Source organism: Crotalus tigris, unplaced genomic scaffold, assembly GCF_016545835.1.
Source record: "Crotalus tigris isolate CLP2741 ecotype Arizona unplaced genomic scaffold, ASM1654583v1 scf7180000021363.294534, whole genome shotgun sequence".
In the NCBI taxonomy this organism is placed as follows: Eukaryota; Metazoa; Chordata; class Lepidosauria; order Squamata; family Viperidae; genus Crotalus; species Crotalus tigris.
In genome coordinates, this window is record NW_024098473.1 from 138089 (window position 1) to 210177 (window position 72089).

Genomic DNA, 72089 nt, shown 5'->3' on the forward strand with positions numbered 1-72089 from the left:
CTATGACTACAGTTGTGACCAAAATGTCTGGAGACTGTTAAATGAGTAGCCCACAATTTTGTGACCTTTTTGCCATAGTTGGTAAGCAAATCACTTTAGTTAAGTAAATCATGTAATCCATAAATGAATTCGGCTTCCCACATTGACTTAGTATCAAGCAATCATAGAATAATAGAGTTGAAAGGGACTTAAGAGGTCTTCTGTTCCATGCTTTTTCAACCTTTTTCTCCCATCTCCCTTATATTATGGAAGTGGTATTTTCACCTATTCAAATAACAGGCATTCCTCAAATCAAGCTAAGCTTATTGTAGTAATATACTGTATAATATTTTCATCCCACTTTTAAATCCTATCATATATACCTTACACAATGAAGATATAACGGATGCCTGGAAAATCACAATTAAAAAAGGTGAAACATTTATTTCTTAATGCTAATTGTTTTCTAGATTATCTTCATAATTGGAATTAATGTTCAATTAATTAATTAAAACTGTGGTGAATATACAGATTCTAATGTAATATGAATTTCAGGGCACTAGTCTTTGCAGTATTTACTGCAGTGTAAAAAAATCATTTTTATAATAATCACAATTTGTAACTTCCTGGTTGTTCATTGCAAAGAATGAAACTTCATGTGATAAAAATGCATACAGCCAATTCCTGCCCAGCTGGTTTATTCAAAAAGTTTCTAATATGTATTTAAATAGATTGTTTATGCCATGACTTGGGTATGTCTTGAAAATAAAAGAGTAGTCTTGCAAAATAAAATTATTTTTAACTAATTGATAGTTCTGTCTTTCAAATGTCTGGAAGTACATAAAGAGTGCAGGGGAATTTTGATTTCTTTTCTTCAGTGGCTGGTTCTTAGAAATATGTAGAGTTTGATTCTGAGAGTAGTATAAAGAGCATCATGATAAGCATCCTTTCAAAGTCTTAATTTCCAAAGTTATATTGTTTGAACGTAATTGTGATTCTTCCCAGTCATCATATGTCCTATGTATCTCTTTGTTGCTACTTTTTGTGAATAAAAAGAAAGCTCAGGAAAAAAAATGATCTGATCTCTAAATAGTTTTTAAAACAGCCAGATTGTAATGGATAGTAGTCTGGATTCCCAGGAGGGAGGGACAGCAATCCAGAGGTGGAAGAGAAGGTGAAGATTAAATAATTTCTTTGAGAGAAAAATGGTCAAGATAGCTCCTGCCTAGGAGTTCTCAGAGTGTATCTTTAGTGCTACAAATAGTTGCTTTAATTTGGCAAGATTGTTCTCTATAGGTGAAGAAGAATAAAAGAAACTGCTTTGAAGTAATGTAGCATTCTTTCTTGACATTTGGAGACTGACACAAATGTTCTCTACTGAATGTGTCTCCTGCATTGATATCATTGCTACAAGACCCAAAAATTAGCAGAAATTCTATTTGGCATAATTTCTTTAACTTAGTAGTTTCACTTAATTGTTCTTTAATGGTAGGTACCTCTAAGGAATGAGAAAAGCTAATATATTGGAAAAAACTCAAGGGATTTAGTTTATTTCAGCACTTTAGAGAAAATAAGTGTTTATCCTTATTAAAAGAGATTTGCATTTTAATAAAAGTTGTTTCCATATATAATACTACAAGAGGCTGCAATTGTCTGCTTTTATTTAGAGATAGGTAGTAAATAGATGATAAATAGATAGGTGACAGGTACTTTTGAAATATTTAAAACAAATGTAAGTACACTAGCTTCTTTTCCAATATGAAACATACTTTTTCTTGTATGAAGATTTATTTCTGTTCAGAAAGGAACAAAACAATTGTGAAAATCACCATGCTTATACTGGAGAGTGCAATGCAACATCTAAGGACTTTTGTAGTTGATTTTAGAGAATTTGGAACAGTTGAATGTTTATCTGTTTTATTTTTAGAGTTTTAAAGATCCTGTACTCTATTTCTTATTGCCATATTGTTGAAAATGTCTCACAGACTTAAGGTAGAGAAGCAGATAATAAATATAAGAAATAAAAACTGCTTCAAATTTTATGTAGAGGATAATCCAGTTTTAGAAACTTACTTGATTGAATTAATGACATAAGGAATAAATAAAAATAGATAATTCTCAAATTCTTTTTGTGTGTTTTATGCCAAATAATGCTCATTTCTCTTGAAAAGATTACACTGAAATCACAACTATGTCATATTTCATTATTGATGCTGCTTTTAATTTCATGTATATAACATTTAATCTTATAAAAATGGATGTTCCTATTCTCTATAGGACCAGGTCTTATTTTCATTGAGGCATGGTGGTACAAAATGAAACTGAACTGACTGAGTTTATCATACTTGGCTTTAGAAACCTGCAGGAGATCCATCTTTTGCTCTTCACTGGGTTCTTCATCATTTATCTCTTCACAGTTGTGTGGAATACCTTCATTATCCTAATGACATTGATTGATCAGAAACTACAAACCCCTATGTATTTCTTCCTTGGGAACCTCTCCTTTCTGGATATTTGCTATACAAGCACCACTATCCCCCAGATGCTGGCCCATTTACTCTCAGAGAAAAATAGCATTTCCTATATAGGTTGCGCACTTCAGGCATATTTCTTTTTTTCTTTTGTGGGCATTGAATGCCTCCTGCTTGCAGTAATGGCCTTTGATCGCTATGTTGCCATTTGCAATCCTCTATGCTACTCATTGATTATTAGCAAAGAAATTTGTCTCCAACTGGCTACATCCTGCTGGGCTGGTGGCTTACTCAACTCAGTAGTACATACCACCTTTGCCTTTTGGTTACCATTTTGTGGCAATAACCACCTGGATGCTTTTTATTGTGATATTGCTCCATTACTGAGATTATCATGTGGAGACACTTCTCTTAACCAAGTTTTTTTGCTTTCCATTGGCTTTTTCATAGCTTGGACCCCTTTGGCATGCATCCTTCTATCATATAGTTATATCATTTCAACCATCTTAAGTACACACTCTTCAGAAGGCAGGAAAAAAGCTTTTTCCACCTGTTCCTCCCATCTCACAGTGGTCCTTTTATACTATGGAAGTGCCCTTTTCACCTACTCAAGGTCAAATAACAATCATTCTTCAAATCAAGCTAAACTTATTCCAGTAATATATAGTATTTTAACCCCACTTTTAAATCCCATCATATATACCTTGCGCAATAAAGATGTAATGAATGCCTGGAGAAATACAATTAAAAAATAATGAAACATTTTTTCTTAAAACCTAATTATTTCCAAGATTGTCTTTCCAACTGAAATGAATATTTAATTAATACTATTGTGAAATATGCAGATTCTGGTGTATATATGTATTTCAATGTGCACTGGTTTTCCCAACATTTACAGCAATGTGTTTATTTATTGTATAACTTGATGGTTCATCTTCAATAATGACACTTTAGTTCATAAAAACTCTTGCATAGCTAGCCTATTCAAACTTTTTTTTTCCTCACACATATTCGGAATAGATTGTTTATGCCATGACTTGACTATGCCTATGAGAACAGAAGAGTAATCTTGAGAAATAAGATTTTAACCAGTTGAAATTTTCTCACTATGCGAGTACCTACAGAATATACAGAGTAATAAAAATTATCAATAAGGGGAAATATTTGTAGCTCAGGGTTGAAATGAGGGATTCTTGGTGCTCTCTGAGCTTGATTGTTTTCTTGCAGACATTTCATTATCAAACTAGATAAGATGATCAGTAGCATTAGCACTGTTGATGTTACATAATTTGAATAATGAAACATCTACAAGAAAACAACCAAACTCAGAGAACATCAAAGACCTTCAATAAAAGTTATTTCTATATTTCAATTTTACATTTTTATATATTATAATACTACAAAAGGCTGCAATCATCTACTTTTATTCAAAGGTAGGTAGGAGATAAATAGAAAATAAATACATTCTAAATATTTAGTTAAATGTAAGTATACTAACTTCTTATACAATATGAAACATACATTTTATATGAAGATGGAGTTCTGTTCACAAACAAATAAAAAATAATTGAAGTCATTCTACATCAATGTTCTTATGTACTTGATTTTAGAGATTCTGAACTATTGAAAATTTTATTTGTTTATTTTCAGTATTTTAAAATTTTTACATTCCATTTTGTATGACTATATTTTAGAGAATGCCTCTAGCATTCGAAGTGTAGTAGAGTAGATAATGTAATAAATGAATGTAATAAATGAAAGGTGTTTCAAAATCAATACAGAGGATAATCCTGGCTTTAAAAATATGATTGAACTGATGGAATAAACAGTAAGAATAAAAATAGATAACTTCAAATTGTATTTATGTGTTTAATGGCATATAATCTTAATTTTAATGAAGTGTTCCTAACTTTAACTATTTAGTAGATCCTTACTAACCATTAACTATAGAAAAATATTTTCAAAAAAAGGATCAGAAACAAAATTAATTTCATCTCAGTGAACCAAAAAGAGTATTCATTAATTTCATAGAATATTATAGAATATTAAACATGTAATCAAAAATTCTTATTGGTTCTGTTATGTTTTGATTCAGTGACAGTTCACAAACAATTGAATTCAGTGATCTATGGATTAATAGATTATTTCATTTTTAGCAAGTTTGGCTGATCTTTCTTCATGAAACACATTATGAAATATATTTCTTTATGGTATATTGCCACCTGAGTAACTTTAGGCCAATCACTTTCTCTCAGTTCTAGGAAGGAGCCAATAGCAAACCTTATCCAGGCATCTCTAAAAATTGAAAAGGAAAAAAAATGGCATCATACAGATAGTCCTCAAATTACAGTCACAAGGGATTATGGAATTTTGGACATAAATCATTGCATAAGTCACATCCATATGACTGCCACACTGAATGACCACAAACCCAGCTCTCCCAGTTGCAGGGATTAAGCAATCATGCAGGTTATTAAGTGGAGCATTGGAATGACTCAGAGGGTATGAGAGACTATGGGGAGCCCCAAATGAACAAGCTCTATTCCTTGGAAGCTGTGATGGAATATAGTGAGGCGATAGATTCCAGCCCTGCAGTATGGCACTTGGAAGTAGGACCAGATATGATATGTGAGAGAAAGAGGGTAAAGACAGCCCCTCCTTAATAGTTAACAGATTATATTCTAGATGCAGATAATAATCCTCAGTCTGTCAAGATATGGTGGAATATTCAAAAAAATTTTAAGAGAAGGATAAAATTCACTCCACAATTGTTTTTGTTAGGTATTATTGTTGATTGTGATGATAAAGAAATTATTTTAATGTTAAATTTAATTACAGCGGCAAGGTTGTTGATAGGACAATATTGGAAGAAGGAATTTTTGCCTTGGAAGAATGGTTTTTTAATGTTTCTTATTTATCTGAAATGGCAAAAATTTCGGCTTATTTGAAAGATCAATCGCAAGAGAAATATCTCTTGGTGTGGAAAAGATGGATAAACTTTATACAGTATAAGTATGATATTAAAAGATATTATTTAGCTTTTGAATAATTTATGTTTAAACTTTAAAGTTTAAGATAATAAGTATTTATATTGGACTTTTTTATTATATATACATATTGGATTTTTTTTTAACGTAACTTTTGTTTGAGGTTTATTTAAGTTTAAATGTTCTGTATTTTTAGTTTTAGTTAACCCTGTATTCAGCTCTGGGAAGAGGGGGGGAGGGTTTTTGGGAGGGTAGGGAGGTAGTGAGAGTGGGATTTTATTGTAAAATTGTAAAAACTTTTAATAATAATAAAAAAAAAAAGATTTTGTCAGTAGGTGTAAAAGAATAAAGAACTCAGCTTGGAAGAATTACCACATGTCATTCTTGGTTTTGGACTTGACAGAAGACTTCAGAAAGTCTCACGTAGCTTCAGAAGTCTCCAGAGCTCTGAACAACTTTGGAAGAAGAAGAAGAAGAAGAAGATGAAGAAGAAGAAGAAGAAGAAGAAGAAGAAGAAGAAGAAGAAGAAGAAGAAGAAGAAGAAGAAGAAGAAGAAGAAGAAGAAGAAGAAGAAGAAGAAGAAGAAGAAGAAGATGAAGAAGAAGAAGATGATGATGATAATAATAATAATAATAATAATAATAATAATAATAATAATAATACTGAATAACTCAGGACATGGCTATCAAACATCAAAAACATCTGCCAGACTATCCCACCTCCTTTATATGGATGATCTGAAGCTGTATGGCAAAACATCATCTGAAATAGAATCGCTGCTCAACACTGTCCGTATATATAGCCAAGATATTGTAATGGAGTTTGGCTCGGACAAATGTGCCACACTTACTATCAAACAAGGAAAAATAGTGAAAACTGAAGGAATCAAGATGCTCCACAAAAATAACATTAAGAGTCTGGATGAGGAAGAATACTACAAATACTTGGGTATCCTTCAAGCTGACAATATCAAGCACACTGAAGTCAAGAAAAAGATTAGAGGTGAATACATCAAGAGAGTGAAGAAGATCTTAAAATCCAAACTCAATGGAGGAAATACCATAAAGGCAATCAACACATGTGCAATCCCAGTCATTAGGTACACAGCTGGAATAGTGGACTGGACTCAAGCAGAACTAAAAGCAATGGATAGGCAGACCAGAAAAATAATGACAATGAATCATGCCCTTCATCCACGCAGTGACATTGATAGACTTTATCTACCAAGACACCAGATGGATCCGTAGCTGGCTGACCGGCCGTACTCAGCGAGTGGTCCTCAATGGAACTGCATCTATATGGAGGGAAGTGTGTAGTGGGGTGCCCCAGGGCTCTGTTCTGGGCCCAGTACTCTTCAACATCTTCATCAACGATTTGGATGAAGGGATAGATGGGGAACTCATCAAATTTGCAGACGACACCAAGCTGGCAGGAATAGCCAACACTCCAGAAGACAGGCTTCAGATACAGAAGGATCTGGACAGACTTGAACACTGGGCACTAACTAACAAAATGAAATTCAATGGTGAAAAAAGCAAGGTTCTACATTTAGGCAAGAAAAACCAAATGCACAAGTACAGCATAGGTGGCACCATGCTCAATAGTAGTAACTGTGAGAGGGACCTCGGAGTCCTAGTAGACAATCACTTAAATATGAGCCAGCAGTGTGCTGCAGCTGCCAAAAAGGCCAACACAGTGCTAGGCTGCATTAACAGAGGGATAGAATCAAGATCACGTGAAGTATTAATACCACTCTTCAATGCCTTGGTAAGGCCACACTTGGAATACTGCATCCAGTTTTGGTCACCACGATGTAAAAAAGATGTTGAGACTCTAGAAAGAGTACAGAGAAGAGCAACAAAGATGATTAGGGGACTGGAGGCTAAAACATATAAGGAACGGTTGCGAGAATTGGGTATGTCTAGTTTAACGAAGAGAAGGACAAGGGGGGACATGATAGCAGTATTCCAATATCTCAGGGGCTGCCATAAAGAAGAGGGAATTAAGCTATTTTCCAAAGCACCTGAAGGCAGGACAAGAAGCAACGGGTGGAAACTAATCAAGGAGAGAAGCAACCTAGAACTAAGGAGAAACTTCCTGACAGTGAGAACAATTAATCAGTGGAACAGCCTGCCTCCAGAAGCAGTAAATGCTCCAACACTGGAAGTTTTTAAGAAGAGACTGGACAGCCATTTGTCCGAAATGGTGTAGGGTTTCCTGCCCGAGCAGGGGGTTGGACTAGATGACCTCCAAGGTCCCTTCCAACTTTACTACTATTACTATTACTACATCAGATGATTGAAGAAGAAAAAATGGCTTTGGAAGAATATCTGAAGAACAATGATGAAGATGCACTGAAATTAGTATATCAGGAAGGCTTACTAACTACTGGAGAGACCAAACTGGCCTACAAGAAAGACCAAATGAAGAACAGAATAGAGGCATGGGAAGACAAAGCACTACATGGCCAATACATGAAAAAAATAGCTGGGAAAGCAGATAATAATAAAACCTGGCAATGGCTAAGAGCAGGAAAATTGAAGAAAGAGACCGAGGGACTAATTCTGGCTGCACAAGACCAAGCCTTAAGGACAAATGCATACAAAGTCAAAATTGAGAAGACAGCAAAAGACAGTAAATGCCGCCTATGCAAAGAAGCTGAAGAAACAGTGGACCACTGGTAAGCTGTTGCAAGAAGATTGCACAGACTGACTACAAGCAGCGGCATGACAAAGTAGCAACAATGGTGCATTGGAAGATCTGCAAAAAATATCATTTGCCTGTAAGCAAAAACTGGTGGGATCATAAAATAGAGAAAGTCATAGAAAATGATAAAATTAAACTGCTCTGGGACTTCAGAATTCAAACAGACAAGCACTGCAACATAACACCCCAGACTTAACAATTGTCGATAAGAAAGACAAAAAAGTCTGGATAGTGGACGTGGCAGTGCCTGGAGACAGCAGAATAGACGAGAAAGAACTGGAGAAGATAACAAAATACAAAGACCTACAAATAGAAATAGAAAGACTGTGGCAAAAGCAAGCAAGGGTAGTACCAATAGTCATAGGCTCCTTGAGTGCAATCCCAAAACAACTGGAGCACCACTTGAACACCATTGGCATTGACAAATTCGCTATTAGTCAATTGCAAAAGGCGGCCTTATTAGGAACTGCTTCCATCCTGCGACGATATCTGTAATACCATCAAACATCCACATCTGCCTATCCCAGGTCCTGGGTAAGGACTCGATAGGTAGACAAAATGCCAAATCCAGTCTGAACATCTGAACATGATCCATAATATGAAATAAAGTATTCACAGAAACACAATTGGACGAACTGCAAAGGTTTACCCAGGGCAAAGAAATCAAAGCCTTACCAGAAGTAATTCAGAATGTAGAGGCAAACAAGGGGGAGTTGGCAGTGAAGGAATCCAGCAGAGATATACAACTGTTCTCATTTGGAAACCAGGCACCTCTTACTCAGGAAGAACAAAACCCTCTAACTCAGTGGTTCTCAACCTTTCTAATGCCGCGACCCCATAATACAGTTCCCCATGTTGTGGTGACCCCCAACTATTTATACATCACTGTGTGCCAGGGGCGTGGCCAAAGAAAAGGCAGAAAAAATGGCGGACCGCCTTGTTTGGCGACCCCCGTTCGACCCCAAATGGGGTCCCGACCCACAGGTTGAGAACCACTGCTCTAACTAAAGAAATAAAAGAATTGTAACAAAGAATAACTGAGCATCTAGAACAGCACAAAAACAACAGAATAAGGCTGCCTGCATTGAAGCTTGTTCCAAAGAAACAGCTAACACAATCATTAAAAGATGCAAATACTGCAATATCAAGTATAAGCACCAATTCACTGCAAGAAACAAACCAACTAATGTACAGCACAGCTGCAGTTATAACTGAATACCTGGGATGCAAAATCAATAAAGAAGAAAAACAAACAAACAGTGCACCACAAAAATGGAAGGTTAGAGTAGAAAATAAGATCAGCAAGTTAAGATCACATGCAAGCAAGCTAGAACAGATGAAAGAAAAGAAGCTGAAGAACAAGAAGACCAAAGAATACCTAATCAAGAAATACCACTTAGAAACAAGGAAGATCAAGGAAGCACTGGAAATAATAAAGCAACAAATAACAGCTATAGCCAGGAAAATCAGTAGATATGAAGCTCGAATTGGAAACTATAGGCAGAACCTCCAATTTCAATCCAATCAGAAATGTTTCTACCAATCCATCAATGGAGAAACTGCAATGAATCAGTCAGTACCTGATAAGAAAGAAATAGTGCAGTTATGGAATAACCCAATAATAGTGCAGTTCTGGGATAACTCAAAGAAATACAAGGATGCAGCTTGGTTAAAAGAGGTGGATGCAAATAAAACAGAAGTTGAAATGAAAGAACTAGTAATAACAACAAAAATGGTAGAAAAAAGAGCAAGGAAAATCAAAAATTGGTCAGCACTAGGTGAAGATGAACTGCATGGGTTTTGGTTGAAACATCTCACTGTTATACACCCACTCATTGCCAAACAGTTCAATAATATACTACGAGGAGGAGAAATTGAAAAGTGGCTAACAACTGGAAAACCTACCTAATAATGAAAAATCTAGCAAAAGAGGCAACACCAGGCAACTACAGGCCAACTACCTGCTTACCAACAACTTTCAAATTACTAACTGGTGTGGTAGCTGATGTAGTACAACAGCATCTAGTTGAAAACAATCTCTTTCCACCTGAGCAGAAAGGAGACCACCCCAATAGCAGAGGAACAAAAGATCAACTCCTAATAGACAAAATAATCTTGGAAAACTGCAAGAAAAGGAAGACCAACCTGAATGTGGCATGGATTGACTACAAAAAGGCATTTGACTCTCTGCCACATGACTGGATAATCAAGTGCCTAGAAATAACAGGAGTCAGTAGAAACATCAGAAAATTTGTGCAAAGATCGATTGCACAATGGAAGACACAGTTGCAGATCAATAGTGAGAGGCTGGGAGAGGTTAATATCAAGAGAGGAATATTTCAAGGAGATTCATTATCTCTATTACTATTTGTTATTGCACTGTTTCTGTTGAGTTCTTGAGTCAACGGCGAATGAATAGAGCACAATCTGTAATTCCAACAGCCTTTTATTTCAGTAGTTCTCTCTCCGACACAGCTCCGAGGCTCACAGGTCTCTCAGTCTCCTTTAATAGAATCCCCAGGCAAAAAGATAACATTCTGGCGTGCTTCCCCGCCTCGCGCATGCGTGTGAAGCCGGCACCACTCAGTCTGGTCTCGGGCAGCTTGCAACTTCCTGGGACCATTTCAACATCCCGAGCCTGCCTTTGCAGGCTCAGGACACAACACCCCTTCCCCCCGGATGAGGCTTATTAACTATATAGGTAGTTATACACAACCTCAACACGAGCGTGGTGTGTCAACCCAAGGACCTGCACATCTTTTGCAGCTACTCACTAGCCACACTACAGAATGGTACCAGGCTATTGTTTTGGAATTAATTGTCCAATACTCACACTCCCAGTTTCCCAACAACAGCAGGAACCCTCTCATTTTCCCTGCTTTGACAGCAGGGTTACAAAGTCCTCAAGGTAGTTGGGAGATCTTTTTACTGTCTGTGACCTCTTCAGGCTCTGAGAACCCCCTACTTCCTCTTGTGCAGAGGATGGAGTGGAGTTGCCTCCTCTTTTAAACCCTGTTGCCTGGTCTGCTTGCTTGCCCACCGGGCTCGTCAGACCAGGACTTTGCTCCCCACTGAACCTGGTTGACCTGCCTAACTGTAGGCTCTCGGGCCCCTCTATATGCCCGCCAGTATTTGGCATTTCTGTAGAACTCTCCAAGTCCACAATGGACCTATCAAGGGAACGCATCCCTTCACTCCCAAGCTCCGTAACAGGATTGTCTGGGGTTTCTGCAGTGCCCCAATACTCTGTTGCCCCCCATTCTATGCCGGAGGTGCCAGAATCAGGATTTGCCTCTCTGACTACCTCCCTGTGTGAAGACTTCCTTTTGGAAGCAGTAGCAGTATTGGGCCAGCTTGATTGTTTGTGTGCCAGTTCTCTTGCAATGTTTGGGTTGTTTGGATGCTCCCGGTTATTCTCCCTGAATGGAGTGCTGAATGGTAGTTGTGAATGATGAGTATGCCCCCTGGGTACTCCCTGGCTGGAGTAGGCACTGGTGACTGTATTATTTCTTGTTCCCCTGAATTCCTGTTAGGAACACTTGTGGAACCTTTGAACAGGCCTTCTTCGGCCTCTCCGAATTGAGGCTGCTGTCAACACCCTTCCCTTTGCCCACAGTGGTCCCCCTCCCCCCCTGGAGAAAGCCCAGGAGTTGCAGAGAGTAAGTCCAGTCTCGTACATAGCTGATCGATATGCCGCCGAAGGACACGACTGTCATCCAAGGAGACCTCGTAGGACAATAGACCAGTGACCTTGCATACTACAGCAGGAACCCAAAAGTGACTGGGCCAATAGTTCCAGGTCCATACTGGGGCACCCACTTGCAGACACCGCCGTGCCCTAGGTTGGGTGACCCTAGGGTGCAGTCTGTCCGGATGCAACCTGTCAAGTTTGGTGATTACTTTGCGCCCCCAATGGAGTTCAGCTGGGCTCTTCCCAGTGGAAGTTGAAGGTGTGGTGCAGTAAGTAAGAAGAAAGCCTGCCAATCTGTCGTGCCAGTCCCCTTCTTTAAAGCATCCTTGGTGATGCGAACCATCTGCTCAGCCATAGCGTTGGTGGAAGGGTGGAATGGTGCAGAAGTTGCATGACGAATCATGTTGGCCTGCAAGAAAGCCTGAAACTCGAAAGAAGTGAATTGAGGACCATTGTCAGAAACCAGAACATCTGGGAGCCCATGTGCAGCAAAAATCCCTCTCAATACTTGAATGGTCTTGGCAGCAGTGGTGGAAGAGAAAGGAACAACCTCAAGCCACTTTGAATGGCTGTCAACAAGGACCAAGAAGAATTGTCCCTGAAAGGGCCCAGCATAATCTACATGCATCCTTGACCAAGGTGACTGTGTTTCCTCCCATCTATGCACAGAAGCCTGAGACATTTCAGGACGTGAGCGCTGACACAAGTGGCATCCATGCACTTGAGCCTCTATTTCCCTGTCTAACCCTGGCCACCATAAATGGCTACACGCAAGTGCCTTCATCCTGACAATGCCAGGATGACCCTCATGAAGGGAAGCTAAGACCCTAGGACTCATTGAGGTAGGAATAACAACTCTGCTGCCCTAGAACAGACAACCCTGAAAAGTGGATAACTCATGCTTCTTGAGCCAGAAACTCTGGAACTCAGTACCTGGACAACTCTCAGGCCAACCAGACAAAACCCAAAACAATACACGAGTGAGTGTGAGATCTGTGGCTGATTCAGCAGCCACATCCCTGGCAGTAAAGGGAGACTCAGGCAATGCCTGAATGGAAAGAATGGTGATGGCAGGGTCAGGGTCAGCCTCTACCATTTGTAAAGGTAATCTACTTAGGCCATCAGCATGGCCCATTTCCTTGGCAGGTTTGTGAAGCAATGAAAAGTTATAGGCTGACAGAAAGATGGACCATCTCAGCATTCTAGGGGAGATGATATGGGGAGTTTGTTTGTTTGTAGTAAACAACCCCAACAGAGGTGTATGGTCAGTATAGACCGTGAAGTGTCTGCCATATAGAAAAATCATGGAATTTTTTAATTCCAGCAACAATGGCCAAGGCTTCTCTGTCTATCTGAGCATAGTTTCGCTCAGCAGAGGACAAAGTTCTGGAGTAATATGCAACAGGAACCTGAGTTCCATCAGTTCTTAAATGGCTAAGTACAGCTCCCACCCCATAAGGGGAAGCATCATAAGTGATGCACACAGGAAGAGTTTCATTAAAATGTGCAAGCACATCATTTGATGTAAGTAAGGCCTTGACCTCATTGAAGCTTTTTTCATGTGCTTGGGACCACTGCCACACTGCCTGCTTGTCTAAAAGTCTATGAAGTGGCTCTGCTACATTAGCTTTGTTGGGTATGAATTCATTGTAAAAATTCAAGAGGCCCAGAAAAGCTTGTAACTCAGCTTTAGATTTAGGCCTAGGAGCTTGCAGTAGACTCAGCAGGGTGAATACCCCTGGCATCTATTCTGAATCCCAGGAAATCTGTAGAAGACACTCTAATTTTGCATTTGTCTTTTTTAAGTTTGAGTCCTGTTTTTCTGAAATGCAGCAGAACAGCCCTCAATCTCTCAGCTAAGTTTTGAGTGGATTCTCCTGCTATAAGGACATCATCAAAATAGGGGCAAACCCCTGGTATACCTCTCAGAGTGTTTTCCATTACACTTTGGAAGATTCCAGGAGCTACATTTACTCCAAATTGTAGTCTTTTGACTTTGAATGCCCCCCTATGAGTTACAATAGTCTGTGCTTTAGCAGCAGCTTCATCAACAGGTAACTGTTGATAAGCCTGTGCTAAATCTAGCTTTGCAAAAACATGCCCCCCTTTGAGGGAGGCCAAAATATGGCTGACTACAGGTACAGGATATGCATGCTGTTGCAATGCCTTATTTAGTGTGCATTTATAGTCTGCACATATGCGAATGTCCCCATTAGCCTTGAGAGGCGTAACCATTGGAGTTTCCCATGGACTTGAGTCAACAGGTTCTAAAATACCTTGCTGAATCAATTTGTCCAATTCAGCATCAATTTTCCCTTTCAAAGCAAAGGGTACTCTCCTTGCTTTCACTCTAATGGGAGTGACAGTGGGGTCCAGTTTCAAGGAAACTGGGGGGCCTTTGTAGGCTCCCAGCTGGGGGCTGAAGACATTTGCAAACTCTTTGCAGACTTCTTGTAGACCTAACGTTTGCAAATTGTGGAGCCCTGTAACTTGTATTCCCAAGGCCTCAAACCAATCGAGTCCAATAAGACTCGTTCATTCACCCTCAACTATCAATACATCTAATGGACCTTCAAAATCCTTGTATTATACTTTAAGGGTGGCCTCCCCCTAAACATACACCTTGGAATTTTGGAAGTCTGTTAAGACTATATTGAATGGCCTAAGCTTGGCCTGGAACCCACTGCTAGAGCAAATCTTTCTGAAAGTGTGGATAGAAATGATTGAAAACACAGACCCAGTGTCCAGTTCCATAACCAATGGAACTCCTTGCAACTTCACCTTAAGTGACAGTTTCTTTTTAAGTGGCCTGTGTGTACCTATCCTATAAATTCTTCTACGTGATGCACAGAAACCCACCCTGTTTTGGCTGGGGACGCTGGTACCTTTCAGGCGCAATTCTTCTCGGGGTTGTAAATTCTGACAGCCCAGACACACAGCTGCTATGTGGCCTTGCTTGCCACATGCTCTACAGATTGCAGAACGGAACCTGCAGTCAGTCCTTTTGTGGCGACCTCCACACCCGAAGCACTTGGGTACAGCTGAAGACTTTTCTTTGCCTTCCTTCTGCTTCCTTTCTCTGGATGGGTAGAGATGATCCACCTCATCTTCAGGATCCTCTTCCGAGCTCTCCTGGACTCCCTCATGGTGCACGGAGACAGCTTCTGGGTTATTCCTGATAGGCCTCATATTCTTGACTGCCCCACCTGCTTCTTCTTCTGCAGTGACCTCTCTCAAGGCATCCTGGAACGAAATGTTCTCTTTTGCAAAAAGTCTCTGTTGCAAGTCTCTGTTCCTAAGCCCACATACAAATCGGTCTCTCAACCTTTCTTCTAAATCTTTAAAATCACAAGGCTTAGCTGCTCTTCTCAAGGCTGCAATGTATTCTTTAGCTGATTCACCAGCTCTTTGATCCCTCTGTTCAAAAGTGTGTCTCCACGCAATAACAGACAACTTGGGCTGAAAATGTTCCTTCAATAACTTCTTTAAATCTGTGTAAGTGACAGATTCAAGAGGAGCAGGGGCTGCCAAATTTTCTGCAATTTCAAATGCATCTTGACCACAGACACACAGCAAGGTAGCGGCCTTCAAGCCATGTTCTCTTACTTGATTTACTCTAAAGTAATTTTCTACTCTAGCAATATAAGACTCCCATCTTTCTGTGTGAGTAAAATCGAATTCAGACAGTCTCCCTATGTTCACCATTCTTGCTTCTTACTCTGTACTGGCAGGCCAGGTGCTGAGTTTAACGCTGTCTTCCTCTCTCCAGGACTCTTGGGGTAAGCTTACAATTCTTCTTTTTTGTTTTTGTAAGCCATCCCACCTTTGTCACCAGTGTTAAGTCCTCGAGTCAACGGCAAATGAATAGAGCACATTCTATAATTCCAACAGCCTTTTATTTCAGTAGTTCTCTCTCTGACACAGCTCTGAGGCTCGCAGGCCTCTCTGTCTCCTTTAATAGAATCCCCGGGCAAAGAGGTAACATTCTGGTGCTCTTCCGCGCCTCACGCATGCGCGCGAAGCCACCGCCACTCAGTCTAGTCCCGGGCAGCTTGCAACTGCCCAGGACAATTGCAATGTCCTGAGCCTGCCTTTGGAGGCTCAGGACACAACAGTTTCCTCTGTCAACAATACTGAATAACTCAGGACATGGCTATCAAACATCAAAAACATCTGCCAGACTATCCCACCTCCTTTACAGGGATGATCTGAAGCTGTATGGAAAAACATCATCTGAAATAGAATTGCTGCTCAATACTGTCCTAAAATTATATCAGGAAGGCTTACTGACTACTGGAGAGACCAAACTGGCCTACAAGAAAGACCAAATGAAGAACAGAATAGAGGCATGGGAAGACAAAGCACTACATGGCCAATACGTTAAAAAAATAGCCGGGAAAGCAGATAATAACAAGACCTGGCAATGGCTAAGAGCAGGAAAATTGAAGAAAGAGACCGAGGGACTAATTCTGGCTGCATAAGACCAAGCCTTAAGGACAAATGCATATAAAGTCAAAATTGAGAAGACAGCAACAGACAGTAAGTGCCGCCTATGCAAAGAAGCTGAAGAAACAGTGGATCAGCTGGTAAGCTGCTGCAAGAAGATTGCACAGACTGACTACAAGCAGCGGCATGACAAAGTAGAAAAAATGATGCATTGGAAGATCTGCAATAAATATCATTTGCCTGTAAGCAAAAACTGGTGGGATCATAAAATAGAAAAAGTCATAGAAAATGATAAAATTAAAGTGCTCTGGGACTTCAGAGTTCAAACAGACAAGCAACTGCAACATAATACCCCGGACTTAACAATTGTCGATAAGAAAGACAAAAAAGCCTGGATAGTGGACGTGGCAGTGCCTGGAGATAGCAGAATAGACGAGAAAGAACTGGAGAAGATAACAAAATACAAAGACCTACAAATAGAAATAGAAAGAGTGTGGCAAAAGCAAGCAAAGGTAGTACCAATAGTAATAGGTGCCTTGAGTGCAATCCCAAATCAACTGGAGCAACACTTGAACACCATTGGCATTGACAAATTCACTATTAGTCAATTGCAAAAGGTGGCCTTACTAGGAACTGTTTCCATCCTGCGACGATATCTGTAATACCATCAAACATCCACATCTGCCTATCCCAGTCCTGGGTAAGGACTCGATAGGTAGACAAAATGCCAAATCCAGTCTGAACATCTGTCTGACTGTGCGATGATCCATAATACATAATAATAATGATGATGATGATGATGATGATGATGATGATGATGATGATGATGTTGAAAGGGACCTTGGAAGTCATCTAATCCAATAAGCAGCCAATAAGCAGCCAATTCAGACCCTTGAGAATGCTGGGTAGCAGGTGCAACTGAACTGTGCCCCAAGACTTGCATGCACGGAGGCTGGTGCAAGGTAGTATTTCTGAGGTGTGATAGAAGCAAGTTCTTAATATAAAATTGAACCAAATATTAAGCCCAAGTCATGCAACTAAAAATCATTGTATGCTAAAAATGTTAAAGTAATGTGTAGTATAGCTTCAAAACTAAAACTTGTTTAGCATTTGTTTGTTGTTGTTTCTTACCACATTTTCATAATATCTGTTTTATTGCATTTTAAAATATTTTGAAAAGGTATCTGTTCTAATCATTCCTCTTTTTCAAAAGTAGTTTTGGGTATAGCAGATGCAAGGCATATTGATGGATGCTAATATAAATATTACAAAAAAGGAATACTTTATTATAATCAAAATCTGCTGAAATGTCAATACTAGATATAACAAAAAAAGCTTACCATAGTGCATGAGTGTTACTTTATTATTAATGCAACTTTCCTATTAAGCAATCACACAAGTCATTAAGTGGGCTTCATGGTGCCTTAGGTATGAGGAAGGCCTTGGGAGGCCTAGAGCAGGCCCCGGGCTTCAGTGCAACATATATATGGAAATGAAGTCAGGATAAATAATAGAATTCACATGTGTTTATTTATTACTCTGAACTCCATCCAAGAAATGATGAAGCTAGATTTCATCAGGAAAATATGAAATTATATTAGAAAGGAAATAAACATCTTTAAAAATCCTCTAAGATGTCTATTTTATACAGATGTAATTATTTTAACTCTCCTAAGAAAAAATGCTGAAAGAGAATATACAGCTTTTAAAGTGATATTTTTTATGCCATGGAACTCCCCCCCCCCAAAAAAAAAGAAGAAAAAGAAAAAGCAAGCTGAGAAGAAAGAAATAAAGACTTAAAAACAAAACTGAGAGATATGGGGAAATTGTGAATGATTAGATAACAGCTATAAGTAAACTATCATTAGCAAATTATTTAAAATAAGGCAAAATACTAAAATATTGTTCTTACTACATTTTTATTGTTATGCAATGATCGTCAATTTATTTCTGCAGAAATTTTGTAACAATATGCTATATGAAACTGGCCACAGGATTTCATCTGTTACCTAAACTGTGACATTTCATTTAAATATAATAAAACACATTGTCTCACCTATCAATTTCCTCACTGACATTTTCACTTCCTTGTTCCGTAGGCTATAAATGATTGGGTTGAGAGTTGGTGTTAAGATAGTGTATAGAATTCCCACAAGCTGGTCTTTTTCCATTGAGTAGCTGGAAATAGGACGAATATATGTAAAGATGCTAGAACCATAGAAGAGAATCACGATGGTGAGGTGTGATGCACAAGTAGAAATGGTTTTGTGAAGATGTCTTTTCTGTTGGTTGCTCAAAATGGCATGAAGGATGAAAGCATAAGAAACTAGCGTAAAGAAGAAAGGGCTTAGGCCTATGAAAACACCCACAGTGTGTAGTGCAAGTTCATTGACTGATGTGTCAGAGCATGAGATACTTAACAACGGAGGAATATCACAGAAAAAGTGACTAATTCCATTTGACCCACAGAAGGACAGTCGGAATGTGAGTACAGTATGAAGACAAGCATTAAGAAAACCACAAGCCCAGGAAATCCCAGCTAGCTGCAGACATATATGTTTATTCATGAATCTAGTATATCCTAATGGACAACATATAGCAAAATAACGGTCCAGAGCCATGGAGGCTAAGAGGAATGCCTCAGTGCCTACCAACGCTATGAGACAATATAATTGTGCAGCACAGCCCATCAAGGAAATGCGTGGACATTCCACCCAGAGATCTGCTAACATTTTGGGCACAGTCACAGAGATGTAGCATCTCTAACATCTCTTGGCAATCTCTCTAACAATGAGAGATTGCCAAGAAAGAAATACATGGGACTATGGAGAGATTGATTTAGCACAACTACAATGATCATGAGTGAGTTTCCCACAAAACAAATAATATACATAATAAGAAAAAGGAGGAAGAGGAAACTCTTCCCTTGTTTAATATTCATACCTCCCAAGAGTATAAACTCCATAACAAATGTTTGATTTTTAGCACATGTTGAAATCATGATCTATAAACAGACTACCATGAATAAAAATGATATTAAAAACTATATGTTGTACAGTTTTTATGCTTGATCCAATAATTGCCTTTTGTCCTGATTGTTCCTATACACATAAAGTAAGCATTTTTGTATTTCAGGAGGATTCCAGCATTTAATATTCAATTAGCAACACTTCACTGTCTTGATTACCATTCTAATTTTTTCTTTCATGGCTTTCAATCCTGTTTTGATCTCCTAAATTAATTAAAAGAAAAAAGTCATACAGTACACAATCCTAAATAAATTCTGAGCTATTTTATCAAGGTTCCAATTTTCCCAGTTTCTTTTTCCAGGCACAGTTATGATTTGTGATCACACCTTAAAAGCTACTTATTTTTATCATGATTTGGAGAATATAACTTAATGGCCAAGCTGCATTTTAATTAAATGAAAGATTGCAAATAATATCTTCATTTATCTATTAATTTTATATCTTTACCCAAGTGGAAATTCTGTCTATGGTTTTATTATGGCAATACATAGTATAATTGATTAGGCATGCCAGGTGCATATGCAGTAGGTTAATATGTATAGTAGCAGCTTTTCCTCTGCAGGTAATAGTAACTTGAGAAACTCCTCTCAACTCTGGTATAAAGGAAAGGAATAATCTTGTTCCTGTATGTCGCAGTCCTGATAACTTTTCCAAGAGTTTCTATCTCTAAAAAAGCAAAACAAAACAAACAAGCAAACAAAAAACAGCTAAGTCAGTATTTCATGCATATTAAATAAGAATAAGCATTTAATGTAATACATAGTATGACACATGTATTACTCAGTCCCCAAATTTTCAAATATTCTATGAAAGTTATCCACACTCTTGATTCATCAGAGGGAAGTGATTCAAGTTCCATATGTCACTTAATGAATAGGAAATATGGCTCATTCCTAAAATAAATTAAAAATAGAATTTTTTATATATCTGCTACTTATTTAAATCATTCAAATCTGCTTACAGATTTGTATCAATTGCAGTGATGCATTTAGAGAGAAATGCATTTCTTATCAAGGAAGCTGTTCTACCTATTAAAACTTTGAAACAAAAAAATAACATATTTCATACCAGTTTTATATATATATATATATATATATATATATATATATATATATATATATATATATATATATCTCTTCCCACTTTGAAACCAACATTTGATTTGCTTACCTTTTGTAAGGCACAGCCTTGGATTTGTTTTCCACACTATATCTAATCATGGTGACTCTAAGGCTATTGAATCATGGGAATATTATTGATCAACAGGATTATTTAATCAGATTGAGGATTCATTCTAGATGATCAAGGCAGATAAATTCATAAAAAAATGAACATGGACAAAAGCCTTGCAAATTATCAAATTGATTGAGACCTATCCAATCTTGTCAGATAATTTGTTTACAGAACATCAGAAGCCTCATGTGGTACTTATAGATATAGAGCTAAATTTCTCTTAAATTCATTCAATTCTCAGAATCTGATGATCAGCACTTTAGGATATCTTAAAATAAATGTCTCATAGATACCAAATGTCTAGTAACAAATTCTTATTTCTGTAGATGGCTAACCATTATTGGAAGTTACATTCATAGTTTCCAATCAAATCTGAAATGGCAATGAATGATTTAATGAGTCATGTTTTACATTTATACTTAAGAGTTATTCATTACAAGAGTAATAACTTTTTTCTCAGGAATTGTTTCATTCCCAGATGATTGTTAATTTAGGAATGCATTTCTCCCCAGAGACAATCTTGTAAATATGGAAAATAGTAACAGTTAAACAAAAAAATTACCTGTAAAGGGCCATATAACCACAATTACTTTTTCCAAATAGAAGATGATACAATCTTATTTTAAATACAGATTGAATAAAATTTGCAGGAATTATGAAATGGGAATTGTCCTTTAAAATAGCCATCAAAAACAAGAATAAACAAGAATAGTTGCAATACCAGAGATTGTCATCAAACTATATGCTGTTTCTGTGCTATACCTAGGCCTGAAAACACTGGTCATAATCTTCTGCTTCTAGCCTCTTTTAAGTAGTATCTTATCTACCTTATCATTTTCTTAAATGAGAGAGTTGGAGGAGGAATGGAGCATCATGTAAGCTGTTAGCAGGAAGTCTCATAAGCTCCTGGAATCCAGTTTTTATTTATTTTTAAATGGCAATAGGTACTGTTATATTTTAATAGCTGTAAATTGTTGAGAAAAAGAAAAAGAAGAAGAAAACAATCAAGTAAGAGTGGAGGAAGGATTATAAACTCCTTGAGTAATCTGTCTGAGTAAGATGGGCAAAAGGAAACACTAGCAATGGAGTCAGCCTTGGACAACAACCCTCTTCCAAGTCTGCTGAAATGGAGGGATTTCTGTTATCCAAGGAAGCTGCAAGTAAACCAGTTCTTATTTTAATTTGTATTTCTCCAATAGATTTGAGATGCTTGAATGCGGTCTTCAAACAGAAATAATGCAACAGCTGTTGGAATTCTTTGTTAACATAAAGTATGACCTTTTTGAGTGGCCTAATCACCCCCACCCCATTCCCAGTTTCTTTATCTTCTCTCCAACCTCTCTGCCTTAATTCAACTTTAAGAAGAAGAAAGCAAAGCTATGCAGAAACAGGAACTGAAGAGGCTGTTTGCACAGAATTTTTCAAATAATACTATGGCCTAGAGCAGGGGTCGGCAACTTTAAACATTCAAAGAGCCACTTGGACCCATTTCCCAGAGAAAAGAAAACACTGGGAGCCGCAAAATGTGAAAGCTTGCGTGCAGGGGTTGGAAGCTTGATTGAAGAGTTTAATTAAAAAGAAATAGAGGCTGCTGTGCATGAGTTCTCTCTCTCTCTTCCTCCCTCCCTCCCTCTCCCTCTCTCCCTCTCTCTGTCTTCCTCTCTCTCTCCCTCTCTCTGATCTTCTGCTCACCTGGCAAGCTGGCTTCATGCTGTTCTCTGACAAGCTGACACACATTCTTATTGGGCTGGCTTTCTCCTGCAACTTACATTGTTGCAATATAAAATTGAAGATATCTAGGATGTTGTTCCTTTTTTTTACCTTTTCCTTCTTTCACAAGAATGTTTTGTTTCTTAAAACCTGAACCGTCTTAAAGATTTATATAGAGATCTTTATTTCTATTAACTGTTCAATCTATACAACTCCCATCTTTATATTTTCAGAAACCAAATTCAACAATTTTGTTTAATTTCTTCAAAATTAAGTATAATAATGCCCAACTGACATAGGATCAGTAGCATTAATACCTTTTATTTAGGAATTTGTCTAGGAATGAATAATGGGAAATGATGTAACCAAGTAAAATGGCTTGAAACAAATACAATAAGAGCTTTCTATGTTATATTTTCAAATATAAGCTTTTATCCTCAATTCATTGTGTTGTGTGTTACATCTCTTCATAAATTTTCTTTGAGTTGATTTTATTATATAGTTGCAAGAGAGGAGTATCACAAACAATATTAAAATAGCAAGTCTTCAATATCTTTGCTTATTAGATTTTGAAATACATTTTCTTCAAACAGAACAAAAGAAAACAAAATGGCTGATACATTAAAATTAATTAATGACAGTAATATCAAACAATATAATATGGACATTTAAGAAGATGTATGCAATCAATTTGTTCCCTAAATTACAATTTTGGATAATCAAATAATGAGGACAAATGCCAAAAAAAAAAAAAAAAAAAAAAATGGAAAGATTCACCATGCTTCTCAAACACAACCATTCTTCCTAGCATTTATACAATTTAGGAACTATTGAATGAATTAAATCAGATATAACTTTCTTTTGGAAGCTATCAGCAGTATGTCATAAAACAGAAGATTTTATCTGAAAAACAATTAAACGCTTTGGATGAATACATAACTGAAAGAAAGAGGACTTGCAGCATAACTCATCTCATTTGCCACGTGTTGGTGGATCACATATTTTGTACAAAACTTATTTTGTTCATCTTCTTCCCTATACTGTACCAGTTGAATAAACCTGATTTAAATTAATTGAATTGGATCCTAACTGCCATGGACCAGTTTCCTCAGGTGCATCAATTTCTTCAGAGCCAGTTTCACTTCCTTGTTCCGTAAACTGTAGATTATGGGATTGAGTGTGGGGGTCAAAATATTATATAAAACTCCTACAATCTGATATGAATTGGTAGATGTGGGATTGAAATATGTGAAGATAGCAGAACCATAAAACAGAATCACAACTAGAATGTGAGATACACAAGTAGAAATGGCTTTGTGATGCCGCCCTTTGTGATCATTGCTCATAATAGCATGAAGGATGAACACATAAGAGACCAATGTAAAAAAGAAAGGAGTAAGACCTATAAATATGCCTATTGTGAAAATGGCAAGTTTATTAAATAATACATCAGAGCATGAGATACTCAATAAAGGAGGGATGTCACAGAAAAAGTGACTAATCCTATTAGACTGGCAGAAAGACAAATGGAATGTGAGTGCTGTATGGAGAGAAGAATTTAGAAAACCACAAACCCAAGATATGGTAGCTAACTGGAGACAGGTGTATTTATTCATAAGCCTAGTATAGACCAAAGGGCGGCATATAGCAAAGTAGCGGTCAAGAGCCATGAAGGCAAGTAGGAATCCTTCAGTGCCCATTAAAGCAATAAGGAAATAAAGCTGCGCTACACAATCTGCCAAAGAAATGATGGGACATTGCAGCCAAAGACTTGCAAACATTTTTGGTACAGTCACAGAGATATAACAAATATCCAAAAAAGAAAGATTGCCAAGGAAAAAGTACATGGGTGTGTGGAGAGATTGATTTAACATAGTTACAGTAATTATGAATGAATTCCCTGAAATACAGATAATATACATAATAAGAAAAAGGATGGCAAAGAAGTTCCTTCCATGTGTAATATTTAAAATTCCCAGTAATATGAATTCTGTAACAGACGTTTGATTCCCAGTTTTGGATAAGAACATGATGTTTATACTGGATATGGAGGGAGAAAAAAAGAAGAGTTAGTATCTTATCACGTATGTGTTTAATTATGGCTCCAGCTCCATGTTCACTGCAGAAACTCTTCTCCCTATGTATTACCATTATACCCAATTATTTTGAATCCTCAATTTCTCCGACTAAATACTACATTTTTTAGTTTTGCATTTCAACACTCTCTTCAAATTTCATTCATTCATCCATACTACCTTCATGGCCAGAGTTTTTAAGCTGCTTTTCCCATTTCCCAATAATAACAGGAGAGTTTTGCCTAGTTTTGAATCAGAATATTTCAGATTTAATTAAATTATTTCAAATTAAAATTTTACCTTTTCATTATCATTTTCAGATTCAGTCATTATCAGATTCAAGTCATTACTGGATTCAGCTTCACAATATTTTTAATATTAATTGCATCATGTATATAATTTGGCCTAGAAACCCACTTTTTTTTTTAGTTAAGAAATGCAAAAAAGACTATTGCTTTATACAAAAATATAGTTATGCTACAATCTACGTAGCATTTGGTCTATATAATTAAAAGAAATCTGTTAAGGAAACTTTTGGATCATTCCTATAAGAAGATTATCTTTTTTATCATTAAGAACTTTGCCCCTAATGCAAGTCCACTTTCTTTTATCAACAAATACATTATGACTTATGTGTTTTTCATCAGCTTTTTTTAAATTTAATTTACCATAAGACATTTCTGAGAGAATTTATAAATTTCTGTTTGGAATATTCTTGTAGAAGAAATTTCAATGGACCACAATTTCTTTATCCTCACATACACAATTTATATAAAAATTGTGTATGTGAGGATAAAGAAATTGTGGTCCACTGAAAATGTTACAGAAACTTAAAGTTGAAAATGACCATAGAAGTCACCTGTATTCAGTTCCTTGCTCAATGCAGGATCCATTATACATCTCTGATAGATGACATCTCATTGACAAACTTTGTACAGTCAGGAAACTTTTCCTGAAGTTCAGTCTGAACTTCCTATTTAATATATTTCAGTGAGTGGAAGGTTTTGCTTAATAAATTTCACATTACTAAAATGTGAAGAAATGCTGGTGGGGATAATGGAGTATAAATCAGAGAATACCAGGAGACTCTATAGTGAGGTGGTTACAAAAGTATAGATTGCTTTAAAATACTAAAAATTAAAATAAAATAACATCTCTGACAAAAAAAATATTAACCAAACTTAAAACAGACTTGCCTGTTCATTTGATTTGGATATTGCTTATAATAGTATTCATCTGATTTCTCTTTAAGTTATTTTTTTCTTCTCTAATTCTCAGAACTATGTACTGCATTTCTTCCATTTTATTGTGAAATAAGTTAGACATCTAATATTATTCTCTGTTTAAAACATCAAACATAGATATATTAAACCTATTCACTTCTACTAAGTATTTACTTTGCAGAAGAAACATTACTCTTTCTTCTTTTTAAGCAATATACTATGATAAAGCAAAGCAAAATATTTTCATTTATGCCAATGGATGCCTGAGGAGATCTAATTGATAAGGAGTAAAATTAATCAAGGATAAAACAATAATGCATTACTGAAACAATATAATGAAAGAAAAATACATCTATAGATGACAAGTAGAACTAATTTGTAGCAGGAAAAGCTTTTACCATTTACACTCAAGCCTTTCAGTAGATGAGATGCTTGCTTGCCTCACAAAATTTTGAGAAGGAAATATAACAGAATAACAGTGTAAGAAAGTTGTGTTTGGTCTAATAGAACATAGTACTGGTAAAGTAATATATTAACTAGTGAAATGACTTTATGGCATTTAAAATACAGGTTTCTCCCACAGGTTTCAGTTCCACAGACCTACTACTCCCCATTGGGCTTTGTGTTTTTCACAGTTCTCTCAGGAATCCAGATCTCTGTGAGACACATTCTGAATTTTGGTTGTGGTTTTTCTCCAAGCTTTTTAAATATAATTTCTGAATGTTTCATTACTAAACTAGGTAATATCATCAGCAGGATTTTCTTGTCCTATTCTCCTTATCTCATAAGCATCTTGTGTGCTGGTGTGGTCAGTTGGTCATGCGGTTGTTTGTTCATTAGAAGCTATATTTGAATTCTGAGCATCTGATTGGTTCCCTTGTTGATTGGCCCTTCAAATGGTCTGGTTTCTTACATACTGATATGTTGGATCTAGATCAACATGCTTGTTAATTGCTCCTTTGATGGAATATTTCTAGATATATCTAGATCCAACTCTGGCATCTCCTGGTATAGCAAATCAATCAGCTATACACTTTGGTTCTCTACAACTGCGATATCTGGCATGTTGTGTTCCAAATGGTGATCTGCCGTATTCAAAAGTCCCACAAGATCTTCACCCTCTCATTCTCAACAATTTTTTACAACCTATGTTCCCATGACTTTTCAGACACAGGCAAGTCGTATTTTTTACACAATGCCCAGTGGATTAATTTAGCAACTCGGTCATGTCTAGCTTTGTAGTCAGTTTGCGCAATTTTGCTGCACTCACACAAGTTAGATGTGAAACAGTTTCAACTTTGTCATTGCAAAGTCAGCAATTTGGATTGTAAGTGGATTTTTGTATCTTCACTTTCATGGCATTAGTTTGTAGTGCTTGTTCTTGAGCAGCCAGTATTAAGCCTTCCATTTCTTTCTTGATGGTTCCCATCTTAAGTCATGGCCAGGTCAAGTTGTTATCACATTTTCCTTCAATGTTTTTCAAATGTTGTCCATTCAAAGCTTTGGTTTTCCATCTATTTAATCTGTCATCCAGCCATTTTTCCTTATATTGTGCCTTTGTTTCTGTTATTTTTATAATGTTCTCTGTTTTCACAGCCTGCAGCAGTTTTTCTGTACTTTGATTCACATAGTCATTCAAACTTCGTTTTTCTTCTTCTACAGTTTGGTGGATTTGCAATAGTCCTTTGCCCCCTATTTTTCTTGGCAGGTACAGCCTGTCGATGTCACTTCCTGGATATAGAGTGTGGTGCATATTCAAAAGTTTATGTGTTTTCCGGTCTAGATTTTCCAGTTCAGCCAAAGTCTAGTTGATCATTCTGGCTGGGTAGCATATCACTGGGACTGCTCATGTATTAATGGCATTATTATTATTATTATTATTATTATTATTGTTGTTGTTGTTGTTGTTGTTGTTAATTGTATTTTTCTTGTTTTAGTACTTTTAAGCTGCCCAGGATTAGAAGTTGAGTGTTACATAAGTTTGATAAATGAATAATTATTTCACATTCCTATTCTAAGGATATGAAGATAAATACAAATCTTCAGGTCCAAAATTAACCATTGGAATTATTGAGATGTACTATAACCCTGTTAGCTTCCTTCCATTGGAGACTACTGTGATGGAAGTAACAAAGAAATGTTACTTTGTCTCCTTGCAGCATGCTTTAACAGAAGTAGACACAATGGTAATTATGTTGCTTCCTCTTATGGAGAGATGTTAGAATTATGAAGCACAATGAGATATTATTCCTGGTATAATATGAAATCATATTGGTTATAAAAATATTTGATAGAGCTGGATAAATTGGCTAGTTTAGTTTTCTTTTTTATTTCTGTAAAGCCAAATCATACAGACCTCAAGGTATTGTTTTGCTTAAAGCTACACTTTAAGTAATTTTTTTCAGTAAAAATCTTCTTAAATGTGACCTAGACAAAATTGTTATTAATCAGGCTATTGACAATGTAAATGTTCTCTTTTTCTAAAAAAATAATAAAAATATTATCACTGTCTGCCTTTCATATCCCACTCTCCCTTCCATCCATTCTGGATAGTAATTTATGTAATTGATAAACTCCACACCATGTAATCAATCAATATGCAACAGATATAGTGAAACAACACAGTATGATGAGCCAGCATGATCATAAGATATTAATGTTACACTGAAAATGTAAATGGAGAGACTTGGCAAAGAAACAATATCATTGTTTTATTTCTTCCTGTGCCATCATCCATCCTGTATATATCTTTTGTTTGTGCTTTGTCTTTTACCAACCTTATTAGACTCTTTTAAGTTACCTTTCACTAAGGAAGATGATATTGTTTGGGGCCATGTTATCTATGGAAACATTTTCATCCTATTACATTAAATCAGGGGTAAGCAACCTCTGCTCTTTTATGACTCATGGACTTCAACTCCCAGAATTCCTGAATCAGGAATTCTGGGAATTGAAGTCCATGAGTCATAAAAGAGCTGAGGTTGGCTACCCCTGCATTAGACCATGTCACCTGTGAGGCAGGGATGGTATATTGTGGACCATGTGAGATGAAGAATTCTGATTAGCAAGGTCCAAGAAAAGAGTTTCCTCTGCCATTGCCTCCATCCTTGGAACATTCGCTCCCCAGAGGTGAGACAGGCAGCAATTTTGGAAAGATGTAAAAATATGCTTGGAACCCACAGAAGAGAATGCAGCTACTGATTAGCACCCAGAAAGCTTTTCTCCCCATCTTTTTATTACTATTTAATATTACTTTATAATCTATCCTTGCTTTTTAAATTATAAATTTTAAAACAAGAATTTCATGTTTTAATATTTTTTTTTATTTCTTCACCTCCCGGAGTCCCCTGGTAAGGGAGATGGGCAGTTTCAAAAATTTGATAAATAAATATATAAAATAAAAATAAATTTAAAGACAGTTGTCATCATTTATTATTCATCATTTATTATCATTTTATTTATATACAAGATAAAATATGCAGAGTAGTATGAAAATATATTTCTTCTTACTTTTGGCAAATTAAAATTGAAACCTGCTTTTTCACTTAGAAAATGATTTTTGATATTTAAAGCTGAATTCAGAAAACTACGTATTTTCCTCCTCCTCCCTCCTCTCCTGTTTCCCTCTTCCTTTTTTTAATGAGAAAACATACTCTAAATATGCCTCATTAATTTTAACTTCAGTAGTCAATATGCTATGAAGTATTCACTATATTTGCTACTAAGAATACAACTGTATGTTGGTCTACTCAGAAAGAGGGCCTATAGCAGTGATGGTTAACCTTTTAGAGACTGAGTGCCCCAAAACTGGTCCCGTACCCACTCCATCCCCCCTGCCTGACCCTGCTCTGCCCCCCATCCCCCACCCCACCTGCCCACAGGACCACTCATCGCCTCCAGGGCCCGCCACAGAATGCCCAGGCAGCCCAGCAGCACTATGGTGGGCCACACCCTCTGCCTGAACTCTGCAGAATTAACTGCATGATGGGGTGTGCTGGCAGAGTCTTGTCTATGCTGCCTGGCTACCATGTCCTTGGCTACGCTGCTCCGTGAGCAACTCTCCTTCAGGGGGGCTGCTGGAGAGGAGGGGGTCATGATGGGAGGCAAGGCTGGGGCAACGGCAAATGTGCTCACAGAGAGGACTTCGAGTGCCACCTCTGGCACCCGTGCCATAGGTTCGCCACCACTGGCCTATAGAATAGCAATAGTTATTTCTAGATTGGGTGATTACAAAATTGCAAATAGAACACAGTTTTCGTTCCTTTTGTATAACTTAATGTTTTTCAGAATACTTGTTCAGGACTATAGTCTTCCAATCTTTTACATACATTTTTTTAAGAGCTTGTTTAACTTCTTTATTCCTAAGCCTATATATCATGGGATTCAAAAGTGGAGTGATAACACAGTAGAACATAGCAACCAACTGGTCCATGTTGAAGGAGAAATTTCGGGTGGGCCTGACATAGATGAACATCATGGTTCCATAAAAGATACCAACCACTGTTAAATGGGAGGCAAAGGTAGAAAAGGCCTTTTTACATCCATCTGAAGAATGAATATTCAGAACAGCAATCAAGATGGCAGCATAAGAAATTGCAGTTAATGTGAATGATCCAACAAGAATGAAAGAACAGATGAAAAAACTCAACATTTCATTGAGTTGGGTCTGATTACAAACTAGCCTGAGCAATGGCAATATATCAGAGAAAAAATGATCTACAATATTGCTTCCACAATAGCTGAGCTGTGATATTAGAAAAAACTGGTATTAGTGGTAGGACCAAACGAGTAATCCAAGACCAAATGCAGAATTGAGTACAGACAATATTATTTATAATTCTATTATATCTCAGAGGAAAATGTATAGTCACATATCTATCATAAGCCATTGCAGCCAGAAGGAGGCACTCAATGCCACCAAAAGCATGGAAAAATATATCTGAGTAAGACAACAGTTGAAATATATAACATTCTTTTCTCTAATGAGGTCAGCCAATATGGTTGGGACTGTAACTGTAGTAAAACAGATCTCTAGAAAGGAAAAGTTTCTCAAGAAGAAGTACATTGGGGTGCTGAGAGAATGCTCACAACTAGTGATGACGACTATGACTGTGTTTCCTATTATTGTTAATGTGTACATGATTAGAATGAGTACAAATATGGAATTCTGGTCTTTTGCAGGCTGGAGAATCCTGTGATAACAAACTCAGTCACTGTAGTATAATTGGAAAGTTCCATCTTAGGATTGCTGCTGCTTCTGTGGAAACAATTTCTTTTTTAAAAAAGTGTGAATGGTTTTTCATTTTTTCTAATACTATGATAGTTCATAAGATGTTTATACCAGAAGAAATAGAATCAAAAGCTATATAACCAGTGAAATAGTTCAAGGATAAAATGAAACAAAAGACATAGGCATACATGGCATTACATCTCCTCCTCCTCCTCCTCCTCCTCCTCCTCCTCCTCCTCCTTCTTCTTCTTCCATGTCTAGATGAAACTTTTAACTGCCAAAATGAAACTACCTTCTTGGCTTTGTTGTTGGCCAAAAATAAGTCATTATGGGTACATGTTTCTGATAATAGCTGACTTACCAGTAGATGGACCAGGTTCTGTGTCTCTCCACATTCACATAGCATGTTGTTATCTGCTAAGAGCCTTCACTGAAGCATATTGGTTTTCGTCTTAACCTATTTGTATAACCTATACATCATTGCTTATATATGTCATTTAAAATATTTAAAGAAAAAAAAATCAAGGAGCAAACAAAGCATTGCTATATTTTATTCTAAAAATTTATTGTTCTAACTATTAGGACATTTTTTCTTAGATTGCTTCTCTCCTTGATTAGTTTCCATCCGTTGCTTCTTGTCCTACTCTCAGGGGCTTTGAAGAATACTTCTCTCTTCTTTGTGGCAACCCCAACATATTGGAACACTGCTATCATGTCCTAGTCCTTCTCTTCATTAAACTAGACATATGTCAGAATCCAATTATATTTCATTTCTAGCTACCTACTCTGAAAAAAACCCATTTCTTACTCTCTCTGGATTCTGTCATACTACAAAAGGGGAGGAGGATAAGCAAGGGGGGTTTATGACTCTCACTTCCTTCATTAAACTACAAAGTGACTGGATGTTGATTCTCATCAAGAGGACTGACCATAACAATATGGCCATCACCTTTCATCTACTCTCTCTTTCTGAAGTCTCCCTTTTGCCGGCAGTGAGGGAAAAGTGGGGGGAACACCTGGGATCTGGAAAAAGAGAGGATGAGTGATCATTGCCCAAAAGAACTGTGGGGTGGGGGCTGCTTGGAAACACTTAAAACATTGAAGGATGGAGATAATTCCCCAGATCCTGTCTAGCATGCCTGCAATCATTTTCTCTTAATAAAGATGCCTATTGGAAGAGATATTCCAAGAGTTCTGTCTTCTTAAGATGTAAAATGAGGTGGGTCCTTACACATACCCAATTCCAGCAACCATTTTTATATGTTTTAGCCTCCAGTCCCCTAATCATCTTTGTTGCTCTTCTCTGTACTCTTTCTAGAGTTTCAACATCTTTTTTTACATTGTGGTGACCAAAGCTGGATGCAATATTCCAAGTGTGGCCTTACCAAGGCATTGCAAAGTGATATTAACACTTCATATGATCTTGATTCTATCCCTCAGTTACTGCAGCCTAGCATTGTGTTCACTTTTTTGGCAATTGCAACACACTGCTGGCTCATATTTAAGTGATTGTCCACTAGGAGATTCATTCAACTTAATTTTATAATGTGATTCCTAATTTTAGGAAGGCTAAGGAGTTCCTTGATTCAAGGAATTATTTGGTGAACAACATAAACTCCTATGGGGTAATATAACTACATAAAAGGAATGCAGTCAAGTACATCAATCTACAAACTAATTGTTCATGTATCCATTTATATCTAGAGACTACTAAAACTCTTGTGTCTGTAATTTTCAATTGGGTGAAACATAGGGCAACAATTTTTGAACCAGATAGCTGAAATGGGTAAGCTTGCAGAATATATTCAAAATCCAGGATCCATGAGTCTTGTGGGATTGAAATTTGGCAAATTTGTAGCTTCAGTACTTCCATGTCACCACAGCCTGGAGATCAGGGAACCCTGACATAAACTGGTCCCACTTTAGCCATGCCATGCTGGTAGATCAATTCCCCCCATCAGCCCTTGGAGGGCAGGCAGAGATGGTCAAGTGAACAAGAAGGCACAAATTTCTCCTACTTTCACTGCTTTTTTTGCCCTTGATAATTTAGCTTTTATGTTTAGATAAGGAAATATCTTTGAAATGGTGACCTATTATAGAGTTGCACAGATAATAGTAAAATGACAGCCTACAAATTAATCAAAAATGGAAAAAAAATCAAAAGATAGCAGAGTTACCAGATACACTACAAAGAAAGTTTGGTTTGTATATCCCAAATACAGAATATATAAATTAATGGTAAAACATACTTGTGTATACTTATATGTATGTGTACGTGTATCATTCATTCATTTGTTCATTTGTTTGTTCATTCATTCAATCAATCAATCAATTTATATAGACACCTACTCAACCGTGAGTCTGGGGGCTTACAATTCTATATTTCTATATTTCTAAAATAGTTAAAACAACTTAAAATACATTAAAACAATAAAAACATACACAAAATAAATAAGTATAAACAGTACCCAGGATGATTAATCAACTAATAGTAAACCCAAGTAACAGATCTCTTTATATATTCTGAGGCCTAGACCCAGGTAGATAGCCAAGTTTTTAAAGGTTCGTGAAAAGTAAACAGGGTTGGAACCATTCTGAGAGGAGAATATTCCATAAGGCAGGGACTGCAACAGTTGGTACTCTTTGGCTGATGGGAACTGCAGCATGCTCAATCTGTTGAATCTGATCAGATGGGTAACAACTTTTGATAAAAGACAATCCCTTAGCTAACCCAGTCCCAAGCCATGTAGAAGCCCCCTCTGCATGTGACCTCCTACGGACCAAGAGATCTGCCAGGATCTGCCCAAATAGAGGCATGTCCTCAGAGTCAGGAAGAAAATGTACCACCAAGTTCAGCACATTATGTATTTGCTGATAAAATAATATCCACATTTTTATTAGCCATTGTGCGACAGATGTTATTACTCAGAAGAAGCAGACACCTTCTGGACTCACACAAAAAGTTGGAAAACCCAGCTTCCCATCTGCATGCCCCTTAAAAACAGTTGAACTTAGCAGGTGATGCCTACCACAGTAAAAAAGCAAAATAATCCTTATTCTATCATCAAAGGCCGGTGGGCTTCCCTAGGAGTTATTGCATGCTTTAGTAGCATATTTCATAATAGCAGTGTCAGATTAATGGAGTGAAGAGGAGATGAAGAAACAAAATATGAGTGCAGGTAAATAAATAAAAGTTTCATTGAAACATATGTTCACTATTTATTAGGTTGCACAGAAATTTCCCACACAAAAGTCTGCACATAAATGTAAAAAGTTTTGTTCTCCTACCAGTTATCATGATCATCCTCATCAATATCACTATTCTTATGAATGGTCACACAAATTCATTTGTTACTTTAGGATGTCATACAATTACAGATTCTGAGAAACCCTGTTGTATACTACTTATGTATATGCTTCATAAGTTGATATAGGGACAAGGTTTTAGGGGAAAAATATCTTCTAATACATATTGTCTGATTTAATATTTTTCACTAAGTGTAAGCCTACTAAACTTTACAAATTAATTTCCCTTGTCTTGAATTCAACCAATATATTCCACATATGCCAAACTAGATGTCTTTAAATACATTTCCAAAATAATACATTTGTTTCTCAATTAAATTCTCACGGAATGGTCAATTAATCCAACATTAAACCAGTTTACAAAGAAGAAGGGATCAAGGGTTTATAGCCCATTAGTTTTTTTATTATTTCCTTCACTTCTCTATTTTTCAGGCTGTAGATAAAGGGGTTCAGCATTGGTGTTGAAATCTTGTATTGAATAGAAAAGAATTCATCCACAATAAGTGAGGAGGCTGAGCTGGGCCTCATGTTTCTAAAGCAGGCTGTGCCATAATACAAAACCACAACAATAAGGTGAGAACTACAGGTAGAGAAAGTTTTCCTTTTTGCTTCTTCTGAATTCAACTTGAGGATAGTTGAAATGATATGAATGTAGGAGACAAAAATGATAATCAATGAAAAACTTGCAACAAAACTACCTGATATCAGAAATGCCATCCAATTGGAGGATGTTTCTGTGCAGGATAATGCAAGTACAGATGGAAATTCACAGCTGAAATCCTTGATAAAATTTGGTCCACAGAAATCTAGCTTCAAAATAGGTAATATATTTACAAAAGCACATAAGAAGCCAACTGCCCATGCTCCACCCACCAGCCACTTACAAAATGATTTATTCATAATTTGTATATAATGGAGGGGCTTGCAAATGGCAGCATATCGGTCATAAGCCATTGCAGCAAGGACACAATCTTCAGTGCCTCCTGTAAGAAAGACAATGAATATCTGAATAAAGCAGTCAGAATATGAAATATTCTTTTTTGCCCAGAAAATCACCAGCAGCTTGGGCACAATAACAGAAGATAAACACATGTCAAGAAAAGCCAGATGAGCTAGAAAAAAATACATGGGGTTGGGGAGATAATTTGTTACTACCATAATCATAACATTTCCCAATAAAGTCAAAGCATACATCAGGAAAAATGCCAAGAAAAGGAAAATATTGACTGGATAAATGTATGAAAATCCCAAAAGGACAAAAAAAGTGACTGTGGTGTTCTGATTTTCCATTTCCTTTCACACACTGTAGAAACTTCAAAACAAGAAGAGAAAATAACATTTCCATTACATAATACAATGCATTGCACAATTAGATGGGTGGGGAAAGAATATCAGGGGAAAAATATGAGAGAAACTTTAACACAGTATATGAGGGGCAACACATTCTCTATTTTCAGACATATACAAAAGGGAGAGACAAAAATACTCATTTATCCTTAAGATACTTTTTTTTGAAATTGCATTACTTTCAAAATGTGTATTAGTTGGGATCTGTGAGAGAAAAAATAGAGAAGTATTCATCCACAATAACTGAGGAGGCTGATATATGTAAACTAGGGAGTGTCGTAACATAAATCCACAACTATAAGGTGAGAACTGCAAATAGGAAAAATTTTCCCCTTTGTATCTGCTGAGTTCAACTTCAGGATAGCTGAGCTGAAATGGAAGTAGCAGACTAGGATAATAATCAATGTAGAATTTGCATCAAAACTACCAGATATTATGAATATGATGCAATTAGGAATGTTTATGTGCAGGATAAGGCAAGTGGAGATTGGAATTCAGAACTGAAAACACTTGATAAAAGTTTGTCAAAGCTGATTAATCATTTGAACAGCAATATGCACATGAAATTTCAACATATACAGATTTTTTGGATATATATTTTTCAGCAATGCAGTTTCAAAATTTATTTATTTTGACCACTAAAGACCACAACAATACAATGTTATTGGAGGAAAGATTTTAGGGTTGCTGGTCACTTTTTCCATGTACGGTCAGGAAATTGTTCCTTGTAATGATAATATGAGAGAGAGAGAGAGAGAGAGAGAGAGAGAGAGAGAGAGAGAGAGAGAGAGAGACTGAAATACATCAGTAATTTTAATAAATTTAGCTCTATAACCAGAAGGTAAGAATGAAAATACATTCTACCATTAACTTTATTTGGCACAAAAATTCTGTATTTCATTCCCAGGGAATTTATGACAGAATAAACACTAACAAAAACTTAGTCAGCTAATTTCAATGTGTAGCAAAATAAACTACAGAAGTCAAAGAAAATAATAATAAAAAATCCTATTTCAATATTCCCTATACTATATCCCCAACAAGTGTCCTTTACAAAAGCTCCCACACTTTGATGAAGAATTAAGAGAATTTTCAATAAAACCTATTTAGAGGGCATTGTATTGTGAAAAACTGCTCTACAGTTATAACTCTGTGGAATATTTAACCATGTCTTATCTTTGCTATCTGAACAATTCCCTGAAAATTACACAGAATGAATTATATGGGATCCTGCTTTGACCAGTTCAGAGAAGTAAAGACAAAGAGCGATCAATTTATTTTAATACAACACTTTGTCAGGTTTTTTTTTCTTTTTAAGAAAGAAACATCCTTCCTTTTCTTAGAAAACTTACCTATTCTTCTAGAAACTCCTGGCAAGCAATCTACACTGAGGTCAAATTGATAATCTGTAAAGATTTTATAATTTTAAAGTGCTGCATCTCTTCTTGATTGCCAAAGATCTGTGACTGCTCATTTGATATGCATATATATCTTTGATGTTTTTAATGTCAAGTTTCCTCTGGGACAAATGGTGCCATATACCATACAGATCACAGAATTAAAATATGTACAGGAGTAACATTTGAATTTATTTCCTTTCCTTGTTATGTTTCCATGTAGAGCATCCAGGCTGATAAATTCCTAATAGTCTCCAGAGCCTTTGACTTATGCACATTAAGGGTGCATACACTGTTGAGATCACAACTCCTGTTCTTTTTTGGGGATTACTGGAAAGTCTGGCTTTGCTAATTCTTTTTTTTTTTTCCCTTTATAACATTTCCTATTCTAGCTCTCAAATAAATGAGGCCAGCATGTCTCTCCACTAGTTTTATCAGCAATCATATGAATTTTGATTGATTGATGATTCATCCATCCATCCATCCATCCATCCATCCATCCATCCATCCATTCATTCATTCAGTTTATATAGCTGCCCAATACAACCAAGGGACTTTGAGTTGCTTACTATTCTAAAGTTGTAAGTCAATTGACAGACCTTCCCTTTCAGATACATATATTTCAGTGGAATACAATTTTGACGACAATACATTTAAGGAGACTGTTAGTCAAAGGGATTCCATTGGATGCTCCAGAAAGTGTATTAAGATATAGCAGGACATTTTGTTCTCACACAAATGGAAGTGTAAATTAGACACTTTTCAAAATGAATTCCAAACAGAAGATGTCAGCAAAAAGATTCTTATTGCATTTCTTAATCTCTATTATTTACGCAATGTGCTGGAACCTCTGAGGTGTTATTTGTTGTAGTACAATCCTGTAAACTTGTGGAATAGTCCAGGAATCTCTCTTCTATCTAAAAGAAATGTAGACATTTTTTTGCATAATAATTGCTATTTTCGGAGAAATGAGTTTGACTATAAACCAGGAGCTCGTGGAAATGATTCTCTTCAAATTCCTTCCTCAACAACCCCCCAAAGAACCTCAATATGATTAAAATTTAATGTGACCTTTATATATGCCAATGTGCTTGACTCTGCCTACTACTTTTTAAATCAAACACAGATTTATTTATAGATTGTTCACCTAGTTGCTCCTTGCTTGTCTCCTTTTTATTTTTTTTAAAAAATCATTTTTAGAATTGTCAGGTGCTAATGTTTCTAGGAGTGTAAGGTTAGGGAGTTCTTACTGCATGACAATTACAGTAATATGACAATTACAGTGATAAGATTACAAAAGCTGTGTGGTAACATCCTGAGATCTAGTGTAGTGATATCCTGAGTTCTGTGTTGCAACTTCCTGGGTGGTTGGCTGTGTTGTAACATCCTGAGCTTTAGCGTTGTAACCTCCTGAGTTCTGTGATGTGATGTCCGGAGCAGAAGGCTGTGATGTAACATGCTGGGCTTTGGTTTGGCTCCATGTTTGCGGTCTAGCTCTGTGTTCATGGTGTATGTCCGTTTGCTTTGTGTGGGGGTCGAAGGAGGTGCAGCAGCTGGTAAATTCATCATGGTTTGGCTTCTGGATGGTAGTTGCATTTCGTCTGAGGGATGGGTTTGGGCTTGGGTTTTGGTCTGGTGAGGGTGAATGATGGTGGCGTACTGTGTTGTTCTGGGTCTGGAGTCAGTTTTCGTGGCTAGGACTCGTTTGTTGATTAGGGCTAGTTTCCAGATGTCTGTTAGGTGGGAGGTATCATCATGTTTATTCATGTTGTGGGGTTGTTTCTCTATTTTGATGGCTTCCATAATTATTCTCTTGTTGTGGTGTTCAGTTTTGGAGATTAGTTTGGTTCCTACCAGCCCATTACCCAAGTCGTTTACAACACAAAAGACTAATGGGCACACAGCCAGTACCTCAGCTACTCAGGATGTTACAAAACAGCCAAACAATCCACAAACAATAACTCCAACACAGCCAACCAACCCACCTACAGCAACTAAGCCAGCACTCCACACCCTCCCACCAATATTTATAAAGAGACGGCAGCTCTGATCACACTTTGCTCACACAAGCATGAAGCCAAAAACCCCAGCCTGAAAATGATGTCAAAACGTTGCCAAGATACTCTCAATCTTACATGGCAAAAGACCTGAATACACCAAGACTTGAATATATATATATATATATATATATATATATATATATATATATATATATATGTGTGTGTGTGTGTGTGTGTGTGTGTGTGTGTGTGTGTGTGTGTGTAGGTCTTTGGTTATTCGGGTTTTCTCCCACATAAAATTGGAAATGTCTTGCTCCTAGAAGCACAAAGCTGAAAACACCAGCCTGAAGATGACGAATGGGAATTCGTCGAAATATCGCTAAGACACTTCCAATTTTATGCAGGAGAAAACCCGAATAACCAAAGACCTACATACAAACACCCGCAAAAACCTCAGAAAAACCTTTTAAGATGGCTAAGCAATTAGTTCATACTTGTGCAGTCTGATATAAACTGTTGTAGCCAGTGGTGGGATTCAAATATGTGAACAACCAGTTTTCTGTGTGGAAGCTGCTTCCAGAAGTCCATTCTGGGCCTGGGCAACAAAAAATTAGTTACTGGTTCTGCAGAAGTGGTGCAAACTGGTTGAATCCCATCACTGGTTGTAACCATCTGTCGGGTGAATTTCCTGACTCTGGGGTTGCTCATATACATGTGCTGTTCACATACAGAACAGCATTGCCTCTCCCAGTTCAGTCCTATTTCTTCTTTCTCACAATTTACCCAGGTTTTTATCATTCAGCTCTTGCTCCTTGGGAGTGACTCCCCATATCTCCCCTATATTTAGAATCTGAATAGTGGACAGTTGAAAATGACTTTTTCCTCCCAACAGTTTTAAAGAAATTGGAAGAACCTTTCTTTTGAAGGGAAAAATTCCAATTTAAATTTTGGTAGTTCTTGTATTAGATAATTGATTTAAATGGATCACACATCTCTCTCTCTCTCTCTCTCTCTCTCTCTCTCTCTCTCTCTCTCTCTCTCTCTCTCTCTCTCTCTCTATCTCGTTTCTATATCTATTTCTATCTGTATCCCTCCCTCTTTCTCTTCTATATCTATATTGTACTGTTAGTTTCTTGATGGTGGTTTACACTGTATTCTGACTATGTTTAAGTTGTTTATTGCATAAAATATTATTACTAAAAGGACAGTAAGTGGCATTCATGCTCATAAGCTATGTTAAGCAAACAAATAAATTTAAGGAAATGTTGGCATGTCATACAATGGTATCAAATTTTCACTTCAGCATCTGAATAGGGATAGGAATGAAAGGCAGGCAGGCAGGCAGGGAATTCAAATTCTGCACAGTTCTGGGGAAGGCAAGTGGGAAGAAGCTCATTCTTTATATGTCCTATGCTGATGAGGAAATAAAACACAGGTCCTAACTAAGCCAGGTCATCTCCTGAGAGCCAGTCTGAAGGTTAGAAAGTCCAATCTTCCAGCCTCTTAAAAGAATTTTAATTCAGTAGGTTATCAGCAAGTAAAGTTTGCCATTTAACAATAACTCCTCAGAAATAAATGGTCCCCATCTGTAATGATATATAGGAAAGATCTTGGGAGATGGAGCAAATAATAGCTATGAAGAGGGCAGTCAGAGAATAGCCTGCAGCTGGATAGTGAGCAGAATAAGAGGCTCAGAAGGGCTCTCTCTAGTTTCTTGGGAGTGGGAAGCATTATATTTTCAGACTTGAAAGATTTTGTCGATGTAGCGTTTCAATTAAGTAGAATTGGTCATGCTTCTTTTCTAGTCTGCCTGGTACATCTGAGAGCAATTGTTTTACTTAGATGTGCAGAAAAGAAGCAGATCCCATGATCCTTAGCTAACCAGGAGTTAGTATGATGGCTTCAGATTCTGAATACAACAGAACAGGATAAATGGCCATTAGATCATGTGAACTTAACCTGGTGTTAATAGACTGCTTGGTGCTCTATGAATATATTTCAGCAATTTATGAATTTAAATATGAAAAGCAACAAATTTTTTGCATATAGTAGTTTTTTACAGTTTTTAAATTTTAATTTATTTTTTAAAACTATTTTGATAGTTATAGTTAATCATAATTGGGATCTTTAGATTTCATCAGGCTCTCAAAGGGGCTCAAGCACAAAAAGGTTAAGAACCCCTGCTTTACAGGGAAAACAATGTTACCTTATTTTAATGTGAGATTGATCAACTCCATGATAGATCATGGCAAAGAAAACAAATGTTTAGATAAATAAATGTTTCATTAAAATAAATATTCACTTTTCATCATTTTATGTATGTATGTGTGCATGTGCACATATATTTTTGCATGAAGAATTATATACAGCATCTCTATGTATCTATCTCTATCTATTATCTATCTATCTATCTATCTATCTATCTATCTATCTATCTATCTATCATCTATCTAAATTCTTCATGCGAAAATACTTACGCAAATGGAGAAAAATTCATTCCATTAGCAATTCTCATCATTGTCATAATCAATATCATAAATCAATATCAGTATGATGAATATCATAAATGATGGTAACACATATTCACTTATTATTTTAGGTTGTCATACAATCACAAATTCTGAGAATCTTGAATGAGACTCATCAGTAGAATCTCTTTGGACAATACTTCCAAAAATATCAGGCTTCAAACGACATTATCCAAATGATGATTGATCACAAAAAGAAGTCTACTAAACTAATCCACTTATTTTATCTGTTAATATATATGTAACCAACAACAAGCTTTGTAATAGTTTTCCAAAACAACCAGTTCATTCCTCATCTCACTGTCTGCATAGTATTCAATCTGCTTTACACCAAGCCATACTAGACAGTACAAAAAATCAAGGGTTTGTAGCCCATTAGCTTTTTGATGGCTTCCATCACTTCCTTGTTTTTTAGGCTATAGATAAGGGGGTTCAGCATGGGTGTGGAAATACTATACTGAATGGAGAAGAGTTCATCCAAAATAATTGAAGAGGCTGAACTGGGCCTCATATACCTAAAACATCCAGTGCAATAATACAAAGTCACAACAATAAGATGAGCAGCACAAGTAGAGAAAGTTTTCTTTTTTGCTTCTGCAGAATTCAACTTCAGGATAGTGGAGATGATATGAATGTAGGAAAACAGAATTACAGTGAATGAAGATATGGCAACTGCACTACCAGTGATGAGGAACAGAGTCAAATTGGAGAATGTATCTGTACAAGATAAGGCAAGTAGAGATGGAAATTCACAACTGAAATGCCTGATAAGATTTGATCTGCAGAAACCTAGCTTCAAAGCAGGTAATATATTTGTCATGGCAAAGAAGAAACCAACTGCCCAGGCACTACCCACCAACCATCTACAACATGCTTTGTTCATGATTTGTACATAATGGAGAGGTTTGCAAATGGCAGAATATCGGTCATAAGCCATTGCTGCAAGAATGCATGTTTCATTAGTTGCTGTTAAAAGAATAAAGAACATTTGGACAAAGCAAGCAACATATGAAATAGTCTTCTTTTCAATACAAATTTCTAACAGCTTAGGATGGTGACAGAAGAAAAACAAATATCAAGAAAAGCCAGATGAGCTAAGAAAAAGTACATGGGACTTGAGAGATATCTTGTAACAATCATAATTACTAAATTTCCCAGAAAAGTTAAGGCATAAATGAAGAGGAATATAAAGAAGAGGGAGAGATTCACTGGCAAATTATTCAAGAATCCTGAAAGGACAAAGAAGGTTTTTGTTGTAGTTCGATTTTCTGTTTCCATTTTCATATGTTGTAGAAACTTCCAGAAAGAGAAAATGAACTGTCAATGGCACGATTTAGGGAATATGGTGCACAACTAAGGGCAGGGATTGATTAGCAGAGGAAAAAATGGAATTGAGAAAACTGTAATTCTCACTTATAAGGCAACAATTGTTCTATACTTCCAAAACAGTAAATGGAGGAAGGAGGGTTTCTTCTTTGAAAATTTTATTTTTTTGAGTCTGAAATTGCTTTCAAAATGTCCAGGGCTTTAGATCTAAGCTCAATATAGATGGACTGAAGAGTTGATCATCATGTTGACTCTTATCTTATCACAGATTCTTCATTGTGATTTGACCACGATGATTTCTCCATGATGAATTTAACAACCATATTTTGTCCAAAATGATCTGTCTCCAGCTTGATCCTTCAGCTGTAAATATTCAATACAAATAAATAAAATCATGAAACAATTCCAATATCCCAGAAACAAATAGCTATTTAAAACCCAAGCAGAGGTTATCTGTGTTTGTTCTGAAGCAGCTTTTTGTACTAGAATCTGAAGGCTTCCCCCCCCCCCCCGGACCCTTGGTACATATTAAGAAAAGTGTGCAGAGAGATTCACATAATAATGAAATACTTTAGATAAAGAAAAATAAACTTTTCTTGACCAATGTACTATAAAAATTCCCCCAGCTTGCACAGCCTCTAACACATACTGCATCTACACAGAATCCTCTTCTTCTATTAAGCTATTTCAATTAATCTGATTATCAGACTTTCTGAATAAAACATATACTGAAGTTTTGATGAACCAGATTAGAATTGGTGATTCTAATCAGTTGGTGATTCTAAGCAGTTTTGTACAACCTCGGCAAAGAGACAACATAAAGTAGCAGTAAAACAACTTTTTAAATATAACAAAATAATAATGAAAGAAAAAATATTTATTTATTTATTTATTTGAAGATATACTACACTGAGTCAGAATTCCATTATTTCAAGCTCCATATTTCTATCACAGTTGCATCAATCAAAATATAGTTCTTACCATTTTCAGCTAACATATCCTCTGAGAATTAAAATATGGAAATCTGCTTTAAATTGTTGGTATCACCTCTATTTTAATTAAAAGTTTGAAAGGAGAAATGTGGAATTTTCTATAGTAGAGCTTAAAAAATTGTAAGAAAAATGTCACATTTCCATAATGTTATAGAAATATTTATTTTGCATGAGAATGACATAGAAAATTGAATGCTTTTACAAGAAGGCTGCTGGGTTTACTTCTATGGAAATTTTGTAGAGGAAATTTTGCATTTTGTTTTATTTGTTTGGGCTTCATCTCTCACTTCATTTCAGCTTCCTTCTTTTCAAAAGGAAAACTGACATTTGTTTCAGATTATAGAAAGTTCGATATTAGGAGATGCCTATGTTACTGGAACATGGAGATCCAATAATGCTATACCAAGAAAAAAGAAAAATAGAAATGACATAAAATAGAATTAACAGAGGGACATGAATCCTTCAGAGTGTCAAATTCTTGTCTGAAAAAGCAGCAATTCCCCTCCATCAGGGAAGGAAGGAAGGAAGGAAGGAAGGAAGGAAGGAAGGAAGGAAGGAAGGAAGGAAGGAAGGAAGGAAATTTAGTTTAGCTTAAAATTTAAGGTCATAGATTTTTAAGGATATTTATAGTGCTAATCCCCAAAAATACAAAATATAGTATTACATTATTTAATTTAAAACATATTTTACTATTGAATTATTCATAATTAGCCCACAATGTTTTATTAGGAGTAATAATGAAGAATTCGGAGGTGGTAAAAACAATTTAAAAAGTTTGTTTTTCTTAAAAACCTTACTAATTCACTTCTTGCTTCTAGAATGAAATTTACCTGATGCTCTTTGTTGATTTCTTTAGGCTGAGAAATAACTTATAAATGTTCATTTGCCACATTTACATGAGTTTGGTATTAGCCATAGTCAATTGTTTCTCTTGGGGAAAAATACAGACTTCCATAGTAATTAGAAATACTGTACCTGAAAAAAAAATCAGCTTGAAGTTTGTTCCTTTCTGTGTTATCTCTCCCCCCTCCTCCCCCCCCCAAAAAAAGCTGTTGTGAAGTTTTCATTCTCCAGAATGACTGGATGGAGAACCCACAGATGGGTTGTCTTAATCTATCTGCTCCAATTAGACTAAGTCTGAAATTTTTGTACCGCCCCCTCTGTGCCAATTGCACCCCAGTTTTAGACTTAGTCTCTTTGCTCTAAGATGCGTTTTTTCTTTGCTCCTGGAGCAGAAGACTGTGTATTTCTTTTCTTATTTCTGTTAGATTAGTTCTTTCATTAATTGATTTTTGACAATATTGAATTTTTACAGTGATCTTCAACTGCTGCCTTGCCAAGGCTGACAGATTGACATCCAGACCCTTCCCTTCGGGGGGAGGAAGACCCCTGTTTTTTCCTCTTCTAAGAGCTTCCCACCTTAAGATTCAAGCCAAAATTGAATCCAAGGTAAATTTCCTACCAAGGTAAATTTCCTACCTGCTTCAGAGGCTCCGTTTCACCAGCTGCCACTCCGACGATCTCCCGACTGTCAGCTGATCGTCGGAGGAAGCTAATTACGCTCGCTGACGGCCTGGGCTCCGAGAACAAAGGTAAGCTTGCCGTTCGACTAGGGGTCTCGAAAAGCGACGACGAGGCTCGTCAGGCCTGGAGGGAGCCTTTTATAGGTCCCTCGGCCTCAGCAGATCACCCAGGCAGCAGAAGAGAGTTTTGGGCACGGACCCAATTTTCGAAGCGTGGAGGCCTTATTGGTGCTCGGCCAGCCTCAGTGCTTCCCAGCTGGCCTAATTAACAGCCATCCGCTGCGTAAGAGCCCAGGCGACTCTTCGGAGCGAGGGCTCATCGCAGCTTAGGCCTCAGGCCTCAAGGCATTCTTCTAATGGCCATTTTTGGGGCGCGAATTTGGCAGCCGCCATTTTGAATGATTCACGGCCACCATTTTGTCACTGACTGAGGCCCAGACTGCCTGCAGCAATTCCGGAGGGCAGTTTATGAGTAACTGAGGGAGAGGCCTCTTGATTTGGCTACGACATCGCCACACAGATGGATTGGGTTGGGGCAGGCCAGCTCGTTCTGGAAGGACGCAGTGCCTACCAACCCCCCATTGCCCACTCACCACCCCTCACCAGGCCGGATCATCCCTGCAGGCTCCCTTAGTAAGTTTACAATGCTGAGGGGGGTGTTTTTGCTAAGGCTGAGCCCAAAGCAGATTCGTCATGGCAGAGAAGGCTTCCAAAGAGCCGGCCAAGAGGAAGCATCCAGAGGCAAGTGGAAAAAATACCTCCAAGTGAGCCAAGCCAAGCAGGAAGACCAATAATCCACAGATGAGGGAGGAGGAGTCCCAAAGACTGAGAGCGGCCTCCCCAGGTCAGACAGGCACAACGGGAAGGTCCATTTTTGAACCCCTTTCCTCACATTGCGCCTCAGCCCCAGGGGCCTGATCCCCCCCAGGGGAATTTCCCAATCAGAATCAGCCACAAGAGTGGCTCCAGGAATGGGTGCAACTGGCCAGGACACACTCAATTTGGGCCCCCAGGCCACATTCACCCCCACTGCAGCAGGGCTTCACCCTCCTGAGAACCAGACTTTGAATCCGGACTATCTTCAGTCCATGATAGCCCAGGCTGTGGCTCAATTTATGGCATCCAACATCCCACAGCCACCCCCCCAATCCAGGTATCAGTCCCAATCTCCAGAGATGATGGATGATCCGTCATCAGATCTGGAATCAACAGGGGCTGAACCATCAGGCCTGGTTATGTCTGAGGACGAGGGCATCACTCCATCTGACCCCACCCCTCCTGTAGGTCTCTTTGACCATTCACTCTTTAATTCCCTGCTACTCAAGACCTGCACTACTGCAAACCTCCCTCAAGAGCAGGAAACCCCACCTACAACATCCAAGGGTCCTCATGCCATATACACCAAGCCCTCAGTCTCTCAAAGCCATATTCCCTGCCCTCCCCTTTTTCTGAATATAGTTCAAAAACAATGGGAGAGTTTAGGATCCCTCACAAGTCCTGGTGCCATAGAAAAGACATTATTCAATGTTGCCCCTTCCCTGACCTCCCTATTGGAGATTCCTAAGATAGATGAGCCCTTGAACTCATTGTTTCCCAATGCTAACATCCCTGGGGATATAAATGAGGCACTTAGGGCAGAAGATGAAAAGATTGAGTCCGCACTACGCAGGTCCCACCTGGCATCAGCCTGGGCAACAAAGGCGGCAACATCCATGGCCTTCTTTGCCAGGGCTTCAGTCCTATGGCTATGGGAGCTCCAGGATATGATCCCTCCGGACCAGCTCAGACCTCACCAGAATCTGGGTAAGTTAGTGGCCACGTCTCAGTACCTCGCCAATGCTTCCCTGCACACGGCCAGATACACTGCCCGGACCATTGCTGCAGACATCTCAGCATGAAGGTTCCTTTGGCTCAGGAATTGGCGAGCAGACACCAAGGCCAAGTGGCGTCTGGCCTCTAAACCCTACACAGGTGGACATCTCTTTGGTAAGGCACTAGAGCCATACTTAACAGAAGGTAAGGACAAATGTAAAACTTTGGTTAATTCAACAAAGAAAGGAGACAAGCACTCAGGGAGCAACATGTCTCAGAGTAATTACAGAAGGCAGCACTTTCGGCCAGCTCCATCCTGGGACTGGGCCCAGGCTTCTCGCTCCTCCTTTCAGAGACAGGAACAACAGCAAGATCATTCAGCATACAGAGGCAGATCACAGTTCCAGACCAAGCAGTCCTTTCAAGGCGCAGGGGGCCGTTCCTTTAAACGAGGCAAGTGATCTCGCAGTCTCACCTCCCACAGGAGGCCGGCTGGCCCTTTATTCCAGCACTTGGGCAGCCACCATTACAGATGCATGGGTGTTAGACACCGTCACCCAAGGTCTGAGACTAGAATTTTGTTCCCAACCACCTGACAGATTCCGCTCTTGCCCTATTCCAATGAGCAGGACCAGAGCTGATCTTATGTCAGAAGCCATAGCTCATTTATTACAAATACAAGCAATTGAACCAGTACCACAAGACCAATAAGGACGAGGGTTTTACTCAAACCTCTTCATCATTCCCAAGACTTCGGGGGGCTGAAGGGCAATCTTAGACTTAAAAGGTCTAAACCTTTACTTGAGGTATAAGAAGTTTAAGATGCAATCACTTCAATCAATTCTGGCTAGTATCAGGCAAGGTGACTTCCTTACCTCGATAGACCTGACTGAGGCATATTTGCATATTCCTATTTTTCCTGACCACCGCAAGTTCCTCAGATTCAGTTATTCCCAACGACACTACCAGTACAGAGCCCTACCATTTGGCTTCTCATCTGCACCGAGAGTATTTACGAAGGTACTGGCAGTGCTCGCAGCCCACCTTAGACAAATTCCCATCAGAATTCAATGCTATTTAGATGACATACTAATTCAGTCTTCCTTATTCCAAAATGCTCAGTCAGACCTCGCCCTAGCCATCAAGGTTTTTCAGGAACATGGTTTTTCTGTTAATTTCCAGAAAAGTCATACCATACCAACAACTCGGTTCCTCCATTTGGGCGCTGTTATAGACACAGACAATTGTACGGTCTACCTATCTCAGGACCGAGAGAACTCTATTCAGACCCTTGTACGTCGGATCTGAAAGGACAGAGTAGTCTCATTGGCATCCCTATCACAACTACTGGGGAAGATGGTGTCCTACGCACAAATTGTGCCATGGGCATGTCTGCATGCCAGAGAATTACAGTGGCTTCTTCTTCCATTTCAGAGACTTCACACCAGCACATCCCATCAGAAGGTCCGAATTCCACTGTCGGTGTTGAACTCCCTTCGAGGGTGGGACTCTCCAGCACTATCACGGGGAACAAAATTCAAAGAACCAGACAGGATCACCATCACCAAAGACACAAGCCTGTTTGGGTGGGGGGGCACACCTCCACACGCACTGGGCTCAAGGTCGGTGGTCCAGGCAGGATCTAAATAACAATATAAACTGGCTGGAACAAAGAGCCATACAGATGGCCCTAAAGAGATTCAGCAGCATAGTACAGGGCCAGCATGTCCTGATTCTAACCGACAACATCACAGCCAAGGCCCATGTCAACAGACGGGGGAGGGACAAGGTCCAAGCCTCTAATGCAGGAGGCAAAATTGCTGGGGTCTTGGGCAGAGCTGAATCTTGCCTCCATTAGGGCAGAGCACATATCCGGAGTGGCCAACCAGCAGGCGGACTCACTGAGCAGAGCCACCATGGACCATTCCGAATAGCAGCTGGATCCAAAGGTGTTCAGAGAGATCGTGGACAGGTTTGGTTCCCCAACTTTAGAACTTTTTGCCTCCCCAACCAACTCACAACTTCCCAGATTCCTTTCCAGGTTCCCGTCTCCATCAGCGGAGGGAACAGATGCGCTCCGCAGTCCCTGGCCCAGAGAACTGCTCTATGCCTTCCCTCCCCTGCCACTTCTTCCTGCCACGATCAGGAAGATCCTTCGCGAACGAGCAGAGGTCCTCCTGATTGCACCGCATTGGCCGAGACGCTCTTGGTTCGCCGACCTGATGGATCTCTCCGCATCCCCTCCATGGAGGATCCCAGCAAATGGCATCTCCTTCATTCAGGGGGAAATATGCCATCTGGACCCTCAATGGCTCCAGTTAACCATCTGGCACTTGAGAGGCAGGCTTTAGGCCGAGACTCATATTCGTCAAGGGTCATAGCTATGATTCAGCAATCCAGGTGACCCTCGATGAATAGAATATACGATGCCACATGGAAAAGCTTCTGTAATTGGTGTTCGGTTCACAAAATTGACTTTTTGACGGTTTCAGTGCCAGTTATCTTGGAGTTCCTGATGGATGGTCTGGACAAGGGGCTTTCCACTAGCACCATCCGCAGGCAGGTAGCTGCTCTTGCCATAGTTATTTCCTGCGGCAATGAATCCTTAACACATCACCCTATGATACGCTCCTTCCTAAAGGGAGCTAACAACGCCAGACCACCAACTGTACATAGATACCCTCGTGGGATCTTCATCAGGTCTTACAGGCCCTTGTTTCACCACCCTTTGAACCTATTGACACTTGTTTGTTCAAACAGTTATCGATGAAGGTGGCATTTCTTGTTGCTGTAACTTCAGCCAGAAGAATCTCTGAACTGGCTGCTCTTTCAGTAAGGAAGGAACTGTGTACTTTCCATAAAGACAGGGTAACCCTTAGGCTAGACCCCTCCTTCGTGCCCAAGGTTAATTCCTTGTATCATAGATCTCAGGAAATAGTTTTGCCGGACTTCTGTCCTAACCCATCTAATGACATAAAGGTTCAGTGGAACAAATTGGATGTGCGCAGGGCTTTATATTTTTATATACAGAGAACCTCATCCTTCCGCAAAACAGAAGCTCTGTTTGTGTCCTTTCACCCTTCGTCACTAGGACAGAAGGTTTCTTCACCCACAATAGGAAGGTGAATTAGAGCTTGTATTTCTCTGGCATACCAGACTCAGTCACTGCAAGCTCCTAGGCATATCACGGCCCATTCCACCCGGGGTGCAGCTACTACAGCTGCCTGGTCTACCCAGGCCTCCATAGAGGAAGTTTGTAGAGCAGCAACATGGGCATCGCCCTCTTCCTTTGTCCCTCACTACAAGATGGATATATTTGCCTCTTCTACAGCTTTATTTGGCCGCAAGTTTCTAGAACACGCATTAATGTTGGATGGGACCCAGGCCCAATCTAATTACCCACCCTAGGGACACAGGGCTTTGGTATGTCCCATCCGTGGGTTCTCCATCCAATCATGCTGGAGAAAGGGGCGTTGTCTTACCTGAACGCCTTTTCTCAGCATGATGATGGAGAATCCACTCCCTCCCATAAGGTCAGTTGGCCTGGTTCCCCTATTGATCAAACGCGTCGGACTAAAGTATCGCCTTAGCCTAAAACTGGGGTGCAGTTGGCACAGAGGGGGTGGTACAAAAATTTCAGAGTCTAATTGGAGCAGATAGATTAAGACAACCCATCCGTGGATTCTCCATCATCCTGCTGAGAAAAGGCGTTCAGGTAAGACAACACCCCTGTCTCACAGATTTCCTAATAGCTCTCATAAACCTCTGGAGTTCCCCATAAGAAAAGAGCATGGTCAAAATGAAGATTTCTTTATTGGTTGAAGCTCCATTAGAAGGTCTAGCTTTGCAGAGGGTGAGGGTGGAAGAAGAACTGAATCTTTTAGCTGCATAGTGACATAACAAAAAGTTTTTTTTTCTTTTGAAAATGTTTTGGGAGGACTCTAGATGAGATGAAAATAAGTAGTGATGATAGTAATGACCATGCTGCTAATTGGAGTGAAAAAGATAAGATTGTATTATGAGAGCCCAGAAATCCTGGGGAAGAATTTGAGACCTCCAACTCCTGTGCTTTGAGACAGTTTTGCTATGTGTTGCTATATAGTGCAAGTGATGGGATCAAGTGGTTACTAAAGGGCATCACATAGCAGAAATAGAGTTTCTTGTCATTCAGCTACTTTATTTTATTCAATTTCTATGCACCACATAACAATCCAATTGACTCTGTATAAAACATTGTAATCCCCCCCCCCGTACTTTCAAGACATATATCAACTGACACGGATACATGAGAGTCAATATAGCAATAGAAGCCATATAATTATGCAATTTGAATAAACCATAGTCTAACTACCTGACCAAATTTTCCTAATGGTTCCAAATGAGAAAGACACTTTGAGTTATGGTTTAAATATTGTGAATACAGATTTTACATTGATGGATAAATATTTATATATATAACTCAAGTTGTGGCCTTGAGTTGGAAAGGAACCCAGTTAGTGAGAAATAATGCTTATCCTCCTAGTGGTTAAAAATTACCTGGGCTTTGTCAACCACTACTTAGATTTGTGACCAATCAGCCAACATATATATCAAATGTGAATTTGCAAGTCATCTGTTCCAAAATAATGTCTAAATGAACTAGAGAGTTTATTGATAGATGCCTGTAAATACTTCAATGAGTTCTCTTGTACTTTGACATAAATGGATGTAATAAATGATGGTTCCAGCTTCCTTCATCTACTAGATAATGTGTATATCTCATAACATACTCAAAATTTAGAGAGCCACAGTATATACTACATACTCCTTATTCATCAGTGACCAACATTGCCCCAAGCCACCTTAAAGTGTAAAACCCACATGCCAAAGACAAAACAAAAATGACCCTAATTTAGCTATCATTTACAGAAAAAAAAATAAAATGATGTGGATTGGATAAAATGGATTATTACTTAACATTGAAAATACCCCAATGTAGGTGTTGAGTCCTCAGCTTAATGGCAATAAATCACAGAGCATCTCGTAGTGTCAAGAAGCCTTTATTGTTGTTTCTTCAGCTCTGTTTCAGCTCTGAGGCACGCAGGCCTCTCTGCCTCTCTTAAGAACGCTTCCCCGGACCAAATGGCAACATTTGGCGCGCTCTGTGCCTTGCGCAAGTGCGCGAAGCCGGCGCCAGTCTGGTCCCGGCAGCTTGCAACACAACACCCCTCCCCCCCCCCGGCTAAGACTAATAAACTATATGAATAGTTACATGAGACCTCAACATGAGCGTGGTGTGCCAACCCATGCTCCAATGGTACCAGGCTATTGTTCTGGACATTAATACCCAATGCCCGGATTTTCATTGCTCCCAACAGCAGACACCCTCTCACTGTTTCTGCTTTGCCAACAGAGTTACAAAGTCCTCAAGGTACTTAGGAGATCTCTTGATTCTCTGTGACCTCCTTAGACCCCAATTCCATTTTGCCCAGAGGATGACATGAAGTTGCCCCCTCTTTCAGACCCTGGTGGTCCCCATGGACTGTGCCCCATTGCCTGGTCTGCTTGCTTGCCCACCGGGCTCGCCAGACCAGGACTTTTTTCTCCCAATAACCTGGTTGACCTGCCTAGTTGCAGGCTCTCTGGGCCCTCTAATAAACTGCCACTGTTAGGCAACTCTGTAGAGCCTCCCAGGCCCACACTGGACCTATCAAGGGGCTGCATTCCTTCGCTCCCCAGGCCCATAACGGGACTGTCTGGGGTTTCAGTATTTCCCCAAAACTCAGTTGCCCCCCCATCTATGCCGGAGGTGTCAGAATTGGGATGTGCCTCTCCGGCCACTTCCCTGTGTGAATACCTCCTTCTGGAAACAGTAGCAGTACTGGGCCAACTAGAGTGGTTGTGTGCCAGCTCTCTTGCAATGTTTGAGTTATTAGGATGCTCCCGGTTATTCTCCCTGACTGGAGTGCTGAATGGTATGGGTGAATGATGAGTATGCCCCCTGGGTGACTCCCTGACTGGAGTAGGCACTGGTGCCTGTGTGCTTCCTATTTCCCATGGATTCCTGTTTGGAACACTTGCAGAATCTTGGAATAGGCCGTCTGTGGTCTCTCTGTTTGGGCCCGGCTGCTGGATGGCCCATCCCTTTGCCCATAGTGGTCTCCTTCCCCCCCGGAAAAGGTCCAGGAGTTTTTGAGGGTAAGTCCAGTCTTGTATGCAGCTGGTCGATATGCCGCCGAAGGACACGACCATCATCCAACAAGACTTCGTAGGACAAAGGGCCAGTAACCTTGCATACTACAGCAGGAACCCACAAGTGACTTGGCCCGTAATTACGGGTCCATACCGGGGCACCCACTTGCAGATACCTCGGTGCCCTGGGTTGTGTAGCCTTAGGAGACAGTCTGTTCAGGTGCAACCGGTCAAGTTTAGTAGTCAGTTTGCGCCCCCAGCAAAGTTCAGCTGGGCTTTTCCCAGTAGAAGTTGAAGGTGTGGTGCAGTGCGCAAGAAGAAAGTCTGCCAACCTGTGATGCCAGTCTCCATAGGTCAGTTTCTTTAAAGCATCCTTGGTGATGCGGACCATCCGTTCAGCCATACCATTGGTGGAAGGGTAGAAAGGTACAGAGGTGGCATGACGAATCATGTTGGCCTGTAAGAAAGCTTGGAATTCGGAAGAGGTGAATTGAGGGCCATTGTCAGACACCAACACATCCGGAAGCCCATGTGCAGCAAAAATCCCCCTGAGTACTTGAATAGTCTTGGCAGCGGTGGTTGAAGAGACAGGTACAACCTCAAGCCACTTTGAATAGCTATCAACAATTACCAAGAAAAATTGACCCTGAAAGGGCCCAGCGTAATCAATGTGCACCCTGGTGACTCTGTGTCCTCCCATCTATGTACAGGAGCCTGGGGCATTTCTGGGCATGAGCGCTGACAAAGGTAGCATGTGTGCACCTTAGCCTCAATTTCCTTGTCTAACCCAGGCCACCACAAATGGCTGCGCACAAGCGCCTTCATTCTTACAATGCCATAATGGCCCTTATGAAGGGAACCTAAGACTCGAGACCTCATTGAGATAGGGATAACAACTCTGCTGCCCCACAGTAGACAACCCTGAAAAGTGGATAACTCATTTCTCTTAAGCCAGAAGTTCTGAAGCTCAGTACCTGGACAACTCTCTGGCCATCCAGACAAAACCCATGATAAGACGCAAGAGAGTGTGAGATCTGTGGCTGATTTAGCAGTCACATCCCTGGCATTTAAAGGTGACTCAGGCAACGCCTGAATGGAAAGGATGTTGATGGCAGGGGCAGGATCAGCCTCCACTACCTGTAAGGGTAACCTACTGAGGCCATCAGCATGGCCCAATTCTTTGCCAGGTTTGTGAATTAGGGAAAAGTCAGGAAGATGGACCATCTCAGCATCCTAGGGGAGATGATATGGGGGATTTGTTTGTTTGTGGTAAACAACCCCAACAAAGGCTTATGGTCAGTGTAGACCGTGAAATACCTGCCATATAAAAAATCATGGATTTTTTTAATTCCAGCAACAACAGCTAAGGCCTTCCTGTCTATCTGGGCATAGTTTTGCTCAGCAGAAGACAAGTAATACGCAACAGGAACCTGAGTTTCATCAGGTCTAAGGTGACTAAGTACTGTTCCTACCCCATAAGGAAGATATAGACCACCCAAAGGGATGAGAATTGAATATATACATGTATGTGTCTGTGTTCTCGTGTGCTTCACTTTCTAATAGATTAACAGACAGACCAGTTATTCTGCATAGATCCACATATAGTTTTAGATGCAAGCAATATAAAGATATAAATGCATGTTTCTGAATCTGAAATAAATAAATGAATTGTGTCCAAGGGACAAATATTGTTGAGTCTAAATCATGAATCCTATTAATCCAGTTTTTATCTTACGCTAAAATAATAAAATAAAATAAAATAAAAATATTGAGGAGAATCAGGGTAGCCATAATGTTTGAAAAGAAATGGATGTCAACAATTTTGTTTTAATTCCCCATCCAGTCAGAGAAAAATGTTTGCACTGCACATCATAGCACACAACTAAAGAAAGAAAAACACAGGACAGATTTAACTGGCTCCCTCCAAGGACAATGAAAAAAGAGTGTGGTGCCAGATTTAACTAGTCACTGGTTGAAGTGACAGAAAAGCCTGGCCAAAAATACTATATGATGAGACAGAAAACTCTTGAGCCCATCTTGGAAAATAAAAACCCTGGTTGAGGATGTGTATACTTCAATTAATTTAAACCAAGATTAAATTGTATCTATTCACCTGCACAAACAACAAGATTTGGGGAAAGTTCCAATGCGTTTTATTTATTTTTCTGCTCAGTAAAAACAACTGGTCAACATGTTTAACAACAAAACAGTTTAGATTTTAGATAACTATAATTTGTAGCCCATTAGCTTTTTGATGGCTACCTTCACTTCTCTGTTTTTCAGGCTGTAGATAAGGGGGTTTATCATGGGTGTTGAAATGCCATATTGAATGGAGAAGAGTTCATCTACAATAATTGAAGAGGCTGAGTTAGGCCTCATATACCTAAAACATCCAGTGCTATAATACAAAGCCACAACAATAAGGTGAGCACTACAGGTAGAGAAAGTTTTTCTTTTTGCTTCTGCAGAGTTCAGTTTCAGGATAGTTGAAATGATATGGATATATGAAAGTAGAATAATAATTAATGAACTACCTGCAAAAGCACTTCCTGTCATGAAGAATGCCAGTTTATTGAGAAAAGTTTCTGAGCAGGAAAGTGCAAGAAGATTTGGAAACTCACAACTGAAATGCCTGATAATATTAGGTCCACAGAAACTTAACCTCAAAATAGGTAACACATTTATTGTGGAACATAAGAAACTAGTTGCCCATGCACCACCCACCAGCACCCTACAAAATGCTTTGTTCATAATTTGCACATAATGGAGGGGCTTGCAAATGGCAGCATATCGGTCATAAGCCATTGCTGCAAGGATGTAATGTTCAGTGGTCCCCATGAGAAAGACAAAGAACATTTGACTAAAGCAAGCAGAATATGAAATAGTCTGGCCTGCATAGAACATGACTAGCAATTTTGGAACAGTAGCAGAAGAAAAACAAATATCAAGGAAAGCCAGATGTGCTAGAAAAAAATACATGGGGCTTGGAAGATAAGTTGTAACCACCATAATCATCATATTTCCTACCAAAGTTGTGACATATATAAGGAAAAATACAAGGAAGAGGAAAGTATTGACTGACAGGTTGTATGAAAATCCCAAAAGGATAAAGGAAGTCACTGTGGTCGTCTGATTTTCCATTTCCACACTGTGTAGGAATTTCAAAAGAGAGAGAGAGAGAGATCAAATAAACAAATTTATACTTTATAAGGATATAACATATAGCTGATGGCCTTTTTTAAGAAAAAGAAATTAACATAAAAAACAAAAATAGAACTATATGTTAAAGATAATATAACAAATTTGAAAGATTGTCACCAAAATTTAGGCACATATTTTTAATTTAAATTAATAAGAGCCATTATGGTTTAGTGGTTAAACCACCAGGCCAGAAACTAGGAGAATGTGAGTTCCAATCCTACATTAAGCATGAAACCTGGCTGGGTTATTTTAAGCCAGTCTCTCTCAGCCCACAATATTAGATCTGAGTGACAAACTGTTTGGTCAATTCTTGCCACAACAAATGGATTGTCTCTAGGCTGATATAAACTTGCAGGAAAACACTAGGAAGAAAAAAAAGTTCAACTATTTAAGGACAAGTACACATCATACATAAAGATGAAAATTAAACCTGCCATTGTTCCAATTTTTCATTTTTAGTTCCATTTTACAATAATCATTTAACAAAATGAAGCCTAACTATACAGTCATAAAAAGAATATAAAGAAAATAAGGAGGAGGGAAGTCTTGAATGTTTGAAAATGAACGTGAAGACTAAATTTTATTAGCTAGTCAATACTATTCCAGAGATTTGGCATACCTATCACAGTATACTTGTCTTAATTTCCTCAACCAGTCCCCCAGTCTTATAGAAAGAGTTCCCACCATTCCAAGTAGCACATTGACTCAAATTAAGAAAAGTCACACATTAAACAGATAATGCAGTTTAAATTTAAGTACATTTTGAAGACTCAATTTTACAAGCATAGTTTTACATATTTGGTTTACAATACCTCACTCTAGGATCAAAACTGAAAGGACTTTTTTTCAGAGGAGAGGAGAAAAAAATCTGTTACATTTTCTTAAGAAATTTACCCAATACTCCCTTGCTTCTCATTTTATAGAAAACAGTGTATAATAAATTCTAATTGCTGCTTTCTATATATTTTTAGTTTCAAATTGTTGTACATGTTCTTAGTTGTGAAACATGTATAGGTACACAATTTATATATTGATATGAATTTAGTACCTATGTTATTGTATTGCTTTCTTTGGGATATGATGTTAAATTCAATCATACATATCTTCTCAGGAGACAGATACCATCCATGTGCAGGACTTACATTTGAATTTTATCTTCTCCACTTTTCTGTTTCCTGTTGTCCAAGGTGTAGAATTTGAAAGTTGAGAATTTCTTAATTGGTCTCCTGAGTTTATTAATTATCCCATGAGAAGTAAGAACATTTGCACTGTAGAAATAATGATGGTGTTTTTACTTGTCTAGATTCCATTGTAAAATCTGGCCTTGTGAATTTCTTCTTTATTTATTGCTTTTCTCTGAGAATTTGAAGGAAACCTATCTCATTGGGGTCTTTTCTCCCTTTTCAACAATTTCATGAGTAGATTGAAGGAAAATGATTCCCATTATTTGTGGTGCACATATCTGGCTGTATCAAAGAAACCACCCATTTTTATGATGCTTTGTTTTGGGTGTTTGGTCGTGCATCTAATTAGATAAGATAAGATAACCTTTATTGTCATTTTTATACTGTGGGCACAATGGCACACATCAAAAATGAAATGTAGTTGCCTGCTCTCAAAGTGAAACACATACATGACACACACCTAAACATACTATGAACAACATATGTATAGACCAGTGGTTCTCAACCTTTTTAATGCCGTGACCCACAACCAGTTGTAAGTCAAGGACTACCCAACCGGTCGTAAGTTGAGGACTACCCAACCGGTCATAAGTCGAGGACTTTCCCTGTCTGGGAGAGCTGCAAATGCTTGGTGCTGCCCCCTGCGCCGGCCAAGGCATAACTGGCAAGCAGCAGAGATGGCGCAGGCAGATCACCAGCTGGACCACCAGCTGGCCCAGCCCAAGGGAGGTAAGGCGCCCACTGGGCCCCTCGCGTGCCAGCAACCCTCCCTGTGCCCGCCAGCCTCCCACCTCCCACCCCTGTCCCTCTTTTACTTACATTTACACAGGGGGCAGCACCAACACTTTTAGTAGTTGCTCAGCAGGGAAGGGTGGAAACTTCCAGACTGCTCACCTTCGCTGCAGACAATTTGCAGCACCGTTTGCAGAATGGGACTTTTGGCGGGCTCAGCAGGGCAGAGACAGCCTGGACAATTCCTATTGGCTTTTGAAAGCCAATAGAATTAGACTCTATTCAAGAGAGTCTATTCTATTAGCTTTCAAAAGCCAATAGAATAAAAGGGAGTAGCACAGCTAAGGAAAAGGGGAAAAAATTGCAGACTGCGTTATTTGGCAACCCCCGTGAAATGGTCATTCAACCCCAAATGGGGTCCCGGCCCACAGATTGAGAACCACTGGTATAGACCCACATCCCTACATATACGTAACAATAAATATTAAATATTGTCCATCTTGAATATATAACAGAAGGAGGAAGCTTGAGAGTTCGCAAGATTAATGCTGTATGGAATGAAACTCTGGCTGAATCTGGATGTTCTGCTTCAGATACCACAAAGCCTCTTCCCATAAGGTAACAAGGAAAACAGATTGTGAAGAGGATGTATAGTGTCCCAGATAATCTTACGGACCCTGCTCAAGCAGAGCTTCTGTGCTATGTCCTGGATGGGAAGGACAGAACTGCCAATGATCTTTTCAGCCATTCTCACCACTGCCTTCCTGTCTGAAGCAATGATGCCTCCAAACCAGACTGTGATGCTGTATGACAGGATGCTCTCAATTGTCCCCCTGTAGAAAGTGGTCAGGACAGGGGAAGGAAGAGCTGCTTTTCTCATGCGGCACAAAAAATGCAGGCACTGCTCTGTCTGCTTCACCAGTTTCTCACTGTTGAGCAACCAAGTCAGCCTACTCGTTAGCTGCATACCCAGGAATTTGATGCTGGTAACCATCTCCACAGGTGAATCATTTATGCACAGAGAAGTGTGGCTGTGCCTACCTTTTCTGAAATCAACAATGATCTCTTTGGTTTTTCTGGTATTTAAAACTAGGCTCTTTTCCTTACACTAGTTCACCAACCCTTCAACCTCCTTGCGGTAAGCTTCTACCTTGTCATCCTGAATAAGGCCCACTACTGTTGTATCATCTGCAAACTTCACAATATGGTTGGTGGCAAACCTAGCACAACAGTCATGGGTCAACAGGGTGAACAGCAGCAGACTTAAGACAGCCCTGAGGAGAACCTGTGCTCAAGAAAATGGTATTAGAGGTATTTGTTCCAACATGCACATATTGGGGCCTGTTGGTAAGAAAATCAAGAATCAGTTGCACAAAGGAGTGTTTAAGCCTAAAAGGCCCAGTTTGTCTACTAGATGCTGGGGAATGATTGTATTAAATGCGGAACTGAAGTCGACAAACAGCAAATGCACATGAGTATTTTTTTCCTGTAAGTGCTTCAGGCTCAGATGGAGAACAAAAGATATAGCATCCTCCGTAGAGTGATTTGGTTGGTAGGCAAACTGAAGCAAGTCAAAAGCTGGTGAGAGTCTAGAAATAGTGTCCTTTATCAGCTTCTCAAAGCATTTCATGATGGTGGATGTCAGTGCAACCAGACGGTAATTATTGAGGCCTGTAATTGTGGACTTTTTTTGGCACTGGCAAGATAATAACCATCTTAAAACATGATGGGACCCTGCCTGCTGCAATGAGAGGTTGAAACTATCTGTGAGAACACAAGCTAGTTCCCCTGCGCATTCCCTGAGGACGCGTGCAGGGATGTTATCTGGGCCTGCTGCTTTCCAAATGTTAACTATCTGCAGTGTTTTCTGGACAGAGGTGACATCAAAGCTTGACACTTGCTCATCTGGATGGGGCACTGCTTTCCTAGCAGGAGTGCTATTTGATGCCAATCTACCAAAAAATGCATTCAGTTTGTTTAGGAAGTCTGTGTCATCCTTGCATCTCAATGGAGCCACCTTATAATCCGTAATGGCCTGGATCCCTTGAAACATCCGCCTGGTGTTTGTTGGGTCCTGAAAAAAGTTCTGAATTTTTTGGCAATGGGTTCCACATTAACTCATGGATACAGACACACTTCTTCAGAAATCCCTCTGTTACTCTCTCAGTTAAAATACTACATCAATTTCACTTCTTTGGTAGTACCCCTGTCTCCCATATTTTTTTAGAACAGTATCAGATCAATGTAGAAGAAACATATTGCACTAGATTCAGACTATTATTTGCTGTCAGCACATAACTTCATCTCTTTCAGCTTAGAAAAAGCTAGAAGATTTATCTTTAATCCTCAATCAAGATATGGTCTTTCCATCTTCCATGTTAAAGGCAAAAGGTCATGTTTCAACCATAAAACACACTACAATCATCATCATAAATATCATTATAGTCACCATTACCATCACCACATCACCATACAAGAACCAATGCCATGAATAAACATTTTATTCTGAAAATATTTCCTTTTTATTTGGTTTAACGTGAGAAATCGATATTTAGTACTCTATTAGTTTTTTAACAGCTGTATTCATTCCCCTGCTACCTCAAAATTTAAAACAATGGATTCAACATGTTGTTGTTGTTAATTGCGAAGTCGTGTCTGACCCATCGCGACCCCATGGACAACATTCCTCCAGGTCTTCCTGTCCTCTACCATCTTCTGGAGTCCATTTAAATTCACACCTACTGCTTCAGTGACTCCATCCAGCCATCTCATTCTCTGTCGTCCCCTTCTTCTATGGCCCTCAATCTTTCCCAGCATTAGGCTCTTCTCCAGTGAATCCTTCCTTCTCATTAGGTGGCCAAAGTACTTGAGTTTCAACTTCAGGATCTGGCCTTCTAAGGAGCAGTCGGGGTTGATCTCTTCTAGGACTGACCGGTTTTGAACGCCTTGCAGTCCAAGGGACTCGCAGGAGTCTTCTCCAGCACCATAGTTCAAAGGCCTCAATTCTTTGGCGCTCAGCCTTTCTTATGGTCCAACTTTCACAGCCATACATTGCAACTGGAAAACCATGGCCTGGACTATACGCACTTTTGTTGGCAGGGTAATGTCTCTGCTTTTTAGTATGCTGTCTAGATTTGCCATAGCTTTCCTCCCCAGGAGCAAGCGTCTTTTAATTTCTTGGCTGCAGTCCCCATCTGAGGTGATTTTGGAGCCCAGAAAAATAAAATCTGTCACTACTCCATTTCTTCCCCATCTATTTGCCAGGAATTGAGAGGGCCGGATGCCATGATTTTGGTTTTCTTAATGTTGAGTTTCAAGCCAACTTTTGCACTCTCCTTCTTCACCCGCATCAAGAGGCTCTTTAGTTCCTCTTCACTTTCTGCCATTAGAGTGGTATCATCTGCCTATCTTAGGTTGTTGATATTTCTCCTGGCAATCTTAATTCCAACTTTTGATTCATCTAGCCCTGCCTTTCTCATGATGTGCTCTGCATATAAGTTAAAGAGGCAGGGCGACAGTAGACAGCCTTGCCGGACTCCTTTTCCAATTTTGAACCAATCAGTGGTTCCGTGTTCGGTTCTCACTGTTGCTTCTTGACCCGCATATAGGTTTCTCAAGAGACAAATGAGATGGTCTGGTACTCCCATCTTTTTAAGAACTTGCCACAATTTGTTGTGATCCACACAATCAAAGGCTTTAGCATAGTCAATGAAGCAGAAGTAGATATTTTTCTGGAACTCCCTAGTTTTTTCCATGATCCAGCGTATGTTGGCAATTTGATCTCTAGTTCCTCTGCCTCTTCGAAATCCTGCCTGTACTTCTGGTAGTTCTCGATCCACATACTGCTGGAGTCTAGCTTGTAGGATTTTAAGCATAACTTTACTAGCATGTGAAATGAGTGCAATGGTGCGATAGTTTGAACATTCTTTGGCATTGCCTTTCTTTGGAATTGGAATGTAAACTGACCTTTTCAATCCTGTGGCCACTGTTGAGTTTTCCAAATTTGCTGGCAAATTGAGTGTAGCACTTTTACTGCATCGTCTTTTAAGATTTTGAATAGCTCAGCTGGAATACTGTCACCTCCACTAGCTTTGTTGTTGCGCAGATTTTCTAAGGCCCATTTCACTTCACATTCTAGGATGTCTGGTTCGAGGTCAGTGACCATCTCATTGTGGTTATCTGGGATGTTAAGCTCATTCTTGTATAGTTCGTCTGTGTAGTTTTGCCATCTCTTCTTAATCTCTTCTGCCTCTGTTAGGTCTCTGCCATTTTGGTCCTTTATCATGCCCATCTTTGCATGAAACGTTCCCTTCATATCTCCAATTTTCTTGAAGAGATCTCTGGTCCTCCCTATTCTGTTGTTTTCCTCTATTTCTTTGCACTGTTCATTTAAGAAGGCATTCTTATCTCTTCTAGCTACTCTCTGGAATTCTGCATTCAATTGGGTGTATCTTTCTCTTTCTCCTTTGCCTTTTGCTTCCCTTCTTTCCTCAGCTATTTGCAAAGCTTCCTCAGACAGCCATTTTGCTTTCTTGCATTTCTTTTTCTTTGGGATGGTTTTAGTTGCTACCTCTTGTACAATGTTGCGAACTTCCATCCATAGTTCTTCAGGCACTCTGTCTATCAGATCTAATTCCTTAAATCTATTTGTCACCTCTACTGTATATTCATCAGGAATATGATTTAGTTCATACCTGAGTGGCCTAGTGCTTTTCCCTACTTTTTTCAATTTAAGCCTAAATTTTGCAACGAGAAGCTCATGATCTGAGCCACAGTCAGCTCCTGGTCTTGTTTTTACTGACTGTATAGAGCTTCTCCATCTTTGGCTGCAGAGGACATAGTCAATCTGATTTCTATGTTGACCGTCTGGTGATGTCCATGTGTAGAGCCGTCTCTTGGGTTGTTGGAAAAGAGTGTTTGTTATGACCATCGTATTCTCTTGACAAAATTCTATTAGCCTGTGCCCTGCTTCATTTTGTACTCCAAGGCCAAACTTGCCTGTTATTCCGGTTATCTTTTGGCTTCCTACCTTAGCATTCCAATCCCCCATGATGATAAGGACATCATTTTTTGGTGTTAATTCTATAAGGTGCTGTAGGGCTTCATAGAACTGGTCAATTTCATCCTCTTCAGCACTAGTGGTTGGGGCATAGATTTGGACTATTGTGATATTGAATGGTTTGCCTTGGATTCGAATTGAGATCATTCTGTCATTTTGGGGATTGTATCCCAGTATTGCTTTTCCTATTCTTTTATTGACTATGAAGGCTACTCCATTTCTTCTGAGGGATTCTTGCCCACAGTAGTATACCTGATGGTCATCTGAGTTAAATTCACCCATTCCTGTCCATTTTAGTTCACTGATTCCTAAGATGTCGATGTTCAGTCTTGTCATCTCTTTTTTGACTACGTCTAGTTTGCCTTGATTCATGGATCTTACATTCCAGGTTCCTATGGAGAAAAAATCTTTACAGCATCGGACTTTCCTTTCACCACCAGATATGTCCACAGCTGAGCGTCCTTTCGGCTTTGGCCCAGTCACTTCATTCTTTCTGGCACTACTAGTACTAGCCCTCTGCTCTTCCCCAGTAGCATATTGGACACCTTTCGACCTGAGGGGCTCATCTTCCAGCGACATATCTTTTTGCCTTTTAGTACTGTCCATGGGGTTTTCATGGCAAAGATACTGGAGTGGTTTGCCATTTCCTTCTCTAGTGGATCACATTTTGTCAGAACTCTCTGCTATGACCTGTCCGTCTTGGGTGGCCCTGCATGGCATAGCTTATAGCTTCATTGAGTTACACAAGCCTCTTCGCCACGAGAAGGCAGTAATCCATAAAGGGGGGATTCAACATAGAATTTCATATATTTATGGCATAGAGAATATTCATCCACAGCAACTAAAGAAGCTGAACTGGATATAGACATGTAAAGCAGGCAGTGTTGTAGAATAACAACACAATAAATGGTGGAAAAATAAGGAAAGCTTCCTTGTTTTCCTTTGAGGTTATCTTGAGATACTATACATTATGGGGCTTTGGACAAAGAGTTAATAAATAATGTAAAAAGACAACAGAACTGCTTAGCATTAATGGAAATTGGTACTCTATTCAGGATAATTTTTGTACAAGATAAGGCAAGAATAATGAAAATTCAGAAATATGTAACATTTAATCCACAGAAAATTAGATTTATAATAGGTAAGTCTTTGTTCAAGATAACGCAAAATTAACAGGCTATAGGGAACTGTATATGGCAGCATAATTATTTATAAGTGAATGCTGTGAGAAAGTTGTCTTAATTTATAAAAGCATTAAAAATAGTTGAGCAAAACAGGTAGTCTATGCTTATCTCCAGACATTTAGGTGTAGAAGCAATAGATGGCAAGAAAAACTATCTATATGAAACATACATAGGACTATTGTGATAATAATCTTCTGTGAGACAAGTATAATTGTCATATTCCCCAAAGTGGTTATAATATTAATAAGTCAGACATTTAAAAATATATATCTTTATTTTTTAATATGGGGAAAGAAAGAGTAAAACAAATTCATTTTTCTTAGGAAATCTATACAGCATATTTATCTTATTTCATTTTGCTAATAGCCAACATATTAGATAAAGATATAACTGGAATTCTCTTTAGATTAATTTTCATGTAATTTCTAGCAAAGACTCAATGCTAATTTAAACTATGGGGTGATTTTTTGCATTTGAAATAGCTCGTTGCTTTCTTTGAAAAATGATGTAAAGCCTAACAATCTAATATTATCTTATGAAACTTATTTTTTTCAAAATTAACTTTTATTGTACTCATTACCGAGGAGATAATTAGATACTTGTGATCTACTTATTGAAGCTTATTATTATTCAGTATAGGTTCATTAAAATATTGTTTCCTTCAACAATCTTTATGGTGACAAAAGACTAACCAAGAGTTCAGAATTCATCTTCCATTGTTCCCAGAAAGATATAATGAATGAAGGGGGAATTCTGAGCTAACCAATATAAAGACCTGTAATCAGTTTCTTATTAATAATCTCCTTGATGATTAACTATTTTTCTAGATATGAGAAAGCTGCTACATCCCTCTTGGAATGATTGAAAAAAGTTATTACACATAATCAAGTGATTTTAAACGCAAAAAAAATCAATTCCTATCACACCTAGTTCTGAAAAATCTCTCTAATAGCAATTCTTACAGTAAGTACATACTGCATATGGACAATATTAGATTGGTGCCATCAATATTTATCATTGTAATAAAATACCTTTCTAGAGAGATTTCAGTTAATGTTATCAATATATGAACCACAATATTTCTGTACCTGATTCATAGCATATAACTTAGTAACTTAAAAACAAAAATCAAAATATACATATTTATTTAAACACTTATATAAATTATGTTGCTAAAGAGAATGGTTACCCAGTTTGGGACAAGTAGGGACTGATTTTCATAATTCAAAATATCTCAGAAATTGCATTTCAGACAAATTGAAAGATGAATGTGCATGTATACAGTAATTCTAAGTCCACTGGACTTCTATTGGAATGAAAATCCCATTTGTATGGGTTTCCTGTTCTAGTTTACTTGCTTGCTGCATTTAATATATTAAAAGATATAGGGGAAAATAATTTCCTAATTCTATACAAAACTCCTATGTTTTCATAAATTAGTTTTCTGCAACTGCAGACACTCTTGGTAGATACTCAAACTTCCAAGGATATTTAAATAGCTTGTGATATTTATAGCATTGCTTTCATTTTAAGGGAATGAACATGAGTTCCATTAGTTCTACATGTTCTCTGGAGCACCACCTTTAATTATTACTACTAATGAAGAAAGAATATTTATTGAAGAACTCTTGGTGTTTTGAGTTCTCCAGCTGCCTTCCATCAATATCCAGTATGATTTTATTTTTCTATCAACTTTTTGTAGAAATAATGTGCAAATAAATATTCAGGTGGAATTTCGATCCTTTTAGAACTCAAGACAGGTAAATCTTATATTAAAGTAATCTTTCTATGAAGGTTGAAATACAATATAATAGTATCTAGGAGAAACAGATTTACTGTATGCTTGAAATACAGTTTGGTGTAATGATTAAAGGCACCGGGACAGAAACCAGGAGACACGAGCCTTAGACATGAGCCTTGTTGCCTTAGGCACAAAGCCAGCTTGAGGGCCAATCACTCTCTCTCAGTCCTAGGAAGAAGGAAATACCAAACTACTTCTGAAATATGCTGGCAAGAAAATTGTATGGATGTCAACGGAGTTGCAAGGCCATGCTTAATACCTAATAAATTAGATGATTGTATTTGATGGGGCAAATAAACCCCAACTTGTTTAGCAATAGCAATAGCATTTAAATTTATATACCACTTCATAGTCCTTGACAGCACTCTCTAGACAGTTTATAGAGTCAGCATATTGTGTCCAACAATTTGGGTCATCATTTCACTGACCATAGAGGAATGGAAGGCTGAATCAATGTTGAAAAAAAGCCAACATGGGTTTGTCAAAAAGAGATCATGCCAGACAAACCTTATTGCATTCTTTGACCAAGTGACAAAATTAGTGGATCAGAGGAATGCTGTGGATATAATTTACTTGGACTTCAGTAAGGCATTTGATAAAGTAGATCATAACCTACTACTTGATAAGATAGAAAAAAGTAGGCGAGTCAGCATCACCACCAGATGGATTTGTAGCTGGCTGACCAGCCATATTCAGTGTGTGGTCCTCAATGGAAATGCATCTACATGGAGTGAAATGTGTAGTGGGATGCCCCAGGGCTCTGGTCTTGGCCCAGTGTTCTTCAACATCTTCATCAATGATTTGGACGAGGGGATAGACGGGGAAATCATCAGATTTCCAGACAACACCAAGCTGGCAAGAATAGCCAACACTCCAGAAGACAGGCTTAAGATACAGGAGGATCTGGACAGACTTGAACACTGGGCGCTATCTAACAAAATGAAATTCAATGGTGAAAAAAGCAAGGTTTTACATTTAGGCAAGAAAAAACAAATGTATAGGTATAGTATAGGGGGTACCTTGCTCAATAGTAGTAACTGTGAGAGGGATCTCGGATTCAAAGTGGACAATCATCTAAATATGAGCCAGCAGTGTGCTGCAGCTGCCAAAAAGACCAACACAGTGCTGGGCTGCATTAACAGAGGGATAAAATCAAGATCACGTGAAGTATTAATACCACTTTACAATGCCTTGGTAAGGCCACACTTGGAATATTGCATCCAGTTTTGGTCACCACAATGTAAAAAAGATGTTGAGACTCTAGAAAAAGTACAGAGAAGAGCAACAAAGATGATTAGGGGACTGGAGGCTAAAGCATATAAGGAAAGGCTGCTGGAATTGGGTATGTCTAGTTTAATGAAGAGAAGGATGAGGGGAGACATGATAGCAGTATTCCAATATCTCAGGGGCTGCCACAAAGAAGAGGGAGTCAAGCTATTTTCCAAGGTGCCTGAAGGCAGGACAAGAAGCTATGGATGGAAACTAATCAATCCCTATAACTAAGGAGAAACTTCCTGACAAGTTAGAACAATTAATCAGTGGAACAACCTGCTTCCAGGAATGGTGAATGCTCCAACACTAAAAGTTTTTAAGAAAAGACTGGACAACTATTTGTCTGAAATGGTATAGGGTTTCCTGCCTGAGCAGGGGATTGGACTAGATGACCTCAAAGAGCCCTTCCAACTTTATTGTTGTTGTTATCATGAATTGGTCATGATCAAATTGTTGGCAATTGGCAGAGATAGGCTGCAATATTGCATTCTAATCACTGTGCCACCATGACTCTTGGTCTTATTTATTTATTTATTTATGAGACTTATATACTGCTTTAAGTGCAAGCACTCTCTAAGTGGTGTACACCAGTAAGCAATGTATATATATATTTACATTGCCCCCAACAATCTGGGTCCTCATTTTACCTACCCCGGAAGGATGGAAGTCTGAGTCAACCTTGAGCCGGTGAGATTTGAACCGCTGACCTGCTGAACACAGTCAGCTAAAGTAGCACCCTAACTGCTGCGCCACCTCAGTTCTTCTTTACTGATTTTAAGTCTTACTCTGATCAATCATTCAGTCAAGGCTACTTGGATCCTATCCATTGAAGATTTCTTTTCCCTTTTTTCAACTTTTCAATGATTTTTTTAAAAAATCATTTTGATATCATAGTGAAATCTGAACACTGCACTATTGTTAAGAACAAAACAATGGTGCGCTAGCAAGAATTACAAAAATTGTGATGCCTTAGAAATTTCAGTGAAGCATATGTAGTTGCTCAGATAAAAATTCACTGAACAACTATGTTAAATGAAAAGCATTCAGTACCATAATACATTAGCCATTACTATGAGGAAAAAAAAGACATTCACTAAAATTTTGCCTTGAGATTGAATTCAGTGGGTGTTTTTGCAATTGTTGATCATCAAGCTTCATGTGCCATCCATAATCAGGTCAAATCTCCCAAAATAAAATAAAATGCCTCCCTACTAAGATGAAATGAAGCTATAACATTGTCTCTGCTGGAAAGTTAAATGATACAAAGATAATAATATTGATAATCACAATAAAATTTGACACTAATTTATCTCTTTTTTCCTTTAATACTGAATCACTTCCTACTTCCTACCAATGGTGGGAAATCTTACTTCACATTTCTACCTCACTCCTTCAACTGCAATGAATTATTTATCTCTCCAAGGTGAGTAGTTATAAAATAAATCATTGGATTTAAACAAAAATATTTTTGGAGAGGATCTGAATCAAAATTAATAATTAATTCCCATTATTATACTGTTAGATTTATAAAATCAAATACTATTAGACACACATGCACACAAACCCAAGCACCTATACACATGCACAGATACATATTTTTTAAGCAGAAAGTATTTATCCACAGGAAATTCATAACTCCTTTTATTAAAAATAAATAAATATTTTAGTTTATTTCCAGCTAGCTCAACCCTCTGGTATAAAGAAAGGTTATAAGCTTCAATTAAGCATGTTGTACTTGAATCTTCTTTTTGAGATAGAAATGAGAAACTATAATTTATTAATGTAAATATATTAATAAACATACAATACATATACAAAAAGAGATATAAAATAATTATAGTTTTAATCTCTCAAAATATCCTTCAGAATGAAAATATCATAACTTTACTTTCTTTTCTAACAACAATGAAACTAATAAAACTTGTGAAAGATTTTTTTTATTGAAGAGTTTTATAAACGTTACAATATAAACCCCAAAACCAACCCACCTTAAATCCCCCCTCCCTCCCCCACTTCCCAGAACTGAATACAGGGTTACAATTATAATAATCATAATCTAACTAACATTAACCAACTATAGCAATAACCAAGTCCATAATTTGCTTTAACTCCCCTTTAGCATAAATATAAACAAATTAAAAGTAAACATAATAATAATAAAAACATAAATAAACATAATATCCTAATTATTAAACTAATTATTAAATTAATTGGTAATAAAAATTGCCAATTCAACTGATCAAAAGCTTTTTCAGCATCCAAAAATATCAATGCCGCAGGGACTTGGTTGTTCTTATCCAAATAGTCAATTAAATTAACTATTTGTCTTACATTATATTTCATATATCTTCCAATTATAAATCCAGACTGATCGCTATGAATCATTTGCTTCAATATTTGCATTAATCTACTGCATTTGCCAATATCTTTGAGAAAATCTTATAATCTGTATTCAAAAGTGATATAGGTCTATAATTCTTAGGCTGGGTAAGGTCTTGATCCTCCTTTGGAATCAGCGATATAAAAGCCCTTTTCCATAACAGAGGCACTTCTCCCCCAATCTGGATACTATTAAAAAGTTCCTTTAATGGTTCTATCATCTCTACAGATAATATTTTATAATAAATTGCTGACAATCCATCTGTACCAGGAGCCTTATCCCCTTTTAATTGTTTAATTGCCCAACTAATTTCCTCCAAAGTAATTAAACAATTCATCTCCTTTCATTGTTCATTTGAAAGTCTAGGAAAATGTGCTGCCTGTAGGTACCTATCTATATCTGAAGCTTGTATATTTTCATTGGCATATAATTTTGTATAAAAATCTAAAAAACTCTTTTTAATCAACTTTTGTTTAAATTTTAAACAACTTTAACTTTATATTCCATTTTCTCTAAAATACGTGATTTTTGTTTCTTCCGTAATTGATAAGCGAGCCACTGACCAGGCTTGTTTGCATTACAAAACATTATATTTCACATGACGCAAATTAGTTGCAATCTGATCATCCATTAACATATTAAATTGCTCTTTCAACATATTTATAGAAACCTTTAATCTATTATCTGATGGGTTTAAAATAAAAGCCTTTTCCTTTGATTTAATCTCTTCTTCTAGCTCTTTACATTTTTGCATCTGTTTATGCTATATCCATTATTCATATAAATCAACCCCCCTCATATAAGCTGTTGGAATATTCATGAACAGGAAGAGTCATGTGGTAACTCAGTCAGCCAATGGGAAGAAAGTGCTACTGAGTCTATGCAAAAAAGTTATTGAGTTAGGAGCTGGATTTCCAGTCTCAAGGTCTGTCTCTGGTCTGTCTCTATAAGAAATCTTCATTAAGCTATGTTGCTCTAAAGAAGAATGGTATTGTAAATATTTTTAGATAAATATAAAGTTATTTGAATCAGCTAAATGCAGTCAACTGTAAGAGCTTCTGATTTATTTTTCACCAATTAGAGAAATTAAAATTCGGTAACAGGTTATGGGCCCAGAGCTTACTAAGGACTGCATTGTAATTTAAAGCTGGAAGAAATTGCTTGTGTTTAGAAAGTATAACAACAAGGCAGAATTAGCAGAATGGCTGCAATGGAATTTAAGGAAAGCTGTATGCCTCCTTTGGGCCAGAAGAATTACATTGTGTGGGCTGCAAAAATGGAATGTTTGCTGAAAGCAAAAGAGCTGTGGTATATTGTTGAAAATCCACCACAAGTGTTTTCAGCAGCAGATCAGAAAAGCCATGATCAAACTATGGCTTATCTTATCTTGAATTTAGATGATGATCAATTTCTAAATGTTGCAAATTTAAAGACTGCAAAGGAGATTTGGTTGAAGTTGAGAGCTGTACACCTGAATGTTTCTGCTTGCAACATAGTGCAATTATCAAGAAAACTTTACAGAGCCTGTTTGCAACCAGGTGAATCTGTGGAACAGCATTTAAATAAAATGCAAAGTCTATTTTTGGACTTAGAACAATGTGGGATTAAATTCCCTGAGTCCCAGAAGGTTTTATTAGTGTTGAACAGTTTAGATAAAACCTGGGACACAGTTTCTGCAATATTTGAGTGCAAAGAAGAGCAAGACTTAAAGTTTGAAGCTTTAAAGGCATATTTGCTTAATGAAGAAGAAAAATGCCATTTTAGAAGCAGCCACGAGGAGGAGAAATTCCTGAGGAGGGGGTCCAGACTGCAAGTCTCCAGAGGAGAAGAAACAAGCAGATCAGACCCAGACCAAATTGCAACAAAAGACAGATTTTGCAAGCAGAGAGCTTATTGCTACATTTGTGGGGTGAGCACACATTTGCAAAGGAACTGTTTGCAAAGGAACAATTTTCATAAAAAGACATTTGTGCATGCAAAAAGGACTACTTTGAAAAAGGAATATTTTGGTGTTGCAAAAGTTTGAAATAGCAACAACAAAGACAAGTGGCTAATTGATAGTGAAGTAAGTCAAACAATTGTTAATGACTCTGA

At 38.3% G+C, this 72089-nt stretch overlaps 4 protein-coding genes and 3 pseudogenes across 10 annotated transcripts; 1 reads left to right on the forward strand and 6 right to left on the reverse strand.

The window, feature by feature from the left end:
- The first annotated feature begins 1624 nt into the window (after positions 1 to 1624).
- On the forward strand, positions 1625 to 4130 carry LOC120296612 (olfactory receptor 5V1-like). 2 transcript variants are annotated; one of them, XM_039318432.1, is made up of 2 exons: positions 1625 to 1711; positions 2335 to 4130. In XM_039318432.1, the coding sequence occupies exon 2, from the start codon at positions 2423 to 2425 to the stop codon at positions 3203 to 3205; it is 783 nt and encodes a 260-aa protein (XP_039174366.1). In that variant the 5' UTR covers positions 1625 to 1711; positions 2335 to 2422; the 3' UTR covers positions 3206 to 4130. The 2 variants fall into 2 exon arrangements, with proteins under 2 accessions (XP_039174366.1, XP_039174365.1); XM_039318431.1 differs by having other exon boundaries at positions 1630 to 1711; positions 2257 to 4130.
- Positions 4131 to 18182: 14052 nt separating this feature from the next.
- Positions 18183 to 20907, reverse strand: LOC120296607 (annotated as a pseudogene).
- Positions 20908 to 22623: 1716 nt separating this feature from the next.
- Positions 22624 to 26052, reverse strand: LOC120296615 (olfactory receptor 5V1-like). Of its 3 annotated transcripts, XM_039318437.1 has the most exons (3): positions 25949 to 25964; positions 25187 to 25300; positions 22624 to 24292 (listed from the first exon to the last, which is right to left on the reverse strand). In XM_039318437.1, exons 2-3 carry the CDS (start codon positions 25246 to 25248, stop codon positions 23338 to 23340), a joined length of 1017 nt encoding a protein of 338 aa, XP_039174371.1. In that variant the 5' UTR covers positions 25249 to 25300; positions 25949 to 25964; the 3' UTR covers positions 22624 to 23337. The 3 variants fall into 3 exon arrangements, 2 of the variants coding, with proteins under 2 accessions (XP_039174371.1, XP_039174372.1); XM_039318438.1 differs by lacking the exon at positions 25187 to 25300 and having other exon boundaries at positions 25949 to 26038; XR_005553533.1 differs by lacking the exons at positions 22624 to 24292; positions 25187 to 25300 and adding an exon at positions 25327 to 25666 and having other exon boundaries at positions 25949 to 26052.
- A 3771-nt stretch (positions 26053 to 29823) lies between these two features.
- LOC120320415 lies at positions 29824 to 30788 on the reverse strand (annotated as a pseudogene).
- A 2979-nt stretch (positions 30789 to 33767) lies between these two features.
- LOC120296602 (olfactory receptor 5V1-like) lies at positions 33768 to 36977 on the reverse strand. 3 transcript variants are annotated; one of them, XM_039318413.1, is made up of 2 exons: positions 36786 to 36977; positions 33768 to 35398 (listed from the first exon to the last, which is right to left on the reverse strand). In XM_039318413.1, exon 2 carries the CDS (start codon positions 35374 to 35376, stop codon positions 34444 to 34446), a length of 933 nt encoding a protein of 310 aa, XP_039174347.1. In that variant the 5' UTR covers positions 35377 to 35398; positions 36786 to 36977; the 3' UTR covers positions 33768 to 34443. The 3 variants fall into 3 exon arrangements, with proteins under 3 accessions (XP_039174347.1, XP_039174346.1, XP_039174348.1); XM_039318412.1 differs by having other exon boundaries at positions 33768 to 36157; XM_039318414.1 differs by having other exon boundaries at positions 33770 to 35069.
- Positions 36978 to 41698: 4721 nt separating this feature from the next.
- On the reverse strand, positions 41699 to 42636 carry LOC120320416 (annotated as a pseudogene).
- Positions 42637 to 55318: 12682 nt separating this feature from the next.
- Positions 55319 to 57537, reverse strand: LOC120296618 (olfactory receptor 1440-like). 2 transcript variants are annotated; one of them, XM_039318442.1, is made up of 2 exons: positions 57432 to 57537; positions 55319 to 56330 (listed from the first exon to the last, which is right to left on the reverse strand). In XM_039318442.1, the coding sequence occupies exon 2, from the start codon at positions 56321 to 56323 to the stop codon at positions 55409 to 55411; it is 915 nt and encodes a 304-aa protein (XP_039174376.1). In that variant the 5' UTR covers positions 56324 to 56330; positions 57432 to 57537; the 3' UTR covers positions 55319 to 55408. The 2 variants fall into 2 exon arrangements, with proteins under 2 accessions (XP_039174376.1, XP_039174377.1); XM_039318443.1 differs by lacking the exon at positions 57432 to 57537 and adding an exon at positions 57196 to 57345.
- Positions 57538 to 72089: the final 14552 nt, after the last annotated feature.

What these genes read in the sequence shown, in the direction of transcription:
- LOC120296618 (XM_039318442.1), bottom strand. Translation starts at nt 56,323, where the DNA reads ATGGAAAATCAGACGACCACAGTGACTTCCTTTATCCTTTTGGGATTT.
- LOC120296615 (XM_039318437.1), bottom strand. Translation starts at nt 25,248, where the DNA reads ATGAGATGTCATCTATCAGAGATGTATAATGGATCCTGCATTGAGCAA. An exon ending in GAGCAAGGAACTGAATACAG is followed by an intron (nt 24,293 to 25,186) that starts GTGACTTCTATG and finishes CTCCATATCCAG; the next exon opens with TATAAACATCATGTTCTTAT.
- LOC120296612 (XM_039318431.1), top strand. Translation starts at nt 2,282, where the DNA reads ATGGTGGTACAAAATGAAACTGAACTGACTGAGTTTATCATACTTGGC.
- LOC120296602 (XM_039318413.1), bottom strand. Translation starts at nt 35,376, where the DNA reads ATGGAAAATCAGAACACCACAGTCACTTTTTTTGTCCTTTTGGGATTT.